At 36.2% G+C, this 72,089-nt stretch overlaps 1 long non-coding RNA gene across 1 annotated transcript; it reads left to right on the forward strand.

Moving 5' to 3' along the window:
• Positions 1–380: 380 nt before the first annotated feature.
• Positions 381–33,906, forward strand: LOC141541890 (uncharacterized). The gene is made up of 3 exons (XR_012481932.1): positions 381–487; positions 16,615–16,708; positions 32,348–33,906. It is a non-coding gene; the product is annotated as an uncharacterized LOC141541890 (long non-coding RNA).
• Positions 33,907–72,089: the final 38,183 nt, after the last annotated feature.

Consider the following 72,089-nt stretch of genomic DNA (forward strand, 5'->3'; position numbering starts at 1 on the left):
GAGATTCATTCTTTAGGATTTACAGAGTTTTTATTCTTTGAAAATCCTCTAAGAAAAGATAAATGCACTGGAGATCATAAAACCTTGAACTCTTAACCAGTCTTAGGAAGAATTAATAGTTAACTACTATTTTTTTTTCTTTTTGTTCGTTGTGGTTTTGGTAGGGTGGGAGAAAGAATAGTCAAAGAGATACACTAAGAAAATAAAGAATAGGTAGGTAGGTAGGTAGGGTAAAAAAAAAGTTAAGTATTAAAAATGGGGGTTGATACTAGCTGAACAAGACAGTGTTTACACATGTTATGGCTTTACTTAAGTAGAATCCTATGTGAGAGACATATTTTTGCCCAATTGTCTGGGAGCAGAAACTTTCCAGCAGTTACCAAATAAGGAAATGTTGAAGAAGCCAGATATGTCCAGGGACTCATTATTCTACTTGGTGTTTTATTCCTAAATACTTTCAAGAAGTTGAGGTGGGAAGAAACTGGGAGTAAGTAATGATTTACCCCTATCTTCATGTTTTGGCAGACTGGTGCTTAGCAGAAGGGTCTCACATAGCAGCTTTCTCAAATTTTAATGCTACTTCTTGGCAGGGAGGTGACATAAGGTGATGGAAGAAAGAAGGATGAAGATAGAAAAAAAAACTGGTTTCATTTCCCCTTCCTCCCATCAGGTTTTACATTGGGGTTCAATCTAGTTCAAAGATCTGTGTATTTAGGTTTTTTAAAAAAAATGTTTCAATGATTATATAGTTCAATATAATTGTTTTCCTGTGTGAGAGTTTGAGCTTAATTTTATGCATTTAAAATAATTATTCTAAGGAGTTCATGGGCATTACCACACTGCTAAAGGGGTTTATGACACAGAAAAAATGTTGTTTCCTTGGTCAAGATGTTTAACATCTCTTTCATCTTTAACTTATCTTAAAACAAGAGGAAAACAAAAATGGACAAACTGGCTCTCTGTTGGAAGAAACCGGTGTGTGGCTCTGCTTCCATTACAACACTATTAATGTGCTAACTATAGGCATTATGCTTGCAGTTGGTTTCTAAGCAGTGGTGATGAATTGACTTGAGTTGGCCATACTTCTTGCCTTAGTCCAAGAATCTCAGAGTTGCAAGATACCTTAGTGTCCAGTTTGGGCCAGAATAGTAATTCATTTTAATTTTTTTTAAAATAGTATTTTCCCAATTATCTGTAAATACAGCTTTCAACATATATCTTTCATAAGATTTTAAGTTTCAATTTTTTCTCCTTCTCTTTCTTCCTTTAACTCCTAAGATGGCAAGCAATCTGATAGAGGTTATACATGTACAATCATATTAAACAAGGATTTACCTACATTTTGCAGTTGAGAATCAGAGGCAGGTTTTGTTCAGGTTTTTCTGCCTTGGAGTTTATTGGAGGGTTGTTGTGAGAACCAATGTAAAAATTTTGAGATTATATATAAATACCAATTATATTACAGGTATAGTTTTAAGGAAGAATTTTATTTCTTGTCTTAAGTTTAAATTTGTCTTTTTGAAACCCCCCTTCACCAATTACTTCTAATTTTGCCCCCTAGGAAAGAAACTAACCAAATCAGTTTTCTGAAGAACAGAATTTCAAAGACAACAAACAGTTCTCATGTTCTTTCCTTATCTCTTCCCTTTTTAGGGGCTAAAGAACCCAAGTTCCTTCAAATTATCCTTGCACAATATGATCTTGATTCCCTGGATACCATCCTTTAGAACTGCTATGGCTAATCAATGTCATTCTTAAAATATGGCACCTGTAACTGATCACACAGTACTCCAGATATGCTTGACAGGGTAGTACATGATTAAAATCCCTATTACTTGTGTATGTTGGGTTTCTCTTAATGTAGTCTATGAAAGCATTAGTTTTATTTTATTTATTTTTATTGTCTTATTGTGCCATTGACATTATTGACTCACACTTAGTTTGCAGGCCTCAAAGTACTTTGATCTTTTGAATACTAAGTATAAATAACTAGCTATAACTTCATGGATATTTATCTATCTATTTACAAGTACTATATATACAGATATCTAAATATAGGTATGAATGTTGATACTGATAATGCTATTTATCTATCTATTTATAAGTACTATAGATAACAGATATCAAAATATACGTATGAATGTTGATAGTAATAGCTCCATTTATCTGACACAGATATCTAAATATAAGGATGGATGTCCATCTTTTACAACATCTAAACATAATTCCCTCACTTTATACTGGTGAAATTAACCTTTTGAACCTACATGCAAAACTTTACATTGATTTCCATTATAATTCATGAGGGATGAAAATTAATCCATGCCTGACAGTTTGAGAAAAATTTATTGGCTTGCTGTAAAATACTGAGATTTGATTTGGTACTTTAGAATTTTCAGGAGGTTCGAAGGCAATTGTCTTCTCATCTGGATGTCTTGTATATGAACCTAAGCTACCTCCAATTTTGTAAAGGTAGTAAATGAATACAAAGTCTAATGCATACATAGTGAAGGCAGGATAAACCCAGGGATGAGATCCACAGTCTGTGACAAAGGGCTTGCTTTGTGTGGATGAGTGGACTAATGTTTTTGTAAGGCAAAATTCAATTATAATTCAATTCATTTCCACAAATGTTGATTAAGTTCTTACTCTGAGCAAGACATTGTAAAGAATAGGCACCAGGATGATCTAGTCATCCAGATCCCAGCTTCTTAAACTGTGGGTCATGATCCCAATATGGGGTTTCATAATTGAATGTGTGGGTTGCAAAATTGTGCTTTATTTTTAGTAAATGTTTGATTTGCATATCTCTTTTATATACCTCTGTACCCTATGATCATGTAAAACTTTCTTGGACCAAAAGGGTCTTATTGTCTTATTATGGAATGGGAAAAGTTTAAGATCTAGATCTAAATGATGGGAAGAAAAAAAGTATCTACAATAAACATTTTCAAGACAGCTAGTGTTAAAGTGAGGAATATAGGCCATGGTTGTACAACTGAATGAACTAATTGGTCTACTGGGCCTCATACAAACCCATAACTTTCTTCTCACCATCAGTACCAGTCCAGATTATATAGTGGCAGTAAGATAAAGAAGAGTTGCCTTCAGTTTTTCTTTCCCCAAGAAATGATCACTGGCTTTGGATGATCAGGGCTGGAATATTTTAATAAAAGATAAGTACAGGTGGGGGTCTGATACATATAAAAGCTAAGTGTGGGTAAGATAGACTTTGTGGGAATCTTGTCACAATGCTAAAGACCCCTCAAAACTATAGTCTCCCCCTTATATTCCCACCTGCCTGTCTGGGATCTACTCTGCCTCATAGAGAGAAATAAACGGCTGTCTCTGCAAAGCTTGGTTTCTGACAGATGAGACTGTGAGCAATGGAAATCATCCCCTTTATCTCCAAGCATGAAAAGCATCCACACCAAGGTGGAATCTTGGATTCCAGATGTGAGGCTGCCTGCATCATTTTATTCAGGACACACCGCAGGCCACTGGAGTGCCCGCGATCTCCTCCTTTCTCATCTCTGACTTGTTCTTACTTCTGTATCTTCCTCCACTTCCCTCTTCCCTGGGCCTTTCCCCTACCTCCTTTTTTCTCTGCCTGTCCTGACTCAGACCCTCTTATTTCCCAACCCCCCCCCCATGTGATTCTTGCTGTGACAGCAGTTCCCATCACTCACTACCCTCATGTTGCCGCCTTATCTTCGCACTCTGGGGTTGATAAATATGTACTTGCAGCTTGAAAGAGACTGGTGAAATCACTGGAGACTTCTCAGAGTGGAAAGATCAGCTCTTTGCAAATGCTGCCTAACTGAGAACAGCTTGAAAAACAAGTTCTGTGGAAAAAAGAAGGGGGATGGGAAAGGGTAACTGTCCAGAAAACTTGGGAGGAATAAGATGGAAGAGAGGGCTGGGAGAAGGACTAAATAGTGGGGAGGACTGGGAAGGAGATAACAACAAACTGGCTCACTGGAATCCCAGGCTTCCAAGGAGAAAAAATCTTGTCAAGATAGATGCCAAGAATACAGAACTTGAAATTGTCCAACAAAGACCTCACTAAAAACTTGCCACAAAGAAAGAATGGAAGATGCAGACAGAGAATTCAGACAATGCTGACGCTGGCTAATTTGGTCTGGTCTAGGTGGATTTGGGCTTTCTCAACTACAAGAGGAGGTGGGAATAGCTGGCCTCTAAGATCTCTTCTAGTTCTAAATCTAAGACTTCTTTCAAAAAACTAATTATATAACAAAGAAAATTGGTTTAATATATTCAAGTTAGCATTTTTGTTGGTTTGGAATTTTTTTTAAATTGGAGTTGTGATTTCAGTTGAATAGATTACTCTTTATACAGAACTTCCTCTCCATAGTGAATATAAGTAAGTTATCTGTAATGTATTGTTTTAGGACATTTTCTGTCAGGAAAAGATTAGATGACTTGTACAAAATCACAAATCTAGAAGATATCAGAGGCAGCTAGATAAAGTAATCCATAGAGGGCTGGACTTTTTATCAGGAACTAGAGTTCAAATTCTGCCTCAGACATTCTGCAGTTCTGTGATCCTGAGCAAATCACTTAACCTATTTGTATCCCAGTTTCCTCTGCTGTGATGTGGTGATAATAATAGTACCTACCTCAACGGGTTGTTGTGAGGACCAAAAAAGATAATATTTGTAAAGTTCTTAGTATAGTGTCTGACACATAGTAGGCACTTAAACACTTACTTCTTCCATCCTTCCTTCTCATTATTTTCATTCTTTCCTTCCTTTTTTTTTCTGCCTTCCTCTCTCTTTTTTTCTCTTCCTTCCTTCCTTCCTTCCTTCCTTCCTTTCTTCCTTCCTTCCTTCCTTCCTTCCTTCCTTCCTTCCTTCCTTCCTTCCTTCCTTCTTTCCTTCCTTCTTTCCTTCCTTCTTTTTTTCTTTCCTTCTTGTTCTTCTTGTTCTTGCCCTTCTTGTTCTTTATCTTCTTGTTCTTCCTTACTTTTTTACTTTCTTCCTTCCTTTTTCCCCTCCTTTCTCCTTCCTTCCATTCCTTCCTCCCTCCCTTTCTCCTTTCCTTTCTTCTTCCTCTTTCCCTTGCTCCCTTCCTTCTTTTCTTTTTTCCTTCCTTCCTTCTTTCCTGACTTCATTGTCTTTAACTGCCTCTTGAGCACATTATTTGAATGCAAAATGATATTATTTAAGACTAAATAAATCTGTTCTATTCACTAAAATAGAAGAGGAATCAGGCTTCTATAAGGCAATACTATTAATCATTTAAGTTATGAACTTAGAAGTAATATATCTGTAGTCTTATTTAAATTGTCTATAACTCAATTTTCCCCCTAAGACTGAACTTTTCCCATTGGCTGTCTGAATCAGCAAGCTTTATTCTCTTTGAATTTGTGCCAGGAATTGAGGGGTTATACTGGAAGAAAACTCATCTTCTGAGAGTTGCTGTGAGAGGTCATTGGTTTGGTCCCTGGTTGGAAACATTTTGGACAGCCAGGCTCACACTGCTGGCCCAAAAGGCTTTCTAAAAGTGTTTTGATATTTCTTGAGAATTCAACCCTTTGCCCTGCTTCCCCTCTGCATGTCAGAGAACAAAGAGAGAGTGAAGAGGAAGCTCGACAAATGGTTGCAGTGATTTTCTCACATTTTTATCTGCTTTTATAAGAGTGAAGGGGTTTCTCCTGGTATATATTTTGGCAAATCCTCTTTAGGAGCCCTGCCTCCCTTTCTAGTAAAGGGAGGAACTGACAGGGTATGGTCGAGAAAGATCCCCAAGTTAACATCACTGTCACAGATGCCCTGATCTCTGAATCTTGCTAGTGGTTCCTGACCTAGAAAGGGCTGATTTCTCCAATAGACAGCTTCCTAATCCTCACAACAGATAGAATGACCTATTTATTATTTCTCTGAAGTTCTCTATTGATTCCTACCTGTTGTCCTGGGCCAGTAATGTGCTATATAGCATCATATACTTTCAAATGTGATTGTTCTCAGCTATACCCGGGTCACTGCTGAGATAAACATCAACTTCATAGCTCAGAGCCCTCACCAATATATCTTATTATAGCATAGCAAACTAATGGGCCCAAATCAAAGCAAAATATATGTAATGAATCAACATATATCAGAATAACAGCCAGGTATTTAACCAGGTGTTAAGCACTCTGGGTGTCATTAATAAATATCTGCCACTACTACACATCTCCCAATAGAACTAATTGTGTTCCAATCAATGTTTCTATCATCCCAATTCAATAGGAGAGGGACACATCTGCTCATTCACAGCAAGATAGTAGAGAAACTCATTTCAGTAGCAATTTGGGGGGATTGCTGGCTTTTCATTTTGGCAACTAGAAAGCATTAATGATACCAACATTGACTTCTCTTGGCACATGAGATTGAATCTAAGGTGCAGAGATCTCTTTGGCACTATAGTTGCTTCTACCACCTGGATAATTCCTAGTACATTATAGATGAATCTGCCATTTTTCCTCATTTCTGTCATATCCCTCACTTTTTTCCAATCTTAGCTAGCTTTTAAAGACTTCTCAGCATTTTCAAATGGAAGCATACAAACTCAATCAGCAGAGTCTATACTGAATGATGATATCATGCCATAGGACTCACACGGGCTTCTGGGAGGTTTGATCTAAAGAAAATATATTTCTATGAGAGGGCTGTTTCAGTTCCATGAATTATTATAATAGGAGTAATACTTTCATACTTAGCTCTTAACTTTGGAATAAATGAAATTTTCTGTCTGAGATGACTATAATTTAATAAATATTGTTTAATTAAAATATCTTTTATGTGCCATACACAGTGTAGTCACTAGGGAGAGGGGATTTTACAATAACTAAATAAAATATAATTTAAGCACATAGAGACTACTGACTACTATAGGGAACTAGGGAAGATTTCACAGAGGAGTTTACACCTACACTGGGTATTTAAAGGGAACAAGAACAAGCATTTATCAGATACTTTCTATGTCCCAGACACTGTGCTAAGTGCTTTTTAAAATATTATGTTATTTGATCCTTATAACAACCCTGTGAAGTAGGTGCAATTATTATCTGTGTTTTAAAGGAAAGGAAACTGAGACACACAGAGGTTATGGCTTGCTTAGAGTCACAATTAGTAAGTGGCTAAGGCAAGATTTGACCTTTTCTTTCAGCTACAGGTTCACTACTCTACCAGTTAGGTGCTTTTTCTCTTGTATCCTTATTACTGACTGGTTCTCTTCCATCTTACTTCTGTCTCTGAAATATCTGATTTCTTGAATTCTAATTACTTTTTGTGATCTTGAATCATGGCCTTGTCTAGGCCACTAACTCAATGTGTTCTATAAGTCTTTCAGTCTTGTCTTGTTATTCTGTTTCTATAATCTATAAATATACCTAAAATTATGAAGATACTTTTTCTACCCTATCAAAACTAATCTAAAATGTTTGAGAATCAATCAGACATTTAGAAAAAAATTAAGGGTATCTACCTGGCTCCTAAAGTTAAAAGCAAATCTTTGTTTACCTAAATAATGGTTGGTGTTTCAACTGAAAAAAGGACCAGTTGCCAAAGTCCAGAGGACCCACGACAGGGAAATTCCCTCCAATGCTTCATACAAGATATTTATATGTAACATATTTTTGGAAAATATATCTGGTCACTAAAAGATTAGTGGCATATTCATGGCCACATATTTTGTTAAGATCAGAGGCAATAATTCTCCAATAGTCAAAGGATATAAACAAACAATTTTCAGATGAAGAAATTAAAACCATTTCTAATCATATGAGAAGGTGCTCTAAATCACTATTGATCAGAGAAATTCAAATCAAGACAACTCTGAGATAATACTACACACCTGTCAGATTGGCTAAGCTGACAGAAAAAAATAATGAAAGAAAAAATGAAGAAAAAGAAGAAATGACCAGATGGTAACTCATAGTATCGTATCAAACCTAGGGAATAAAAAGGCTATTTTATATCTGAAACCCCAATTTATAACAGAGACATTAAGGGAATGATGGTAACTCCAATAAAAGATAATTAAACAGATGAAAATTAGTTTAAAAAAGACTGAGAGAATAAATTATCATAACTCTCCCATACTTACCTCCAAACAACCATAAAATAGCAACCCTCCCCCACCAAAAATAATTCTGAAACAATATAACTTGAAAAAAGATTTATGGAGCAAAACCATATTTTATTCCAAGAAACATGGAAGATGGGCAGGAAAGGTCTGTACCATTTGGGTAAAAGGGGAAGACATTCAAATATAGGAAGCATCCTAATAATTCATCAGCAAATATCACCTCAACAAATGAACAAGCTATTCTTTATCCAGTTCAAAGAATCAGACAAATACCAACACCAGAATTCCTTATGTGCCTCAGCATAATCAGGAGAATGGCAGACTCCAGCCCCTAAAATGACCATGTGCTTCAGCATAACCCTCTCAAATTTTCCTTCCCATATTGTCTGTTTCTTGTTTGTTCTTGGTTCTTGAAGAATACTATGACATCAAGAAGGTGATGTCAATTCTGGCATCAGACAAAGTGAATTGAATTTGAATGAGGGAGAGCTTTCCAAAGTCACCATCCTCATTTTCTTCTCAAGTGCCATTGGGTCCAATGGCAATATATAGATCAGGAAGACTGGACATGACCCTGAATGCAGTGTGAAGCCTTCACATTCTTAGGTCTTTCCCAGCCCTCAGTCTGACTAAGTAACACACATTCAATAATTAAGTTTAGATAAGAAATGAGGCAAAGAATGGCCTTTTTTAATAAGTCAAAAATAAACAAATAAACAACTGTGATAGCAAAAATCAGTCTGGTAAGGGAAGTCCCTCAGAATTTCTAACCAAAACAGGAATAATTGCTATTTATAATAGCTCTGCTTTATCATTGTCCAAACAGTCCCTGGCAAATAGGCACTCTCCAGCAGCCAAACCTCCATTCATATCCTTCAGCATAGTCCTAGGCAAACAGATAGACATCAAACTTACTGGTACCTTAGCAAAAATGAAGCAGCCAGTGGCTGGAGTACCATGTGCTTTATGTAACCTCAGAGAATAGCAGGGAATACCCCCATGGACTTCAGCACATGATAGATACCAGCACTAGGACCTTGATTCAATACCAGGTAAGATGCCAGATCCCTTCCATGGCCTTCTGTAGTGCCAGTCATACTCCACACCTCAAGTTAATGTAGTGCCAGACATGAAGGATGTCCCTGAGCTTCAAAGCAACATCAGTTCAGTTCCAGGTAAATAGTCAGGGCCTGAAGTCTCTGACACAATAAGCCTTTTTCCTCCAGGAGCAGAACTCAAATTCAAATAATAGCAAAAATGCCAAAATGATGAACAAAACACAACAAATAAAGAATCTCACCATAGAAAATTATTGTAATGTCAGGAAGAATCAAGACACAGACTTAGAAGTGTATAACAATATCAAAACACCTGTGGGCAAAGCCACAAACAAAAATGGGAAATCATCTCAATCCCAGAAAGGGCTTATGGAAGAAGTCAGAAAGGAGTTTAAAATCATATAAGTAAAAGAAAAATTGGGAAAAGAAATGAGAATGATGCAAGAGAAGGAAAAAAAAGTCAACAGATTGGGAAAAAAAAGAAAACAACTGCTAAAAAATGTAGATTTGGCCAGATGAAAAATGAGATGCAAAATTTCCTGAAGAAAACAAGTCATTAAAAATACAATTAATCAAAAAGAAAGTACAAAAGCTAACTGGGAAAAAAACCCCAATTCCTTAAAATTTAGAATCAGAAAAGTGGAGACTAATATCTCTATAAGATATCAAGAACCACTTAAGAAAATTCAAAAGAATGAAAAAATAGAAGAAAATATTAAACACTTTATGGAGAGAAAAAAAAAAACTGACCTGAAAAATAGATCCAGGAGAGGCAGTATCAAAATGATTAGACTACCTAAAAGCCATAAGCAAAAAGAGAACCTGAACAACATCTTTTAAAAAATCATCAAGGTAAACTTCCTTCTTATCCTAGAAGCAGATATCAAAATGCACATTGAAAGAATCCACTGATCACCTCAGGAAAGATTCCCACCCCCCAAAAAAAAACTCTCCCAAAAACATTATTATCAAATTTCAAAACTATCAGAGTAAGGGGAAAAAATTGCAAGTAGACAGGGAAAAAAATTCAAATATCAAGGAGCCATAGTCAGGATTATACTTAGCAGCTGAAAAATTAAAGGATCAGAGGTATTGGAGATGATATTCCAGAGGAAAAGAAACTAGGACTAAAACCAGGAAACACCTGCCTAGCAAAATTAAGCATAACACTTCAAGGGAGAAATGGTCATTCAATGAAATAGAAGGCTTGTTTCAAGCCTTCATAAAATTAAGACCAGAATTCAACAACAATAAAAATTGATCTCCAATATTATGTCAAAATACTATTAGGAGATACTCTATTTTCCAGAAGTAAGGCACAGTGAGCAAGCTGTGCCCTGAGCTCAGCACAACAACAATCCTTTGTACTCACCTTTTGGAACTGATAGTACCTGAACTCTAGGAAGAACCTTTCTATGAGCAGACTTTTTGTCACTAGACAAAGCTGCCTCATTGTAGGCTGTTGTGCCTCAATACTATTCCCAATAATACATTGTTTGACTCTTTATTTAGCCACAAGCATATAAATCAACATTCAGCCACACTCAAACAAGTCCCCTCACTAGAGATGCGGCTCCAGCACATGGGTCTAATCTACTCTCCTTGCTTACAAGTCATTCCATTTACTTTCAAATTAAACTCTTGTTTGAGTACTGACTCTCTTGTCTCTAGATTGTTATGTTTGTCTCTGGTCATTCATGAGTTAGAAGCCAGTTAAATCTGGTTAACATTCATTGGTGTCAGAAATGGGATTAGACAAGGAACCAGGTCATTGTACTCTCTGGTTCCAGTGGGAATGAACTAAGTGCCACCAGAGATTTATTTCTTCAGAGTCTGATCTCCTTCCTCATCTGGTGAATACTGTACCCTTCTTCCTGCAGCAAAACCAATGCAACTAGATTAAAAACAAAGCAGAAAGCTGAGAGAGAATCTTTCCAAAAGGTGTTTGATAAAGGCTGAATTTCTCAAATATATAGAGAACAAAGCATTCCCCAATTGATAAATAGTCAAATGATATGAAGAGGAAGTTTTCAGTTATAGAAATCATAGCTATCAACAGACGTATGACAAAGTGATTTGAATGTTTTTTTATTAGAAAATTTCAAATTTAAACAAGTCTGAAGTACTACCTCATCTCTATCAGGTTGACTAAGATCTTTGACAAAAAAAGGAAAATGACAAATGCTATAAGAGATGTGGAAAAATTGGGACACTAATGCATTGTTGATAGCATTGCAAACTTATCCAACCATTCTAGAGAACAATTTGGGTTGCTAAAGGCAGCCAAACTGTGCATATCTTTTAATCAAGCCATATCTCTACTACAGTGTATCACAAAGAGATCATAAAAAAATGAAACTAACATTCTTAACAAAATACCTATAGACATGAATGACATTATTATATGTTATATAGTGTATAATATATAAAATATATTTGAAAACATGTATCAAGCTAAGAATTTCCTTTGATACTGCATTTGCTTGAGAGAGCCTATTAAATTTATTTGCCTTTTCTCTCTGTCTCTGCTTTTTAATTCTTTCTCTCAGTGGAATTCAACCCAACAGGTATTCTAGTAGCCATTGCCAACTAAAATCCCTAGGTGAAAAATAATAGCAGATTGATTCTCCATGGACCAATAAGAAAGTTTATTAATGAAAGTTACTAGGAATTATTGTCAATAGTAGCATTTAGTGATTATAATTATTTATATAACTAGTATTCATATAATGCTTTAAAGTTTGGGAAGTGCTATCAAAATGATACCTCATTTTATTCTCAAATCAATCCTGACAGCAGATAATCTTGTTACCCCAGTTTTACAGATGAGGAAACTGAGCTGAAAGTAGTTAAATAACATCCAGAGAAATTAAATCCTTGTGGCTAGATTTGAATTCAGCTTTTCTTAATTCCAACTTCACAATAGTACAGGGTAAATTTAATTATAAAAATTTCAGAATTATAGAATGTAGAAGTTAGAATATAGAGCTCCAATTATGTTATTTTTCCCTTTTGGAGGGAAGCAATTAGGGTTAAGTGACTTCTTTAGGATCACACAGCTAGTAAGTGTCTGAGGTCAAATTTGAATTCAGCTCTTCCTCACTATAGGGCCTCTATTCACTGCGCTACCTAACTGCCCTTCTCCTAAATCAGATTAAAATGTAATTGGGAAGTATTTGACAAAATAAAATAGAACATAGATGTTAATATGTGATTTTCTATGCAGCTTGGAGATATTTGTGTATGATTTAGTGATTTTCACTTCAATTTGAGTTTGATGCTACTATTCTGCAACAGATTTAATCTTTGTTTAAAGACCTCCATTGAGGGAAAAACCGGTAGTTCCCAAGATACTCGTTTCTACTTTAGAGATAACTACTTTTAGGCTATCTTTTTCCATAAACCAAACTGAATTCTATTTTTCTGAAATTTTCATCCACTACTTTTATCTCTCACCTTTTTGGGGTAAATGGCAGAATTTGGGGTAAGGGAGAAGAAATAAATAAAGAAGGACAAATCTAATCTTCCTTGAAAGTGCTTTAAATACTTGAAAACAGGTATCACATCTCTTTCCCCCTTCCCACTCAGAATCTTTTTGTCAGACTAAATATCCACAAGATCTTTCAAATGTTTCTACTATTACATGCTCTCAGGGCCCTACATTTCTTGATTGTCTTTATCTGCATGATTTCTAAATTATTGATGTCTTTTTGTTGTTTGCTAAAGCAATAGGAATTAAGGGACTGGTCACACAGCCAAGAAGTGTTAAGTGTCTAAGACCAGATCTGAGCTCAAGTCCTCCTGACTTCAGGGATAATACTCTATCCACTGTACCACCTAGCTGCCACTATTGATGTCCTTTCTAAAACAATTCTGATGTCAAATCATTAATGACTTGAGTCATTATACATATACCTATGTTTTATGTACATATACATAAGGTTTACCAACCTTATCAAAAAGCAAATTTATTTTTTATTAAAGCTTTTTATTTACAAAACATATGCATGGGTAATTTTTTCTTCATTGACCCTTGCAAAACTTTCTGTTCCAAATTTTCCCCTACTTCCCTCCACCTCCCTTCCCCAGATGGCAGGTAGTCTAATACATGTTAAATATATTAAAATATATGTTAAATCCAATATATTTATACATATTTATAGTTATCTTGCTATAAAATAAATATCAGATCAAGAAGGAAGAAAAAAACTGTGAAAGAAAACAAAATGCAAGCAAACAACAACAGAGTGAGAAAGCTATGTTGTCTTCCACACCATTCCCATGATTCTCTCTCTGCATTTAGTTGACTTTCTTCATCACTGAACAAGTAGAACTGGTTTGAATCCTTTCATTGTTGAAGAGGGCCACCTCCATCAGAATTGATCATCGTACAGTCTTATTGTTGTCATGTATAATGATCTCCTGGTTCTGCTCATTTCACTTAGCATCAATTCATGTGAGTCTCTCCAAAACTCTTTGAAATCATACCTATAGTCATTTCTTACAGAACAATAATATTCCACAGCATTCATATGCCATAATTTATTAAGCCATTCTCCAACTGATAGGCATCCACTCAGTTTCCAGTTTCTAGCCACTACAAAAAAGGGCTTCCATAAACATTTTTTCACATGTGGGGCCTTTCCCTCCTTTAAGATCTCTTTGGGATACAAGCCCAGTAGAAACACTGCTGAATCAAAGGAAATGAACAGTTTGATAACTTTTTGAGCAAGTTCCAGATTGCTCTCCAGAATGGCTGGATCCATTCACAGTTCCACCAACAATGTATTAGTGTCCCAGTTTTCCCACATTCCCTCTAATTTTCATCATTATCTTTTCCTCTCATCTTAGCCAATCTTGACAGATGACAGAGTTGTCTTAATTTGCATTTCTCTATAATCAATAGTGATTTGGAGCACCTTTTCATATGACTACAAATAGTTTCAATTTCTTCATCTGAAAATTGTCTGCTCATATCCTTTGACCACTTATCAATTAGTAATGGCTTTAATTATTATAAATTTGAGTCAGTTCTCTATACATTTTAGAAATGAGGCTTTTATCAGAACCTTTGAATATAAAATATTTTTCCAGTTTATTGCTTTCCTTCTAATCTTGTCTGCATTGGTTTTGTTTGTACAAAAACTTTTTAACTTAATATAATCAAAATTATCTATTTTTTGATCAATAATGATCTCTGGTTCTTCTTTGGTCACAAATCCCTTCTTCCTTCACAGATGTGAGAGGTAAACTATCCTATGTTCTTCTAATTTATTTATAATATCATTATTTATGTGCAGATTATGACCCATTTCGATCTTATCTTGGTACATGGTGTCAGGTACAGATCAATGCCTAGTTTCTGCCATACTAGTTTCTAATTTTCTCAGCAGTTTTTGCCAATACTGAATTATTTTCCCAAAATCTGGGGTCTTTGGATTTGTCAAACACTAGATTACTATAGTCATTGACTATTTTCTCCTGGGAACCTAACCTATTCCACTGATCAACTACTCTGTTTCTTAGCCAGTACCATATGATTTTGATGACTGCTGCTTTATAATACAATTTTAGATCTGGTAGAGCTATGCCACCTTCAAATTAATTTTGACATGCTGTTAAATACTTATTAGACTTTTGTGATCACTACTTATTTTTCCAGATGTTTACAAACTCCTTTTAATAATGCATTCCAAAGTTTTACCAGAAATGTAGAGTTCTCTGAAATTTTGACTATCTTGTTTTTTGTGGGAATATTTAAGTAACATTTGCTATTTGAATTATTCTGGTACTTCTCTTGTTCTTCACTATCTTTGAAAGAAAACAGTATATAAACACTTATTTCAAGCACAAAATTAACTTTTCAGGTATGGGGAAGGGATAAGATTCCCTAGATAGCAATTTTCTGATTTTGCAGATTTCAAGTATAACATGGGAAAATAGGAGATGGCAATTAAAAAAAAAAACTAATACTACCTCAGACTGCATTTAAAAAGGCAGAATATTCAAGACTAGGGAGCTGATAATTCCTTGCCCTGGTCAGATAATTTCTAGAGTATTGTGTCAAGTTTTGGGGATGACATTTTTTTATTAAGTATTATTTTTCCCAGTTACATGTGAATAAAATTTTTAGCATTCATTTTGACAGGATTTTGAGTTCTAATTTTTTCTCCCTCCTTTCTTCCCCTCCTCTTTTTGAAAAAAAAATAGACAATTTGAAATAGTTTATACATGTGCTATCATATAAAATATTTCCATATTAGTCCCAAAAGCATAAAAAGGGGGAAAACTATGAGAAAGAATAAGGTAGGTGAAAAATATCCTTTAATCTGCATTCAGAGTCTGTCAGTTCTTTATGCTGATGTGGATAGCATTTTCCTTCATGAATCCTCTCTACTTGTCTTAGAAAATTCTGTTGCTAAGAAGAACTGAGTAATTCATAGTTGATTATCACACAGTGTTGCTGAGGCTGCTTATAATGTTTTCCTGTTTCTGCTCATTTTATTTTGCATCACTTCATGCAAGGCTTTTCAGGTTTTTCGGAAATCTGCCTGTTCATCATGTCTTATTGTACCCATTACATTCATATGCCACACCTTGTCTAGACATTCCCCAGTCAATGGCATTAAAAAAAAGGACAATGAAAAGCTGGATGACATCCTGAGAAGAGTAATCAGGATGTGAAGGACATTGAGAGGATATTTATCCTGGAGAAGAGAATGCCTGAGTGAAGGGGTGGTGTGATCAAAGGGTTGTCATGTGCAAAAAGGATTAAACTTGTTCTGTTTGTCCCCAAAGGGTAGAAGTGGGAACAATGTTATCCCAATAGTTAAAGCTATCCCAAAGTCTAATCGTGTTAGAAGGCATCCGGGTCACTTTCACTGGAGGTCAACAATCCAAGGCTGGATAATCACTCCTTGAGTGTAGAGTAGTTCTTTTCCAGATTGTGACTTCTGACTCAGATTAGATGATTCTGTAATTTTTGATGAAGCCACAGGTCGAAATAAAGATGTTAGACATAATAGTCTCATTTTATGAGACTAAAGCTAAATAGAATAGAATAGTTTCTTTCAAATAGAGCCAAGCTCTTTGAGGACTGTGATTTTCTTCATTTTTGTCTATTTTTAATTTCTAGGAGAGTACCTGGTCCATGGATTAGGAGTTAGTTGTCTTGGATTCAAATTCTCCTCCTAACACTGCTTGTGAGGCATTAGAAAAATCAATTATCTTACGTGGGCCTTAATATCTTTTACTCTAAAATTAGGTAATTGGGCTTAATGACTTCTGAGGTCTCTTTCAGTTCTATAGCTCTGTTCCTTTATTCTATGAGGTTCTATGACTATGACTTACTGACCTAGTATTATGGCATTCCAAGCCATCATTAGGGTGGCAAAGGCAAATTGTGCATTACATGAATGACCTAATCTGGTTGTTTCCATTGTTACTTCCATTTTCTCCTTAGAACTTCCACTGTACCACCAAATATTTAGACCTACAGCAAATCCAAGAAGACAAAAAGCACTGGGATGGTGTGAAATAATGGACATTGTGAGATGGTAAATATTCAGTCAAAATGGACCAATTTTTCCTGGAAATTAGATCTCTGATCATGGGGGTGAGGGGAATCTAATTAAGTTCAATAAAATGAGTTAGTCTTGTTTTAGAGTTGATGTTTCAGAGTGGGAAAATATAAAATAAACTGAGCTTCCTTAATCTGAATTGATTTCAACTTAATTTCAGAGCTAAGAAATGTGGTCAGATACCTAAATCTGCAAATCATTAATGTAAAATGAATTACCTGGTAAATTAACTCACTCAGTGATTCATTTATTTATCCATTCATTAATTTGTTTATCTCATGAACCCTACTTCAGCTTTGTGTGGCATTTACCTTGACATTTATGTTTGGATAGAATACTTGATGATAATGAAATGCTATAGAAAACAATCCTAAGAGTTTAGCAGATAAGCTCCTTCTCTTTGTGTTGTGAGTGAAGATTTTGAATTTCTGTGATGAGAAGCTGTTTTTTCAGATGAGATTTAAATCCTCATGATTCTCAAAGATGAAGGGTGTTTTCTCTGCTCTCCTGAGTTGAGGAAACCAAATTATCCAGAATATTTATGGGCATTTCTCAATTTAACTTCCAATGAATTTCATAATCTATTTCTACTTCTATCTCTCTCTGTCAGTTATAAACTTGATGTGAAGTTCACCATGAATTTAAGGCTACAAGGAACCTTGGAGACCTTCTAGTCCACAACCTCTCCTCCATTTTATGGATGATGAAACTGAAGTTTATAAAGGTTAAGTGACTTGCCCAGGTTTCACAGTTAGTATAATGGGGATCATACCATGTCTCAGGCATTCTATATGTCATCCCCCTGTTAGACTAGTAAATGAACCCAAATGTACCTGACTCTAAGATCAGCATTCTAAGTAGCCTATAATGTTTTCTCAAATATTTCTGGAGATAGGAAAAAAATGAACTCTAGTGACTAGGGGATAGGCAGAGACCATAGGTTAATATTCAGAGCATTATACTAAATTAAAAGTCATGTGCTAGAGCCTTTTTTTTTTCTTTTACCCAAATATTGACAGGTGGTGAGCAGGTGGAGCCGCCCAGCACTTGTCAGGGATGTGTCTGAGTGGTAGGCGGAGAAAGGGTGAAGATATGACTGAACGATATCGGCACAGTCGCTCCTTTCCTGTTGTTGAGTGACACTTGGATATATCACTAGACATATAAAAATAGAAGCTCTGTGTCAGCCTTCTCCTTGTACAGGGTGCTGTGCTGCAGTGTTTAAATCTGGATGTCAGTATGCCAGTATCGTTATTTATAGAGGAGACCCACATTAACATTTTGAGAGCGAGAGAAGGAGAATGAGAGAGAGGAAAAGAAAAGGGGAGTGAGAGAGACACTGCACACACAAGAGGGAAGGCAGATTGAATCCAAGGATCTATTACTATTTCTACCTTCTATTCACAGAGCATTTTATACTTTTCAAAAGACTACCCACCTGTCCCTTTTGTTCCCCAACACCTCCCCACCAAAAAAAAAAAAAAAAAAAAAAAAAAAAAAAAAAAAAAAAAAAAAAGGCACTCCAAAGTAGAACAGATTGCCTTAGGAAATTGTGACTTCTCCAACAGTGGAGTTCTTCAAGCAAAGACTGGATGATTGCTTGTCAAGTGTGTTTTAGTAGAAATTTTTTTAGGTACAAGATGGACTTGATGCCCACCAGTGACCTCTCTATTCTGAAATTCTGCAGTTTTCATCTCATTCTACACATATTGTCCCTCTAAAAGGGTGCATAAGGCATTCTTATTTGAAAGTTGAAGATCAGAGGCAAAAGGAAATAAAATCCTAGGGAACTGAGGCACACAGAGGTCATGAGACTAGCCCAGTATCATTCAGTCATGGAGCCAAGGACTAAGGAAAGCCAGTCAGGAGATCTCTAAGGAACTGTCCATAATGTCAGGCAAATTTTGAGGGACAATTTTACATAGGATTATAAATCTCTAAATGTAAAAGATCTCAAAGTTCAGTTAGTCCATGCCCCTGCTCCACCACCAAATCCCTTTTAAATAAAGACCTAGGGATTTTTAAGTCACATAGGTAGCAAGTATAAAAGGAAGGGCATAAACCCAAATCCTCTGACTCCAGAAACACAGTTCTCTCTTTCCATTGTAGCATACAAGGGTAGGCAATAGGAAATTGACCCCTCTTTCCATCTAAATTTAAAATGAGCTCAAGTAGTTAATTTCAGGGTCTAGAGACTATAAAGAAATAGCATTATGGCACCTTGCCAGCATCCAGTCAATACAGGATTATCCCAAGCAATCAATATACATTTATTTTTCCATGCCATATCCCTATACATGGGAAAAATCTTTATATAATAACTAAAGCATCTTTCTCCTCTAAATTCTTTAAAATAATCTTCCTCACAGAATAATTTCCTAACCATGACAAATCTAGAATGTCATGCTCATCCTATTTCCAGATGACACAAAGTTAAAAGGGACACTTAATATGCTGGAGGAGAGAATCAAGATTCAGAAATATTTTGATATGCTGGTGAAATGTTGGTTCAAACCATCAAGATAAGATTCACTCTAATACTTCTAAAAATCCATATTATCTTCCATGTGGGTATAATACTGCACAGCTTACAGCTGTTCCTTAGTAGGCAGATTCATGAATAGCTATGGCTAACATTTCATCCCTTGGTGGTTCACTTTTTGGTGATGGGCTTCTATAGACTGGTCTTAAGCTGACAATCCAGCACTAGGACTATATTTGAAAGCTTTATCTAAGAGAAGACCTGCCAGTGTTTATTTTCTTCTGGCATGAACTTCAAGAACCCAGAGACCTCTCTGTGACATGATGAAGCATAAGAGCAGGATTTCAATGAAGGAAGATGAGGCTGAACAGGGATAAAAAATTGAGATTTGTAGTTGATCACAAGCCTAATATAGGCTAAGAGTATGAAAAAGTTTAGTTTCTGATTTGTTTTAAAAAATGCAATTATGGACTGCATTAATGGGATTAGGATGTCTATATCAAAGGAGGCCATGGTCTATATTCTCATTTGATTCAATCACATGTAGAGAATTGCATATGGTTCTGGGCACTCCACTTCTATGGAGACAATGACAAATTAATGAGCATTTCTAAAAGAATAGCCTTATTGTGAGGAATCTGGAAACCATGACTTACTAACATTGTGAGGGATAAAAAAGCATGACTTTTGAGGAAAGGTTGAGTGAACAGGAATGTTTATCCAGATAAGAAAAAAAATGAACAATTTAGAAAGGACATGAAAATTGCCTTCAAATACTTGAAGCATTGTCATATGAAGGAAAAATTAGGAGTGTATCTTAACAGAGCTAGGATCAATAATAGGAGAAAGTTACTGTAAAAGGAGGCAGCTTTGGGCTCATTACCTTGAATATCTCTGTTTCAGTTTTGTCTTTGAAAAATGAGAGAGATGAATCTCAAAGATCCCTTTAAACTCCAAAATTCAATGATTCTTAGGAAGAGCTTTATAATAATTAAATGTAGGGGGGTGAAAAATTAATCTGATAGACTAGTGAATTGTTACTTGAAGTGTTCATGAAGGTTTCCATTTTCATCTTGGTGTTGGATATTGCATAAAGATAATGACATGAATGTAGCCCATATCATTAGATAATTCCAGTGACTTCTATTGCCTCTTTTCATATGGTGTTCCACAGTTATTAGTGCCCTTGTCAGATTTATTTTCCAAAACTTATCTTAAAATGATCTTGGTTCAATTTAATACCTTGACTCTTTGTCTAGCATATATTTGAATTTACATTATTCCAAGTTATAAATATGTAAAATGTGATAATTATTTTCAACCCAATGAAAATATGCAGTATGAGTTCAAATAATGTGACCATTTTAGAGTATTCATTATTCATACTAATCAGGACCTCGTTGTATTGCAATAGTTCAGGAAAGAGGTAACAAAGGCCTGAACCAAGGTTGTATGGGTTGAGAAGGGAGCAGTTATGAGAGATGTTACAGAGAAATGAATGACAATATTTGGCAAATGATTGGATATAAGTTGCATCTGTGTTCTTCATGTGGCCTCCAAATGAGCACATTTCTCTTCTCTCCCCTCTAGCTTCCTTTGTGTTGTTTTTTTTTCTTCCCAGATCAAAATGTAGATTCTGTGAGATCTGAGACTTTCTTTTCTTTTCTTTTTTTTTTTTTTAACTTCTTTTTATATCTCCAGTGCTTGGCACATAGTAAATGCTTAATGAATTATTGCTGCTTTTGTCATGTGGGCTGAGTGAGAGTAAGCAGTGAAGGATAGAATTGAGGTTGAGAACCTATGTTACTAGGAAAAAAGAATGGTGATGCTCTTAACAGAAATAGGAAAACTGGGGGGGGTGGAAACTGTGTTTGGGAACTAAGATGTGACTTTAGACATTAATCAACAATCAGTAAATATTTATGAATTGCCTAAGTGCTGGGTACTTTGGTAGGTGTTGGGGAAAAAATAACCAATTGTTTCTTATTGAAGTTTAATCGCTTAAATAAGAAAATTGTAGGATAGTACAAGAAAATGAGAGAGACAAACTAGTTGATCCCCAAGTTTCTCTATCCTTCCTGGGATATTTCTCCATTTTCCTCTGGGACAAACCCCATCTTTATTTTCACCTGCAGTCCCTGGGAAGATGGGCTATGTTTTCCTGAGAAACCTCATAGAGACATGTGTTTTTTGAATGCTTAGGTGTTTATTGGCTTTCTGGATTAGAAAGCCACCTATATTTTACCTGAGTCTGAGGTAAGATGAAAATTGCCAAGTTTTTTGGAGCTGCCTGGTTGTGGAGAATCACTGCCCAAACCTCCCACCTTCCTCATGTTAATGTAATCAGCAAGAAGCCTGTACACCTGACAGCAGTTCAGAATATGAGGTGAATGATTAAAGTTTAAAAGGTCGTATACCATTGTAATTCTGAAAAGAAACTTTATGATTCATCATTCCTGATGTAATGTCATCTGTTTAATAAAGCCGTATTTCACTTGCTGCTCATTTTTAATGGGCCTATTTAAGTAATGGCATTGGGGTGGATATTTCCCCCTTTCCTTTCATACTAAGTGTGGTTTGTATGGAGTATACTTGAAAAGAGCTACAGTAGCTTAGGACTCTGATATTTACAATATCTTTCAGCCCTTAGCTGAATGAGTATTATTTATGCCAAACTGTTCCTTGGGCTGAAATATTTAGAGAAGCAAAATGAACAGCTGGATATGCTAATACATGAATAAACCATGTCTCTCTTAATTGTATGGATCTGGATTTATATCTTTAGCAGACATGGACATCTATAAAAAGCTGTGAGAATGGGTGGTCAGAGAGGTGGCTGGACTTTCCATAGACTGATAAGGGTACTTTGCTTAAAGCAGCTTATATATATAGAATGTCATATGTAGAAGGTAGCTTTGGGGTTTCTTAATCTGGGGTCTGTGGGAATATTCTGGGGAACAGGAAAAATGAATTAAAGTTTAGTGTTTTAAACAATTATTTTAAAATAGTTTTTATTTTTTTTTGTTTTCTGAGAAACACCAGCTTCAACAAGTTGTCCATGACCAAAAAAGAAAAGAAAAGATTAAGAACCTCTGATTCAATTGAACGCTTTATTTTCAGATAATTAAACTAAGGCTCAGAAAAGGAAAATGAACTAGCTAGCAAGTGGTCAAATCTTTCTGTCTCTGCACAGAGATGGAACAGGTCAGAAATGTCTCTAATTTCGCTGCTTTGTTGCAATGGACAGATTCAGTAAGTCTTACTGTGAAAGTCAGGTTTCTTTTATTCAAAGTCAATTCACATCTTCCTCAAGAATACCAATGATGGATGGATAGTGAAATGGTTGAAATGATGAGATAGTTGGGATTTTGGTGATGTTTGAGATGCTAAATTCTGGGAAAAAGACACACGGTTGTCTATAGACTGAGAATATTTTGAAACAGGACATTTAAAAAGAGTGCTTATTTCTTTTCCAGTGTTTTGTTAATATTATTTTTGTTAATATTATTCCATTTCCTTAGATCTGTCTTTAGAGATTTCTTTCTTCTATCTGTTGACTTTTAACATGTTCTTGTGAGGATCTGTCGATAGTTTGAAATTTAGGAGTTCGGAATAGAAATATGAGAAGGAAAAGAAGGGTGATTGATATCTTATGACAAATCATAGTCACAGAATTACAACATCTCAGAATAGGCATGGGCCTTTGAAGCCATCTGGCTCAACAAACAAAAAGTGTGTTCATAATATACCGGAGAAGTGATATCCTTATCTGTGCTTAGATATCCAGAGTGAGGGCAAACCCATTACTTCCCAGGTAGCCCATCCTTCTTTTTCTTAGCTCTCGTTGTTGGGAAACTTTGCTCTTGAATTAAAAATTTTAAAGTTTCTGGAGACCTCAGGTTCAACCCCATGGTGAGCATAGGTGTGGAATAGTGGAAGAAACTATCCTTGAATATGAGGAAGGCCTGTTGCAGCTACAGATTATTGGACTTATAAACTGAGGCAGTTTATATAGTGAGGCATCTATGAAACACCTCAAATGACTTATCACACTTTGTCTTAATTTCTTAAGAAATTCTCATTCTCATTCTCTAGAGGCCCTTGATGAAACAGTCTGATTTAGCCCCCATTTTACCTGCAGATGGAATGTAACATCCTACTTTAACAGACCAAGAAGGTCCTTTGAGCAAAGTCCAGGCATTCCATAAAAGGAGACATCTTCCTTTTCTTAAATATCTTCTTTTGTTCTCTTCCCTCCTCATAGTTTGTCCATAACGATGGGCATGGTGTGGGTATGGGCCACATATTGATTGATTAATTGATTGACTGAATAAATAACCCTTTATTAAGTGTTTACTATATGCGGTAGATGCTACAGTGGAGAGAAGGAGGGCTCAAAGCTAATTAAAACATGATTCTCTGACAAATGCTTTATCAGAATTAGACTCCTTCTTGCTGTTATTTCTCACCATGTATTTGTAATGAATTTAGCTTTCAAAATACCTGAATTCATGTCTTCACACTAAAATCTCCTAACTATATGATTCTGAAGAAGCTGTTTAATTTCTAGTATATACCTTAGGGTGTATACCTTGTGTATTTATACACTACTTATCTCCTAGAGTTGTTTTAAGGGAAGCACTTACTTAACATGAAATTATTGATATTGGATGAGTACTGGGTGTCCTGTGGCACTCTAGTTGGGAATTGGGTGAATCAGGGGGACACCAAAGGTGGATAAGACTCCCTGAAAAAGGCTCAGCAAACTCTCCCACCAGAGATCCTTGTCCTTTATGAACAGCTCAGCCGAATGAATAGATGAGAACCTTTGTTTCCGAAGCTATGGAGGCAGCTGAAGCAGACACTGAAAATCACTTGGAGCTTGGTGAGATGTACAAGAAGCCAAAGTCATCCTCCACATCCCAGACCTTCACCAGTAGTATTGACTTTTGTCTTACGTGAACTCTGATGACTTTGGAAGAGTGAGGCTGATAACTTTGCAACTCTGCCTCACTTAAATTGAATTCACATAATTAAAACATCACCTCATGAATTTCTTGGTCCTCTTTGAAAATGAAAGACAAACACCCGTTATTGTTTTTATTGTAATTGTTGTCAGTCTTACTTTGTTGATGTTTACTTTCATTTTTATTTTCAAAATATATGCATGGATAATTTTTCAACATATTCATGCATATGTTTTGAAAATAAAGATGAAAGTAGGTGAATTCTCCTGAAAAAGAAAGAAAGAAAAAAAGAAAGAAAATGGAGGCAATTAGAATATTCAATGGCCACCTAAGAATGCAGCTTCTATATCCAAAAGAATTCCATTGCCATCGAAAAAGAGAATTCATGATTTGTAGCCAGAGGATCTAGGTTTGAGTCCTAGGGTCTGTCATTTTCCATCTGTATGATTTTGTACTAGGCTCTTAACTTTTCTAGTTCTTATTTTCTTCATCTGAAAAATGAGAGTATTGGTTTAGTTGACCTCTGAAACTCTTTCATGCTCTAAATATTTTCTTAAAATTTCAAGCATTTCTATAACATCGTGGAATAGAAAAAAAAGATAATTGCACATGAAAACACAAATTCTTTACATACAACTGATTGTTCCTTTTAAATATCTCATAAAGTTATCATGTAATTTTCTTCCTCCCTCCCCCTTTTTCCTCCCCTCCACACTAGAGATAGCTATAATTAAACACAAATGTATGTGCATTTATGTAAAATCATTCTATACATCTATTTATCAATTCTTTCTCTGGATTCAGATAGCATCTTCCATCATAGGTTCTTTCTAGGTAATTTGGTTATTTATAATAGTCAAAATGGCTTACATAAGCTCTAAATCTATGCTCTTTCTTCTCAGTTTTTAGCATGATCTGCTTATCAAATATTGGTATATTTGTAAAAAAATGCAAATATTTTCTTCATAGAATATAAGCAGAGATGTTTAATTTTTATCTTTGAATAATACCATGCCCAACACATGCTAGACAATTAATAAATGCTTGCCCACTTGTTAATTTTTGATTAATTTGGCTATCTTTAGCATTTGCTAAATGTTAGTTCTTGTGTTGGGATCAAATTCCACAGCCTCTAAAATCTGTGAGCTGCCTACATTATTTGAATAGAGTTGATCTCCTGGAATCCATTATATATGTAGTCTCTTTTCTTTGGTCTAGAGAAAAGAATCCAGTGAGTGGCCATTAGGTAAACTAAAAGAAAAATCCTTGTATCCTACCTTTAGAAGTAAGTTTGTTGTTCATATAGTTTGTTGATCTACTTTGTATATTCAGTAACATCCTAGAGAAAAGAAAGGGAAGGGAATAAGTATTTACAGTTCACCTTCTATGTGCCAGGCACTGTGCTAAGTAGCATTTTTTTTTCTTGGACCATAACTGGTTCAAGATGGGTGTAGCTATGAATTTGTTCCTTGAAATCATAATCCCAACACAATCTAGCTAACCATTTCCATTCTCATTAAGGTTCAGAGGCTTCCTAATGCTTGGGTTTTTTTTTTTTTTTGTTTGTTTTTTTTTTTTGGCGGGGGGAGGAAGGACACAAAACATTGCACTAATCTTCTAGGTATTTGAAATCCTTCACAATTTTCACCTATATTTTAATGTTGATTAGATATTACTTTCCCTCATACACTCTATGGTCCTATCTGCTCTACTTCATAAATGAAATCCCTTCTCTTGCCTTCATGCTTTGTATATAGTGAATACAGTGCACAAAAAAGTTAAAAAGACCTGAGTTGAAAACCAATCCCAGTCACTTACTTATTAGCCATTAGAACTATGATTTAGGCAAGGTGAATTAATATCTCACTGTTCCAGACAGCTAGGTGATACAACTGATGAATCAAAAAGACCTGAATTCAAATTTAGTCTCAGATACTTAGTAGATGTTTGCCTCAGTTTCTTCAACTGTAAAATGAAGCTCATAATATCATCTGCCTCCAAAATCTGTTGTCCAACTTAAGTGTTCTTAGAATAGTTTGGAACATGATAAGAACTTAAAAAATGCTTATTCTATTCCTTCCCCTTCTCTTCCTCCTTTCAGGGTTTCAGATGTTCCCTCAAACTCATAGATTCAGCATAAGTGACAGCTCCTAAATGAAGCTTCTCCTGAATCCTTTAAAAACTTCCTCAACTACTGAAATTACTTTGCATATTTAAAAAAGTAATAATATATCTATATACACAAGCTTTTTCCTCAGTAGTCTTTTCTTGAGGCAAATACTATTTTCATTTTTCTATATCTAGTGCTTAGTGTAGTTCTAACACATAGTAGGTAATATAATGAATAGATTGAATGTTAGACTTGGGATTCAGATAGATGAGTTCTAATTCTGTTTCACACACTTACTAGGTATGTGACCATGGACAGAAATTTAGCTTTTGTTTCCTCATCAATAAAACTCAGCTAATCATAGTAACTGTCTCACAGAGTTACTGTTAAGAAGGAAATGAAATTGTTATGTCAAGAGCTTTGTAAACCTTCAAGTACTATATGTTAGTTATAATTATTTGTTGTAAAATTAGGAATTTGGATTAGATCATCTTAAAGGTCCTCTTCTGCTCTAAATCACATAGGGGGAAAAGCTAGAGGAACCTGTTCCATCAAGCCACTTTTCTATACAGATTGACAGTCCTGAAGCCATTTGAATAAACAAGAGTAGATATAAATCATTATCATTAAATTTTTGTGAAATGCTAACCCTTTGTGAAATGCTTTGCTAAGAGATTTAAGATGCCCTGACTTCCTTCCTTCTTTTTACCTGCTAATTTGACATCACATTGTAGTAGGCAAAAGAGCTCATTGAGTGTGATTTGGCCTTTATTAATCACTGCAATTTTTTCTTGTAAAATTTCTTTTGTGATACCAAGGCTCTGGGGAAGGCAGAGGAAGAGGACATGTCTCAGCTATGGCTCTGGGTTATAAAGTTTTTGTCTCTTTGAAGGGAAGTTTGGTAAGTGTCTGGAGGGAGAAGACCCTTAAGGTCATTCAGGACTACAAGGGATGAATGTAACCCATTTCAGATGCTCTAGATAGAACCTCAGCTGCAACTTTATTCATGAAAGGAATATTTAATAGAATTCAGGCTTTTTCAGGAAAGGTACTCAGCTTAATAAATATTTGTTGAATGACAATGGGTGATGATACTATTATTTATAATGAATATGTAAAGGAGTTATCTGGGAAGCTCCTTCCATGTCTTCATAGGAAGATATCTGGGGCACATAGTAGTTTAATGACTTAGCCAAAGGCACATAACATGATAGGATTTGAAAACAGAGCCTACTGATTTCAAGTACAGAATTCCTTAATACTACAGCATTCTGGTAATTTCACTTAAGGTTCTTTGACTCTAATATGAATACTATGAATCTGTAAGGTTTCTTTCTTTTAAAGAGCCACGATCATGTTTTTCATTTGCTTTCAGTTATTCTGTCCTTCGAGGTTTTCTAATACAGTGCATGTAGTCTTGTGCAGAATATTTGACAGGATATTGGAATTGGAGACAGGATAATCAGTTGGAGTCTTGACTCAGTTACCTCAACTGTAGAATGAAGAAACTGGATAATCTTTGATCACAAACCTATAGTCTATTCAGTTTTTTGCCAAGATATGGGTCCAAATCTTATATAAGGTCCCTTCCAGATCTGACATTCTAAGAGATTCTTTATTCTACTCTTAGCCAGGAATCATCCAGGTGCTTGAGATTATGATATGTTGTGAATTCCATGAGCAGAATTAGAACTGGAACTTCCCATTTTGATTCAAACTGTACCAGAGAAATTATCTTGAACCACTAGAGCTTCCTTTGATGTTAACAGACCCTCTTAGCTCAGAGTAGTTCCATAATAGGTAGATGTAAAATGCTCCAAAGAATCCCAAGTCTCAATCCCATTAGTGTCATCTCATTGCCTGGGAAGGAGATGAAATTTGGGATTTCAGTATCTGATTTGGGTTATATGTGTAAGGGAAGTAGGATAAGTTAAGAAAGATATATCGATAATGAGAAAGAAGAATCACAGACTATCAGATCCAACTCATACCTGAAGAATTCCTTCTACAACAACCTTGACAAATTATCACCCAGTCTCTCCTTGAATTCCTTCCAAACAAGGGAACCCAGATCCCTCTTCTGGGTGACAATCCTTCCCCTTTGATTTTTTAATTGAAAATATTTGAAGTTGGGCCAGCTAGATGGCAGTGGAGAGAGCACCAGCTCTGGAGTCAGGACCTGAATTCAAATCCAGCCTCAGACACTTAAAACTTCCTAGCTGTGTGACCTTGAGCAAGGCACTTAACCACAATTGCCTGAAAAAAAAAAAAAAAGAAATAGAGTAATAAAAGAAGGAAGGAAGGAAGGTAAGAAAGAGAAAGAAAGAGGGAGAGAAGAAAGAAAGAAAGAAAAAGAAAAGAAAACATTTGAAGACATCTATAAAGTCCTTCCACCTAGTCCCTCCAACTTTTCTTAGCAGTGAGGTGGTACAGTGGAAAGAGAGCAAGGTCTAGACTCTTTATGACCTGAGTTCAAATTTAGCCTCAAACATATACTTAAACTCTGTGCCTCTGGGATAATCACTTAATCTCTGCCTCAGTTTTTTCAATTGTAAAATGGCGATAATGATAGCATCTCCCTTACAGGTTATTGTGGGGATTCAGTGAGATATCTGTAAAATGCTTAGCTTGATGCCTGGAACAAAGTAAGAACTTAATGAATGTTTCTTTCTTTCCTTCCTTCTCTTTAAGTGAAACACCTTCATCTGTTTTTTGTGTAATATGGTCTCACATCTTTCCACCATCCAAGCAGCCTTCCGCTGGATGGCTTCCAGCTTGCAAATGTCTTTCCTAAAGGGTGGTTTCCAGGAAGGAATATATTTCAGACCTGGGGGGAGTAAGGCAGAGCATAGCAGTACTATTCCCTTTTGAGTTCTGAACCCCCTTTATCTACATGCCGGCTTACCTTCATTGAACCACACCCTTTTCTTCTTATTCCCCAGCCAAACCTTCCAAAAAGACTCCCTTAATTCAGGAAGCACTAAATGGAAGCAGGCCAGTTGGAGACTCTCCCTTAGCGACTTATTCAGCAAGACAAACCAGCAGCTCAGAACTCATTTAGGGGTAGGCAAACTGGTGTGGGGAGCATGTCAGAAGGGCTTGCCACTTACCAGCCATTTGACATGTCAGTGTTTTTGAAAACCAAGGCTACCATAATGAGCCAAGTCTCAGTCTTCTAAGAATTCCACTCCCCTTATTCTTCTTTAATAAGTTGTTTTAGTTAGGGGCCCGCCTAGGGAAGCAGCCCTGCTTAGAAACCTTGAGGGAATGTATTTATCACAGTCAGACCCATGTTCCATTGCCAAGTGCTATTTCCATTCAAATGATATCACATTTTCCAGTTTCCAGCCCCTTTCAACTAGAATGGGGTTGAAAACCTTTCCCCAATGGGAGTACCCAGAATGACTAGTACAAATAGGCATGTTGAGAATTTCATCGGCCAGGGTGGAGCATGAAAGGTAATTGGATAAGGGGAGCCAATGATGCTAAAATGGTTCCTCCAAAGACAGAATGGGTGCCTGTTTTTTCCAGAAGTTACCTTTTTCATGGTGAAAAAGAAATGCTAAATCTTTGCCCTACGCACCTTTGATATTCTCCAAATAAGGGTAGTGAATCGCAAGTCTCAATTTCTCACCATAAAATAATATTCCAGGATAACTTTAATTACCTTAAAAGCTCTTATGGTTTCTGTCTCTGTCTCTTTCTCTCTATGTCTTTCTCTGTCTCTGTACACACACACACACACACACAGAGTGGACATATATGTATGTGTGTATGTATGTATTCACACACATGTATATTTACATATCCTTACATATATGTGTATCTAGATACCTGAACATATATACATAGATATAGATATATAATTGCAACTAATAGCTAGATAGCTGAGAAACATACTCTTCTTTAACAGAGGGCATCATGAAGTTAAGTACAACCCCTAAGAAGCTTGGGAGTCACTGTTCTTGAAAGCAAATACCTAGGAATTAAACTCTAGTCATGGACATTCTGGCAATTGGTCTTAGAACTAAAATGTTCCTAGATCGAAGGTCCATTTACTTCAGGACGAAATATAGTGAGGTGTATCATTATCCCTGTTATAGGACAGGGAGGGATGGATGATGCTGTGTCCAGTTGAAGGAAGCTGCAGCTGCACTTTTAAGAAGCAGCATGGAATTACCCCAAATGGATTGTGGCCAAGATACCGAGCCATTGCCTCATGCTTCTTGCAAGAGGGTGTCACTTGGCTAGGAAATTGGTTTTATTTATCCTCAGAAAAATGGGGCTTCTGACAGCTGAGCAATCTGGAGACCCAGCTGGGTGGTTTGAATGGGACACCTCCTATTGAATAGTGCCACTTGGCGAATGATTCTTTTTCTAAAGAAGTGGCATCCAACTCTTGCCCTGTCTTGGATCGCCTGGGCTGTCCTCTCTGGGGTGAACTGAATATCAGAGTGCCTTCGTTTAGGATTAAGTTTTCTGTCAGTAACCTCATTTCATGAGATGGAAGGCAGAGGCACCTCTGGAGCTTCCTGGATCCCAGAGGACATGGGTGTCAGCACCCAAAGGATCTCTTTCAGAAATTACCTTGCTATTTGAAGCATTCAGACCCCCCCCCCTTTTCAGAGAGTGGAAGGGAAAATCAGTCAAATGCATGGTTCATATAAGCACAGTCCCCCCACAGTGCCGGGAGCTGGGGGTGAGAATGGCTATGGAGGAAGCTAGGCCTACTCATGTTAATTGGCTCTTTCTTGCTCATTTGTACTGAGTGAAAATCCCAGAGTGATTTCTAGAGAATTTCTTGGAAGGGGGGGACTTCTCTCCGGGTTTCCCACCTCTTTCCCCCCTCCAATCTGGATAATCCAGGGACATCATTTTTTCTCCCATGTTTGCACCCCTTTTACCGAAACCCCACAATTCCTAACATCAGCACCTTCAACCCAAAATAGCTCCCAGACCCAAGGAAGAGCAGGAAAAGCTGAGAGTCTGGCCACAGTCTAAAAGAAGCTACGCTGCCCTCCCTGGGCCGCCCCTCTCCCCAATTCCTGCCCTCCCCCCAGTTCAGAAAAAAAATGGTCTCTAAAAGTCTAAAACATGAGGTTTGGAGGTAAATCAAACCCTGGACAAAGGGTCAACGAAGAAGGATAAAGCTGCCACTTGTACGTGTCGAAGGCAGTAAAAGGGGCAACTTGTTATATTATTTACAGTCTCCATAAAGACGTGTCCCTGGCTGCTCAGACAAAGCCCCGAGCCTGCAACCCGAGGCGGCGCAGCGGACTGGGATGCCTGGGGAACCCGACTGGGGTGTCGGAGAGGGAAAGGCAGCTTGGGCTGAGCCGCTGGGGGAGGAATTGCAGGTGGGGCAGAGAGCGAGGGGGGCTTAAACTAGGCTGCCGAGGGAGAGGGGCTCAGACCGTGGGTGGGGGGAGGCTGAAGGGCTTGGACAAGGTTGCCGGAAGGAGGGACTCGAGCCCTGGGAATGGGGCTCAAGCGGGGCTGCAGGAGGGGGAGGGGCTCTAAGGAGAGGTGTTCGGGCCTAAATGAAGGGGTTAGGGGATAGGGTAGAGAGGGGGGCTATATCGGGGAAGGGAGCTTGAGCTACGGCTGTGGCCAATGGAAGGAAGCTCAGGCCTGAGGGTCGGGGACTGGGGGAGTTGGGGAGGGGCTTCGAGAAGCAGTGGGGGTAGGCTGGGGGGCATTAGGGGAGGGCTCCGCGGTGATGCGGGCTACCTGTGGGAGGGAGCTCAGACCCCGGAAAAGGGGACTTTAGCCTAGGAATTGGGGGTAAGGAGAGTACCCCGAGAGCGGGGTCTCGGGATGAGCGGCACCGGGGAAGTCGGCCCATGCTGAGGGATGTGGGGGTGTGGAGGAGGGGTTTAGGATTAATCGAAGGCTCATGCTGAGCTCCTGGCAGTCTCTTACCCACCTGGCCCCCTGCCCAGCCCACTGCCAAACTGGGAAAGGGTTAACTCTTCCTGGGCCTGGGGAGGGAAGGGAGAGCTCGGGCTAAGGGGAAGCCTTGGCTAAGCCTTCAGCTTTCTCTGTATTATGTCCAGGTGGCATGACGTGTGAACAGACGAAAGATAAAAATCACCGAGGAAATCGCTCTGTCTGAGCCCAGATCACGACGCCTTGCAGTGACCCGGCGACCCAAGCGCCATTCGTCAACTTGTCCTTCCAGCGACTTTTCACCCCATGCTCTGAGACTGTTAGTCCGGGCAGGGGGAGTATGGGGGTGGGGAGCCTGGGAGGGAGGAAGGGAGGGCGAGAATGGGGGAGGAAGCGGGGATGAAATACAGCCCTCTTGCTCAAAAGGGCTGGGGGCTCAGTTTAGAGATTGAGGCCAGAGTCTTTTAACAAACCAAATACTTTTACCAGACCCCCCTCTTTCTCTACTACTCCCCTCCCCCTCCCTCTCTCATCTCCCCAGCTTTGCAAACTCCAGGCCAAGTAATTGGCCCCAGTTCTCCAAAGCAACAGACCCTCAGTCCAACCATCAGCTCAAGGAGAGACAGGGTTTTTTAGCTGCACACAAAGAAAAGCCCATTTTGGAACCTAATTGCCTCATCTTGCGATCCAAGAGGCTTCTCCAGGGAGCAGCCGAGTTACAAGAAACATTTCAGAAACAATTTTTTGGGGGGAGGTGGGTTGGTTTCTAAATTCCCTGGGGCTAGAAGCTTTGCCCACAAGCCATAGGATGGGAATATGGAAGAGTGCCTGTGATTGGAATACAATCTATATATTTTTATTATCCAATTTTATATAAGAATCACAATCGTAATAATATTTATCTTGTGTTTTAAGATTTGTTTACAAAATACAAATTGGCTTCAGGAACATGTTGGGGCAAAGGAATTGCATTTGTATAGGAAAAAGGCTAGCTTTAGGGATTGGCACACTTTTCTATCTTTCAAAGAGCTCTTATGCCTACCTTCAAAACAAGTAAAAATGTCTTCACATTTTTCTGTATCTTGAGATAAAGCTTCCACATATTTTTTGAGCTCAGAGCCTTTAAGGAACTTTGGAAAGGTAACATGGTCAAAATTAGAGGTAGTAGTGAATGTTGTCATTTAGTTCCTGAATCTGCCATATTTATTATTGATACAGCTATGGGCAAATAAGGCAACTGCCCCAAAGGGCTCTGGGGCAGATAAGTTGACATTTGTCAGGCAAGTCAAATCAATTCTACCTCCTTGGACAGATCCTTGCTCCTCAGATAGCAATGGAGACAACTCAGAACTTTGAGCCTAGAAGCCCTCTTTCTCACAACACATCACTAGCCTTGCTTCTAGTCTAGTTTTGATAGCCATTATATAGTACATTCTCAGGAGACAATTCTGAGACAATCATCATTCGATAACAACTTTCCCAAAACAATACCATCAATAATAACTTCTGATTGATAGCCATTGAAGCTAGTCCAGGAATCTCTGGAATGGTAGCATTTCCCTTCCCCCAAACTGGCCCTGCTTCCAGACTAGTCCTCATAGCTATCATCCAGAAAAGCAATACCATATGGAGTTGAGATTTGGCAACTGCATTTGCAAGTGCCATAGCCCCTGATAACACAATAATGTTATGGCCAACAAAGTCTTTGGTACCATTAAATGGCTCAGAATTAGAAATGGTTGTGGTTTTATTAGTATAAGTAACACTAAAGAAACTTCATCATCTTTTGCTTGACTTCTACTCTCTGAGGATAATAGAGTCTTTCCATCTAACTTGTAGCTGAAACCCCATTTTTATTTGAATGGAAGAATAGGAACTGGTATTTACTTGAATCCCCAAAGGTTAATTTGGTACATTATTTCATAACAACTTTTTCAATAATTTGCTCATTAGACTTTATTTCCTCACCTGTAAAATGGAACAATATGTATACTTCAAAGAATCACTATTTGTAAAGGCATAATATGGAATATTGTTAAGGACAACAATCCAAAAAGATATCACGTCCAAATGAAATGTCCAAGAAAGAAGATATTCAGGATGTTGAACGACATTGGAATCTTGGAAGCAGGTTTTAACTTACTTGTATTGGGAACCTGGTAGAGGCATGGGTGTCAGGGATTAGGGGTCTTTCCATGATGTTATTTGGGTATTTTCATGATCACGTTTTAGATTAAAAAACAAAACAAAACAAAAAGTAAAACAAACAAAAACCCTTCATTATTACTATTGTCTACTCCAGAAAATGAAGTCATGAAAAATAAGGATCCATTTTCTTCCTTGCTAGCACAAGTCCATGCAAATGTATTAAAAATTAAAAAACAAACAAACAAACAAACAAAAAAAAACCTAATTGGATTGGAATTTAGGGAGAATGATCTACATAGTGCCTTCTAAGTGCAGTGGATCTCATTGAGGAGATGTGTTCTGGGAGTTGAAGCAATTATCATATTTTACCCAGAAATCAGCACCTAGAAGACTTCATTTTTTACAGGAGATCCCCCTTCCATTTTGACTCTACATTAGTCATCCTCCATGATGATATCAACCACTTTTGTTGAATTTATGTTTAAATATACCTGTTTTGGTTTTATTCTCTTGATGATGATGATCAGGGGATAATTAAACAAAGTTATCTTCATCTGTCTGTCAATGATCTTGAAGCAGTTGTAGAAAATCTCTTGTTGGGGCAAACCTTTCTTTAAGGTTATATTTTGCCCTCACTGAGTCATTTTTCTTTTTCCCTCTTTTTTTTTTTTTGTTAGTAGTTGAAAAAAAAAGAAAAGAAAGCTAGCAGGCTTTTATCTAGAGATCTAAAAGATTCTATAGCTTTCAGTCAATCAGCTATAGGACTATATTACTCCAGAAAGACTCTTGATTATTTAGCCAGTAGAACTGTTTGAAAATTGAATGGTGAAAGGTTAATGTAAAAGCTTCCATGACAGTTTTTTTTTTTTTTTTGATAAAGAAAAATGAAGGTTCAGGTGAACTAATCAAGAGTATTTAATCAGGAATTCTTGATGTGGGATATAATAATTTAAAATGTATTTTGATAATTGTATTTCAATATGATTGGTTTCCTTTGTTATCTTATATATTTTATGTGTTTAAAAACATTGTTCTGAGAAGGGAATCCTAGAGTTCACTAGATTTCCAAAAGAGTCCATGAACACACACAAAAAAGTTAAGATCTAATCTTTTTCTCATTCAGTCGATGAGAAGTCCCCATTTAGTTTTGATCTCTTAAGACCTCAGATCATTGACAGACATTCCTAACCTGAGTTAAGAATTAAGAATTATAAAATGTAAATGTCTGTCCCAGTTATCCCTAATACCCTGCAGGATTCAAACCCAGGTATCATTTCTTACGGGGATTCCTCCCTCTTCCTTTTAGCTGTCAGTATTCTCTTACTCCTCAAATTATATTGCATTTGATGGTCTATTAATAGATCATAAAATAATACATGATAATATGATAATACATGTTGTATAAGAACCTCAAATGGAGGGATTATTTTGCTTTTTTATCCCCAAGATCTAGTACAGTCACCTAATACATAGTAGCTACTTCATAAATTCTCCTTTAATTGAGAATTGATTCAATTCTCTGGGTGCTTATTCTACAAAATTTGTAGAGGCAAAATGTCTAGAATATCATTCATGAAGAGCACAAAAATAAAGTAACAATTATCTCTAGACAACTGCAAATGTATTAAAAACAAGTAGGTCCTCAAAGAAGAGATATGAGAAGATATTTTCCCCCATTCTTCTGGTATGGTGGTGTGGAACATTATAAGTATCTTTCTCTGTCTGTCTCTGTCTCTATCTCTGTGTCTGTCTCTGTCTCTCTCTCTCTGTCTCTGTCTCTCTGTCTCTCTGTCTCTCTGTCTCTCTGTCTCTCTCTCTTTCTCTCTCTGTCTCCTTCTCTCTCTGTATCTCATTTTAGTCTCTTTCTCCTTCTCTCCCTTTCTGCCTTCCTCCCTCACCCCCTCATATATATATATATATATTATATTTTTTTTTTTCTCTTTATTATATAGAATGACTTTATGTGCAGGGGAATGGTGATAGGGGAGAAATGTAAGTGATGTAAAAACCAATGATATCCACAAAATTTATTTTTAAAAGAAAGTGCAGTTAGGAAATCATCTTTCTTATGTATTATGACCTTTTCAAAGTAGACCTTAGAACTGTTTACTGAGAGAGAGAAATCAATCGGGGCTCATTCCTTCACCCAAGACTTCATTTATCTTGACACTAAAAGTTGAGAAACAATTGCCCTAGAAGCATTTTACTATAGTTAGTCCCCAAGCAATTCTCGTGGCTAAATTAACAAGTCAAATTGTGTTTTACTCCTTCTGAGATAATTAGCTACTGTAACAGGTAACAGATATTTTAAAATTTCCGTAGTTCTTGGGTGTTGGAAAACACTTGATAGCTTCAAACTGGAGTGAGATAAGAGATTTTAATCATAGCACTCAAACTCATAAATTCCCTTTCTATGGTAACATGGTGTGGTGGAAGTTACTCAAGACTAGATATCTGGAGATCCTGGTGAAGTTCTACTCCAATTAGTCCTACTAAAAATGTGAATCCTGCACAATTTACTTTGCTTATTTTCTCTCAGCAGTCTTCTAGATTAAAACTGAAGGTTTTTTGTTTGTTTGTTTGTTTGTTTTTTAGGTCTCTATCAGCTTTATCAACTGTCATTCTAACCTGGAGTCTTCTGACAAAGGAATGATATAATTTATCATGGAGTGTTTGCCAGAAACTCAGAGGCCACTTGGGATTTCCCTTGGGACAGGACTAAATTCATCAGCTCTTGTCTGGACTATGCCCCATCCTTCCCTTTGTCTTCCTCCCCCTCCTCCCTAACATCCTCAGAATGGAAATTTGCTGAGGTAGCCTATCTGGTAGGCTCAGTTAAAGTCATTTGCTTAGGCTACCTAGGGTGCCCCAGCTCTTTCAAAAGTTCCTGGAAGAGATACTATTCCCAGGATTCTGTGTGGCTTGTAATCTCGACTAATCCCATTAAACCCACAATTTCTCTCCTGCTGCTCTAATGCTCATCAGCCTTCTTTGTTCCCATAATAGAGTCAGCCTCGGGTCATTCAAAGCCCACTTCTCACTCTGCTTGAGTTTATTTGGCTCTTAGGAACTGTGCTAAAATCTTTGTTCCCCTAAACTAATGTAAGCACTTGCCCTCCCAATCTGATAACAGGCCAATCTGTATCTTGTCACTCTCTATTCTCCCACTCTCAATCAAGTTGCTTCTTCCCAATAAAGTGATAATATTAATTGCAATTTTTAATTTATAGAGGACTCCTGCCTGAAGGTCTCTTAGCCAGGCTGGAAACATCATTTGTAATGGAATCCCAGAATAGCATTGTATCTCAGAAGTAGAAGGGGCTTCATAGGTCATAGAGCTCAGTTTGAATTTGAAGAGGAACCTCTCCAGCAATGTTCCGAATAAAATGGTGGTTCAGACTGCTGGGGAACATCCATATGAGGCAAGGCAGCCTGTCCATTTTGGGATTGCTTTCCTTGTTCTGCACTCTGAGTTAAAAATCTCAGCCCTCTTACATATTTTGGCCCTTAAAATATTTATGAACAGTTTCCATGTTCCCCTATTCTATTATCTGAGCCAAATGTCCCTGAGTCCTTCACCCAAACTCCATGTGGCAAAGGGTATGCTACCCACTCATAGTCTTCACAGTGATTCTCTTCTGAACTGATCCCACTTCTGATGGTCTCAGAATGAAAATAAAAGGGTCTAGAATGTCTTTTCCAAAATACTATAACTCAACTACATAGCATTCACCCAAGTTATATAGTACCAAAAGGAAAATAAAAGGCCCTCAAACCAGATGCTGGAAAAAAAAAAAGGGGGGGGGGGAGTCACTAACTACTGGTGTCCATCAAATCTCATGATTATCTATGAGTCAGTCTGTCAAAAAGCATTTATTATGTTCTCAGATTGTCCCAGGCTCTGTGCTAAGTACTGGTATAAAAACACAGTCCCTTCTTTCAAGGAGCTCATATTTTAGTATGGGAGATAACATACAAATAACTGTACATATCAAATATTTCTAGTGTAAACTGAAGGGTTCTGATGCTAAACCATTTGGCAATGCCCAAAACATGAGTGGCTAAAACTTCCTTTTCTAAATCTTCAATAGATGAAATAAGCCCCTATTCTTAAGGAAATTACATCTTGCAAGGGAAGGAAGAGAGGAAACAAGGATTTATAAATCTATCTACTAAGCACTATACAAAGTACTTTATACATATTATTCCATTTTATCCTCAAAACAACCCAGAAAGGTAGGTGCTATTATCTTTATTTTACATTTGGAGAAATTGAGGCAGACAGAGGTTAAATGATTCATCCAGGATTTCACAGCTAGTAAGTGTTTGAAGCTGCATTTGAATTCATCTTTTTGATTTCAATGCAGCTAGATCATGCAGTGGATAATGCAGGGCTTAGAGTCAGACTCAACTTCCTAGGTTCAAATTAAGCCTTACACACTTACTTACTATTTGTATGACTCTGGACAAGTCATTTAGTACTATTTGCCTCAGTGTTCTCATCTGTAACATGATCTAGAGGAGGCAAACCAGTCCAGTATTTTTCCCAAGAAAACCCCCAAAAAGATCATGACTTTTGCCCATTACACACAATTGAGCTACCACAACTTCCTGACTCCAGGCCCAGCACTCTATTTGCTGCCTTACCTAGCTTCTTCAGGGAGAGAAAAAAATATACATAAATAAGAGTATACAGAATAAATAAATGATAACTTTTTGTTTTTGTTTTGGTTTGGTTTTTGGATGGAAGGGTACTAGTAGCAATGGAAATCAAGAAAACTTTCCTGTAGATCAGGGTTCTTCATCTTTTTGGTATTCTGGACCCTTTTGGTAGCCTGGTGAAGCCTAGGGAGCACTCCTCAATTCAATGTTTTTGAATGCACAAATTAAAACACACAGGATTACAAGGAAAACAAAGATTAGTCAAAATAAACATGCAATTTTTTTCCATTCCAAGTTTAAAGTCTCCCTGAAATCTATCCATAGACTTCATGGACACCTGCAGACATCAGGTTAAATAACTCATAATATCAATGGTGTCATTTGAGGGCTTTTAAGACCTGAGGATGAAGTAGTAGTAGGTATGGAGGAGTAGCTGTTGTACCCAGTCTGGTTGGATTGTTGACTACAGAGAAGAAAACAATATAAAGAAAATTGGGAAAGGTAGCTTGCATTGAGGTTGGGAAAGGCTTGAAAAGCTAAACAGAGGAGGTCATTTGTGATACCAGAGATTAATAAATTAATGGCATAATGTTACAATATAACAACTATTTTAACATTTTACATTTTCTTCTTGTTGTCTTTCTCCTTCTTCTTGTTCTTGACTTTGTTCTTCTTGTTCTTGTTCTTTTGTTCTTTTTTCCCCTTCTTCTTCTATTACCCAAGCACCCAGGGTAATGTCTTCTTAAACATCTAAATCTATTTTTAAAAATATACAAGGGTTAACTGAGATACCCTATACAGGATGGAGTCACTGTCACTCAGGCACATTGTTAGCTGAGAGTACTAAATACTTCCTCCTGGTAAAAATGTCAGTGTACACAAAGCTTCAGTTCCCTTTCATCCTCCTTTTCTCACTCCTTCTTCCCCTTTGGTGTCTTCCTCTCCAGAATTATCATGCTGGCCTCTACCTCCACTAAGCTGACCTGCCCAGGGTAATTTTTTTTGAGCTTCTTCAGATCCTTTTTAATCCCACTAGGAAGATTTTTAAAAAATAGTATTTTATTTTCCCAAATACATACAAAGATGGTTTTCAACATCCACCTTTGCAAAACTTTGTATTCTAAATTTTTCTCCTCTCTTCTTTCCCCCTCCTCAAGACAGTCAGCAATCCAATATAAATTAAGTATGTGGAATTCTTCTGAACATATTTTCATATTCATCATACTATGCAAGAAAAAATAGATCAAAAGGCAAAAATGACATGAGAAAGGAAAAAAAATTAAACAAGCAAACAACAATCAAAAGGTGAGCATACTATGCTTTGATCAACATTCAGTTCTCTCTTTGGATGTGGATGGCACTTTCCATCATAACTCTATTGGAATTTTCTTAAATCACCTCACTGTTGAAAAGAGCCAAGTCCATAATAGTTGATCATCACATAATTGATACTATGTACAATGTTCTCCTGGTTCTGCTCACTTCACTCAGCATCAGTTCATGTAAATCTTTCCAGGTTTTTCTGAAGTAGCCTACTCATCAATTTCTTATAAAACAATATTCCTTAATTCATATATCATAACTAATTCAGCTATTCCTCAACTGATGGGCATCCATTAAATTCCAGTGTTTTTTTTTCACTACAAAAAGGGCTGCTACAAACATTTTTACACATGTGGTTCCTTCTTTCTCCTTTTTAATGTTCTCTTTGAGACATAGAACAGTAGAGACACTTCTTGGATCAAAGAGTATGCACAGTTTTTTGGACATAGTTCCAGATTGTTCACCAGAATGAATGAATCATTTTACAATTCCATCAACAATGCATTAGTGTCACTGGAAGATTCTGTCCCCCCAAACATATCTGCTCTTAGTCTCATTTTCTGAGGGCCATGTCAAGGGACTAGAGCTGGTGGAGCTAATTCATAGTAAAACATTAATTGTTTATAACATCCTATATGTCACTTTTTTAGGAACTACAAGAGACAAGTAAATAGGAGGTTATGTGCACTGCCTGGTTCCAGTGTTTTGACTCTTTCCCCAATTTCAATTCATATTCATAATCATGTACATGTAACTATTAATGTCATGCATCAGTCTGTATCCTACATTCTGAATGCAGTTATTAATAAAACTTTTTTTTATTCCTTCTCATTTGAACATGTGCCTTATTTTGCCTGGAACTATGCTATAGAATGGTCCAGGCCAGGCTGCCTTCATTTTCTTCTCCTTCTTATTTTTGAATTTACGGACTTCAAAGCCATGTGCCCTGTTGGAGAGAAAGGAGGGCATGGAAGAAGGCTATATTTTGGCTTATAATTGAATCCCAAGTGTTGAGTGCAATGCTTAGCATAGTAAGAACTTAATAAATGCTTCTTTCCCTTCCTCCCTCTCTCCCTCCCTCCCTTCCTCCCTCCCTCTCTTCCTCCCTCCCTCCCTCCCTCCCTCCCTCCCTCCCTCCCTCCCTCCCTCCCTTCCTTCCTTCCTTCCTTCCTTCCTTCCTTCCTTCCTTCCTTCCTTCCTTCCTTCCTTCCTTCCTTCCTTCCTTTTAACACCCCCTCCCTTCCCTCTTTCTCCTTTCCTTTTTCTTTTTCACTAGGTTATTGACCACTGTATTCAGGAAGACCTGAGTTCAAATTTGACCTCAAACTTATGAGTCACTTAAACTCTGTTTACCTCAATTTCTTCAACCATAAAATGGAGATTATAACAGCACCTATCTCATAGAGTTGTAGTGAGAATCAAATAAGATATATATTTTTTAATTTTATTTATAAGTTTTTTTGACAGTATATATGCATGAGTAATTTTTTTATAACATTATCCCTTGTATTCATTTTTCCAAATTATCCCCTCCCTCCCTCTACTCCCTCCCCTAGATGACAGGCAATCCCATACATTTTACATGTGTTACAATATAACCTAGATACAATATATGTGTGTAAATCCCATTTTCTTATTGCACATTAAGTATTAGATTCCAAAGGTATAAGTAACCTGGGTAGATAGACAGTAGTGTTAATATTTTACATTCACTTCCCAGTGTTCCTTCTCTGGGTGTAGTTGTTTCTGTCCATCATTGATCAACTGGAAGTGAGATGGATCTTCTTTATGTCGAAGATATCCACTTCCATCAGAATACATTCCCCATACAGCATTGAAGTATACAGCGATCTTCTGGTTCTATTCATTTCACACAGCATCAGTTGTTGTAAGTCTCTCCAAGCCTCTCTGTATTCCTCCTGCAGGTCATTTCTTACAGAGCAATAATATTCCATAACCTTCATATACCATAATTTACCCAACCATTCTCCAATTGATGGGCATCCATTCATCTTCCAGTTTCTAGCCACTACGAAAAGAACTGCTACAAACATTTTGGCACACACAGGTCCCTTTCCCCTCCTTTCTTTGGGATATAAGCCCAATAGCAGCAATGCTGGATCAAAGGGTATGCACAGTTTGATAACTTTTTGGGCATAGTTCCAAATTTCTCTCCAGAATGGTTGGATTCTTTCACAACTCCACCAACAATGTATTAGTGTCCCAGTTTTCCCACATTCATCATTTTTTGTTCCTGTCATTTTAGCCAATCTGACAGGTGTATAGTGATATCTCAGAGTTGTCTTAATTTGCATCTCTCTGATCAGTAGTGATTTGGAACACTCTTTCATATGAGTGGATATAATTTCAATTTCATCATCTGAGAATTGTCTGTTCATATCCTTTGACCATTTATCAATTGGAGAATGGTTTGATTTCTTATAAATTAGGATCAGTTCTCTATATATTTTGAAAATGAGACCTTTATCAGAACCTTTAACTTTAAAAATATTTTCCTAATTTGTTACTTCCCTTCTAATCTTGTTTGCATTATACAGAAAGTTTTTAGTTTGATGTAATCAAAATCTTCTATTTTGTGATCAATAATGATCTCTAGTTCTCCTCTGGTCATAAATTCCTTCCTCCTCCACAGGTCTGAGAGGTAGACTATTCTCTGTTCCTCTAATCTATTCAAATAAGATATTTGTAAAGGACTTAGCAAAATGCCTGGTACATAGTAGGTGACTGACAAAATTTTTGTTCTCTTTATCTAATCTATCTATTCTATCATCTATTTTTCTGTCTAAATCTATCTCATTGGTCTCTACATTTATCCATTCCTTCACTTAATTTCTAACTTTTCTGAGTGAAGTAGGAGTAGGATGTTAGTATCATCTGAATTCTCAGAGACTGAAAACTTTTATTTTGTTTCATTTATTTATTTTAGACTGAACACTTTTTAAAACTCCAAAGAGTCAAACCAAGTCCTTGTAATTCTTTGTTCTGAAGAAGATTCATTTTTAAAATCCCTCCAGTCAACCTCCAAATATCCCTTAAGTAAGACTGACCTCAAATTACATTATGGCTTGGAAGGATTCTAGCCAAAGCATAATCAGTACTGTGTATTGTCTACTGAAGAACTACTCTGCTGACAGTGAAAATATAAAACTCTTTTCTGGGCAGAGATATCACTAAGTATTCTGGGACATGGGGCAAATGGAGTTGAATGGAGTGATGGAGGTAATAGGTGGAGTATAAAGATAACATTACTGTTAAGCATAGTTGAGATAGCCTTTAAACTGGACACTGTGGAGGTTGAGGAACTAGGAGACTTTAATGCTTTCATGGCTGAAAAAATAGGGGTGGATAGAAATGCTAGACCTAGAAACTAAATTTCTTGAGAAGAAAGGAGAATTATCCAAAGATCCATAGTAGCAAGGATCTGGACAAGATGGAGTGAATATAGAAGGAGAAGAACAAGGGGTGAATAACGGTGGTGGGAGAAAACTTCAAAAATGACTATAGGGAACAAGAAATGGGCCAGTTTCTCTCGACCATGTCTCCTTGAGTGTGAGAAGGAATGAGAAGGCATCATCAAAAGGACAAAGATTGAAGTGAGTGCTGTTAAGTGGACAAAAGTAAGAAATCCTATATAATACATCTAAATTTAGAGAAATTCTAGATTTCTCTTAGAAATTTAAAGATCTCCTTGATTGGGAACTTGGAGGGCATTTCTCTCCTAAAACAACTCCAGTGGTTCCCTACTTGTCACTTCCTCTGGCTTTTAGATCCCTTTACAATCTGATCTATTTCTGCCTATCCAGTCTTCTTTCATTTCATTGACCCCCGCATTCCCTGAAATCCAGTGATATTAGCCCTCTTCGTATTTTTCAAACACATAACTCCATTTCTTGTTTCCAATCATTTTTTTTCTTGTTGTCCTCCATGGATGTAATATTCTTCTTCTTCATCTCAGCTTCCTCTAAATCCCAGCTAAATACCACCTTCTATTGGAAGCTTTTATCTACTGATTATTTCCAATTTATTTTATATGTACATATATGTATATATATGTATATATATATATATATATACCCATATATATATATGTGTGTGTGTGTCTATGCATTCATATATATATATGAATGCATAGACACACATGCATGTGCATGCGCACGCACACACACATTTTATATATGTCTTATTTGTCCAAAGTTTTTTTATGTGGTCTCTTCTATTACACTAAGAGCTTTTTGAGAGCTAGGATAGTCTTTTGCATTTCTTTGTATTTCTAACACTAAGCATGGTGCCTGATATATCACAAGCACTTCATAAATGCTTATTAACTGACTAACTGACCTACTCTAAACCTCTGCTTTTACTGATGAGGAAAATGAGACCCAGTGGTTAAATAAATGACTTGCCTAAGATCACATGGGTAATAAGCAGCAAAGCTGTGTGTTGTAGTGATGTAATCGTACTGAGGTATTTAAGGGAATCTCAGAGACACAGAAGATTCTCTCTCAGCCACAGAAACAAGAGAAGATACCAGACTCCAGACTCCATCATTTACCAGCCACATGGTAGCTCTCCTGCCTCCTTCACTCCTCCACTAAGATCGAGGACTCAGGCTAATCCAGAGATCCTCCAGAGAGATAGTCGGGACATTACTAAACCCAGCTATCTTTCTACTATACCATAGTAGAGAGCTACTCTTGGATACAAATTCCATCATCTGATTCCAGGAATCTTGCATGGTAAATTGGGTCCATAGACTTGGTATCAAGACCTTTTTGCACATTTAACTATGAGCTCTCTAAAAAACAAAAAAACAAAGAAACAAAATAAAAGTACCTACAAACTATTTTTAAGTTTAGTCTTCATTATTAACATTTTCTCCTCACTTTCTCAAGTTTATAAAACAAACAAAAACAAATTAATAAATTCAGTGTAGAAGATCACACTGAAAATTTAACATTGAGCTCCAATATGCCCTGGATATGGCAACTCTATGTCCCTGGGGAGGATATAAGATGAGGAAATTAGGAAATCAGCACACTGACAGTTTAAAGAGGCTAGTTCTGGGTGAGGAGAGGCCAAATGTTCTCCTAGAATGTTGGCTTCTAAGGCAATAGCCACCCTATCTGAATTTTGAATTACTTTTAGAATTCCATGGTGACTATTTTTGAGTTTCCCATGTTTGTCCAAATGACAAATGGAGAAATATCACCTATTTTTAATCTCTTTTGAATTCTATGAAGTCAAAAGAACAGGAAAACAGTGTCACAACAATTTTGTTTGTGAGGGAAAAACTCAATCAAAATCCAAACAAAACAAAACAATAAGGGTGTGTTTTTCTCCTTTAAATAGCTAAAAGGTTGTGGCCCACAGCAACTATAGAGATCCACAAGATAGCACTTCCTGGAAAATAGAGGAGTTTTAGGTTAGTAGAGAAGCAAAATATCAATCCCATGAAATCTCTGAAAATAAGATTGACACTGTTTATAAAGTGGCAAACATAGTGTAGTCTATACTATCTCTGTGCTGCATTGGCTCTTGAAATGCTTCTCTCCTCTGGAAAGCTTTTCACTTTGCCATTAAGTAAAGAAGACTCAGTGACACCTTTCTATAATTTTGACTTGAATGTCATTCTCTCATTCAACTTATTGTGATTAAGCACCTTCTCTATGTAAAGCCCTCAAGCATCCCATTTCAGGCATGAAAAGGTCAGTTGATGCAATTTAGATAAATGATATCAGACTATATCTGATATCATAGTCTCCTTCTCTTCTGATTTCCATATCTAATATAAACTCTTCCATGCAGGCTTATGAGGCAAAAGCCAATACTAGTAATCAAGGACCAACAGTGGAAAGAATACTTACATGAGACCAAGGTCAAGATACTCAAACTCTCCTAATCTCTTCCCATCAAACATTTCTACCATTATCTAGTAGAAGGCAAGTAATATACCACATTCACTGACTCTTACAAATGAATCATCAAATACTCTGCCTTCCTGCCATGTGTAACATGTCACCAAAGTGAATTAAAATGTAATTGAGAATCAATTAACAAAATAAATAATAATGTAAGAGAACATAGGCAGGGGATCTGGATTTGAATTCTGACTCTGCAATTTTTAGCTATAGATCTTAAGACAAACTACTTCCAGCTTTTAGTCTAGTACTTAGCACATAGTAGGGACTTCATACATGCTTGTTGACTTGACTTCTCTTATCTGAGTTTCAGTCATTTCATATGTAAAACAAGGGGGCTTATACTAAATTATCTCTAAGGAGGCATTGGGGGATACAATAAAAAGAATAGATTAACCATCATAAAAATCTGGTTTTTGCCACTTGCTACCTGCCTAATATTGGACAAATTATTCTCTCTGAACCTCCATTTACTTCTTTATAAAGAAACATTGGAGTAGGTGACTCCTTAGGTCCTTTCTAGTTCCTATAATTCCTAAGTCCTAAATTTTCTGCCTCCAACATGGATGCTTTGAACTTGAGTTCATTCATTCACTTTTATACATCAACTAATGTGCATTTCCTATTTTCTTTCCCCCAAATCCTTGGATACCAGAATTACAATCAATTTATTCTCTTTTTTAACTGCTTCTACAGTGATTACAGGGATGGAGGAAATTTTCCACATGCATACCTCCAATATTCCAGAGCCCTATAATGTTAAATCCAACACAGAGGAATTTCAAATGTAGATCATGATCTTCTACAAGAGCTTCAGAGTCTTCCTGAGGTTTCTTGCTACCATAGCCTTCTAAGATTCCAGGTGTCCATAAGAATCCAGGCCATTGGCTTCTTTCCATTTTCCATTTCATGTTTTTTCTCTAGTATATCCATTCTTCTTTCAGCACATGTTTTATACTAAGTTGGTTTTGTATTATGTATCACTAATAATAACAAAATACTATATTAGAATATGGTATTATGGATAGTCATGTCTTCAGGGTCAAGAAAATCTGATTGCAGATCTATCCTGGCTGTGTGATCCTGGTTAAAGCATTTAACCTTATTGTGTCCCAAATAACTCTTTGACCCTATTTAAATTGCAGCACAATTACCAATCTATATTCACATATTTTCCTTATCAGCAATTCCTCTAAACTATGGATTAACTAGGACCACGAGGATTCAATGGGTGAATTTCAAAAAGTCTGTGAATTTGCATAGAAAAAAATTACATCTTAATTTTTATAAAATTGATTTCCTTTTATGCATCTGATTTTGTCCAGCGAAAAAATATTCTGGGAAGAGTTTTACGTTGGCTTCACCAGACTGCCAAAAGGGTTCATGACACAAATAAAGTTAAGAATACCTGCCTTAAACCAACACAATATTATTGGTTTGAACTCCCCCCCCCCAAAAAAAAATCCATTTATGTACTTTATAATTTTCAAATTATAATTACATACATTATCTCATTTATTCTAATCTCTGTGAGACTGATATTATAGATATATAGATATAGATAATATCTAGATATTGATATTATAGATACAATTATGATTGTATCTATTCTACAGATGAGCAAAGTCAGGTTCAGAGAAGAGGTCTTTCCCTATTAAGTATTAGAGCTGAGATTAAACTCATATATCCTGATTGTAACTACACTGCTATTTCCATTAAACCAGCGGTTTTCAAAGTGTGTTCTAGAGAACCCTGGGGATTTCTGACACTCAATGTATCTGTGAAGTCAAAACCATTTTTATTAATAATATTAAGATTTTTAAAATTTTCTATTATAGTAAATATGAATTGATAGAACCTGTATTAAAAAAAAATAGCTCAGACTGGGGGGAGCTCAGCATTTTTCAATGCAGGGGGAACCTGAGATCCAAACTCTTGAGATCTATTGCCCTTTTAATGTTTCTTTAAGAAAAGATCTGTGCAAATGATATTCCTCTTTGGATGTGTGTATTGTGTATGGGGTAGGGAGGATTGGGGGTGGTCCATAACTCAAAAAGGACATTCTACTCTAAATAATCTACCTAGTTACCCAGGAATGGAAGAGGTTAGCCAAAATAGTCTTCTGATTTCCTTCATGTTGAAAGAAACCAATAAAGTTTGCAGGAAGCTTGAGTCTAGTTTGAGTTTGATGCTTGGGAGTGTGTTTGGGGGGGAGGGGCACAGTGAGGAAGGGGAGAGCTGTGTTCCTCCTCCCTTTTTCTGCAGTTCACATGTTTCCAAAACCCTTGGAATGAGAAAATGTCCACAAAATGAAGCCCCTGGGAAATTCAGTGAACCAGTAACAAAAAAAGGTCATCAGAACTGCCTCCAGCCTAGCAGGGAGTTTTCTCTGTGCCCTTGACTTGACAATCCAGCTTTACCCAAGACCTTACACAGAAATCCTCAGGCATCTGGAATTCGTTGTCTGAGACTCACCTTCTGACCTCCCAAAGCCCTCTTTGCAGACCCAGGCTTGCTTTCATTTTTCACATGCCTAGACCCTGTTTTGAGACAATGAGCACTGATTTTCACCCAATTTCCTTTTTCCTAACAAGTTACTCCCAGTGGTTTTCCTACTTGGACACTCTCAGTGCAAGGTCACCAGGGGTTTCTCTTTTTATTTTGCATTATTTTTTTTCTTTTTTAATCTTGACATCAGCAATCTCTGCACTTCCTGACACCCCCTAAATCCTAGCCTCCTTGAACTATAATCAATTACTCCCTTCTTTAGCTGCTTCTGCAATGATGGAAGCACAGCCATGGTCTAAAAATTTCCCACCTGCACACTTCCAAGTACCTTGCTCCCCATTCTGCCAAATGCAACTTAATGGAATTTTAATTTAGTCCATGATCTCCTAAGTGCAGTTTAAGTGTATCCCTATATAGGCAAAGGATCTGCTCTAGAGTCCAGCTTCTTAAACTGTAGTTTGAGACCCCATATGGGATCTTGTAACTGAATGTGGGGTTTGAGAAATTGTGATTTATTATTAGGAAATGTTTGATTTATATACTTGTTTTATATACCTATATATACCCAGCATCATGCAAAAATTTATTGGGCAAAAAGGGATGAGTGGAAAAAAGTTTAAAAAGCTCTGGTCTAGAGGTCCTTGTGAGGTCTCTTCCTACTATAGATTTCTTTAATTCCATGATTTCAATATGAATCCAAATTATGAACCCCTATCCCTCATCCATTCCAAGTTGCCTTTTCAACTTTATGTACTCTAGGCAAACTATAAGAGCAGAAATCACAGAAAAGGCACTGGTTTGTGTTGATAAGAGGCTTTTCCTTATACAGGAAGCTTCTTATACCAATGAACTTACAAAGGCCAGTCCCAGTCTCTTCAATTTTGGTTAATTCCAAACACTTGTCCGCATTTTTATAGCTTCTTATATGAGGGGAGGTAGGCTGGTCGTTTCTAGTTAAGGCAGTTTATAATCCAGCTAGAATCAAATTATTTTAGTTTTTAGCTCCATCAATTCCCAAAGCCTTGAATAAAATGAGGCAGAAAACTCTAATTTCTTCTTCCTTCCTTCCTTCCTTCCTTCCTTCCTTCCTTCCTTCCTTCCTTCCTTCCTTCCTTCCTTCCTTCCTTCCTTCCTTCCTTCCTTCCTTCCTTCCTTCCTTCCTTCTCTACCTCCATCCTTCCTTCCTTCCTTCTTTCCTTGCTTCCTTCCTTCCTTTGGACAGTAAAAGATATTCAAGCTGGCAAGAGTCAATCTGTTATTCATTTTCAAATACATTTCATAAAATTTTGTAAAGATCATTTACTTATAGAATCTTGTTATTTTAATAGACTACAGACCACATCTCTTTCAACACATACAAGATACCACATCATGGACAAACAGTTAAATAGTCTCTCTTTGAATATCTCTAGTGATGGAGAAAATCATTATTCCTTGAGGCAACCCATTCTGTCTTTCAGAACTCTAATGGCAAAGATGTTTTCCTTAGATGGAATTTGTCTCTTTCCTTAGATGGAATTTTCCTTTTAATCTGTTCCTAATTCTTTCCTCTGAGGCCAAGCAGTACATGTTTAATCTCTTTTCCACTATATCTCTCACTATCTAAAGGCTATCTCTATTAGCCTTTCAGAAACTTAAAGAAAACTATCATAAACCTCCAACAGTCTTCTCTTATCCAATCTATATATTTCTAGTTCCTGCCCCTAGATAGTTTCCATTCTTTTCAGTGTAAAGATGAAGACAAAAGAGTTAAGTACCTATCAAAGATCATGAAACTATTAGTGGTAGATACTCAGAACTAAAACGTGGATCTCCCCACTCACCTAGCTCAGTGTTCTTTCCATTATATTGCATTGCCTCTATATTGTGAGATTTAAAAAGTTTCAGGGACATATTTTTGGGTAATTGGTTATTTTATTAAAAATGCTAGCATTTTAATGAGAGGTCACTGGCACTATCAAATGTCAAAGACCTCATGACAGGTGGAAAAGTGGGTGTTTCAGAGGATGGTGATTAACTCTGATTAGTTAACAGGTAATGAGAGAGAATGAATATTATAATGAGGTAACCTATTCTAATGAACTTTGATTATGTCATTCACTTCTGAAATTACTCCCAGTCTTGGGTAATCTAATCAAAAAATTTATTCTCAGCCAAATCAGAGTAGAGTAGAATGGGAATGAAATCTTTCTAAGGCTGGGTGGAATCTGACCAAGATTTAGGAAAGCTGATTCAATCTCTATCAGAGTTTGTCAAGAGACAAACTTTTGAAATGAGGACTATAGAAAAAGGGAAACTCTGAATTTTCCTAAATGTCTTTTATTAGAATCATTTATCTCAATATATAGCTCAAAAAGATAAGTTTTCCTTGGTTACAATTGGGTAATAATTATACAGTCACAATTTGGTCAATCAATCAATTGATTTATTGGGCAACTCATGTACATGGCACTATGCCTGGTGTGATTGTCAAAGAGTACACTTTGTATAGAGAAGCATAAGATACAACCCCTTGCTTTAAAGTAACAAGAGGATAAATTAAAAGTCATTACAGTATTCTAAGATTTTTCAAAGGGGTAGACAACTAGCCTGAAGTGGTAAAAGAGAAAGACATTTTTGAACCAGGAAAGTTTGGGAGAGAGGGAGGAAAAAATTCCACACGAAGGATAAGCATGAATCAAGTCCAAGAATTAATCAAAAGGAAGATAATAGCAGCTATCTAGTCCAATCTGTACCTAAAAGGAATCCACATTATAATTTACCAGACAATAGGTCATCCAGCCTCTTTTTGCAGACCTCCAGGGAGAAGAAATCGCTACCTCCCAAAGCAGTCCTACTTTGGGCTTTGGGACAACTCTTAATTCTTAAGATGCTTTTTCTTTGTATCAAGTGGAAATCAACCTTTTTAAAACTTCCTCATGTTCTTCCTGGTTCTTTCTTCTTGAACCAAGCTCTATAATATCTCTTCTATACAATAGTTCTTCAAATACAGTTATCAAGGACCTCTTGAGTTTTCTTTTCTCCAGGTAAAAATGTATTAGTTCCTTCAATTAGCCTACACAAGGGGAGAGAGAAAAGAGATAAAAGAAATACAGTAATAATAATAATAGCAACAATAAAACTGCATATTTCTAAAGCACTTCAAGGTTTGTAACATCAAACTCTTGTTTTGGTCATGGAAATAAACCAGAGATATTTCAATACTTTTATGATTCTCAACCATCTCTTACCCAGTCATATGATTTGAGGGTTTTTGCTTTTTGGAACCTTGCCACCCATCTTTCATCTTTTTTATCTCTCTTGTTCTGGATTCTCTCCCTGAGGGCGTCACCTTTACCACTCACATTCTTGGCCAGCCTCTTGATGGCACACCCATGTTCCAAGACATCCCAGACATTCCAGAAAGAAACTGGAAGATCACAGGGTACCAGATATCTGGCATAGCCCCTAACAAAGTCTGGAGATGAGATTCAAGGTCATAACTCTGCTATGTCCCACTGAAATTCATCTTCTCTCATTCTTCTCTCATTTTCTAACTTCCTCTCTGATTACAAGATGTTCCCTATGTTGTTAAAAATCTCTTCTGAGGAGAGCTGAAACTATCAGAAGCGTAGTTTTGGAGATGGTCAGATATTATAATTGCAAGTATGATTCCCCTAGCTCCCTTGGTAATAGATCTTAGCACTGTTCCCATACCTGCCCTGTCCTTGAAGCAGATGAATCACAGTGTAGAATTTCCCATCTTCCATCTATGTGGCTAATGCTACTAGTTAAGGGTTGTGCTTCTGAAATCTTGTAAACTTAAAAACAAACACAAAACTGACTCTTTCTTCTTGCATCTTTATACTTCTACTCTGAGCTCTATGCTTTTGGTTCTTGGACCATGAACTTGCTAGAAGCACCAGGACTGTCTCTTCAATGAGAAGGGTAGTGGGAGATAAAACATTGATATATGATCCCTGTCATCAGTATAACTCAAGTTGGGGAATAACTATAGAGAGCTCTGTCCAAGAGTCAAGCTCAGATCAATAAATTGCTATATCCCAAAATGGTGGGCCCCAATCCACAGTACTTTTATGCTAACATAGCTAATTTTAGTTCTGTTCTTATGACAGAACAAACAATCATTAAAAACTGTCAGTTGAATTAGAAGGTCAAATCAGTATGATGCACTAGAAAGAGCTTTTGAAAGCAAGAGAATTGAATTTCCATTTCTTTGTCCCTAAATTTGGGATAAAATCACTTCATCATTCCTGGTCTCCATTTTCTTATTTGTAACAGATGGCGTTGGGAGAATTGATCTCTTCACAATCTTTTATAGCCTTAAAATACTCTGTAACTGTCCTTTAGCCTAGTAATTCTGGGTTATATAGTTATGATATATTTTGGTCTTATTTAGAGCAACAGTTTCTATTTTTTAGTGGTCCCTAAACCTCTTAGCTTTCACTAAACTTTTCCAGAACTCCTATTACGAAAGGAAATAAATTATACAGTCTATTATGTGTATGCATTATAAGAAATAAAACAGATCACTTCATTTTTCATAAAGAAAATTTAATTCTGTCCAAAATATCATTTTTAGTATCATAGTTATTCTCTATTCAGGGTACAAATTTTTGTTTCTCTGAAAATACTACTACTTTTGGAATATTTCAGGATACTAATATAGAGTATTTTTAAAAGATCATATATTGCCCATGATTTTTTGACAATCTTCTCTTCCTTCCTCTTTTCCTCTTTATTTATATTCCCTGTTGGGGACTCCTGACTTAGATATAATTTATTGCTTTGGAAAAATTGAAAAGTGATTTTAATGATCCCAAGCTTCTCCCTAAATCAGAGATCTACCTTTAAAAAATAAGTCATCTAAAAAATTGTGGTTGTACAGTATAGATAATGAAACATGATAATCTCAGAAGGATTGAACTTGAGTATCATTTGTAAGGCCACAGAGAGGACATAGCTAAGGTATGAATAAGTTTCACCACATTACAAAGGAGGACAATTGTTTGAAAAGAAAGGAAAGAAATGTATGAGAAAAAAAAATGGATTGTTCATATGATAAGAGCAAAAGGTAATCAATGAACTAACTGTTTGCTTCATTAGTGTTCTCCTATAATGAAGAGAAATTGAGGCGCTGACCTGGCCACAGCTATGCATGCTATATACACAGCTATATATGTGAAAGCCACATATATCTGCATAGATTTTTCCTTGACAGAAGCCTCTTTTCCCCTTCTAGTGCTTAGTTGGTGCCAGAGTGCCCAGAAGGCCAGACTTGGAGTCAGGAGGATTTATTTTTCTGAGTTTAAATCTGGCCTCAGACGCCAATTAGCAAATTACTTAATCCTGTTTTCCTCAGTTTCCTCATCTGTAAAATGAGCTGGAGAAGGAAATATCAAGAGTATCTTTTTTCAAGGAAACCCCAAATGGAGTCACCAAAAACAGAATCAATTGAACAGCAACAAAAACCACAATCCTCTCTTCTTGGAATCTCCTTCTATTTAATTTTTTTTTTCTTTGCCCAGTAGCTTGGGACATATTTAAAGGGAGAGTTACCGAGGGAGATAGGTTGGCTTTGCCCTCTCTTCTCTACCCATTCTTTCTCATCTTCCTAAAAAGGTCCACTTGAAGGCTAGGAGGGTTTGAAGAATGTTAGTTTGCTGATTTGCATAGAGATTCCCAGTCTTGGGGGGAAAAAAAGAAAAAGAAAAAAGAAATTGAGGAAATCCTGTCCCCATCCTGTACAGTGAACAACATGTTGCAAACATGGGAAGACATAGATAAGAATTGTACAGAATAAGCAGGCTTAGATGGATTATAATCTATGTTACCGGAGGGAATACTCACATTAATGAAATTAAAAATCCATTTGAGTATTCTTCTGGTACATGTAGTTCATGAATTCAAGCTTCTTGAGTACAGGACTTATTTCTTTTCTTCTTCTCTATATCCCTATTGTCTTCTACATAATATTTGCTGAATTTTTTTAAGTTTAATATCATGATCAAAGACTATTTTTTATATCTGTAGCAAGAAAAAGAAGGTAACAAATTCATTAATTCATCCTTTTGTTGTGAAGACTAATCATTTTTTCCTAAGCAAAATACTATACATTGATCAAAGCTAAAGGTTAATAGAGACAAGTTTGGATTTAACAAGCTTGTTTGCATTTTTCATGTTTTATATTGCTAAAAAAAATATTATCTCCTGTAATGATCTCAAAGGGTCTTTCTCAAAATAACAAATGATTATCCTGTACAATGAGTCGGCATGAATTTCTTTCTCCTGGTTATATTTTGAACATACCATATTCTTGACCTATACTACCTAACCCATGCCCTATCTTCCTCACAAAAGGAAGAGAAAATTTCTTGATAAGATGATCTCTTCACCTGGGTCAACAAAAACTGCAAATAGTTCTAAGGAGGGATTCTTATTGCTGTCAAATTGACCAAGGATGTCACACTTGAAGCTAGCTGTCACTGCAGCCAGTTCAAAACCATCCCCTTAGCTTGCTGAGTCAAGCTGTACTGACTCCTGCTGATAGAATTTTAATGTGAGGGATGACAGAGCCCTTTGAGTTAATGTGTGCATGGAGGTGACAGTTTTGAATGTCAGCCAAAGTAAGGAGTTCCATCTGAAATTAATTTTGGGAGGTGGCAGGGAGCAAAGGGAAGATGGAGGGAAATAGGATGAGTGAAGAGTGAGCAGGACAGAGATAAACATTCCTTAAAACTAAGAGAAAGTTCTGTTATGGCTAGACCAGAAAGAACTGGGCAGGACTAGATAAGCAAATACAAATGAAACTTGGGAAGTAGAAGAAATGGAATTTCATTGGTTTAGATCTATCAACACTTCATTATGTGAATTGGATTGGGTCATTTTCATTTATCTGTGTTTCATTTCCTATCTGCAAATTATGGATGGAAGAAGTGGCTATATATGCCCTAGTGGCATTTCTTATAATCATTTTTTGTGAATTTAGATTGGACTAAACATCATTATTTTTTCTTGTGAGGGTGAGGATGGGGATCGTAATGGCCCAATAATCTCTTCATCTCAAAGAAGAAGTCCTGGGAAACTGGAAAAAAAAATAAACCAACCTGAGACTCTTTCAGTATTAAGGTCTAAAGCCCATTCCCCCCTAGCAGGGAATTCAATTAGCCACCAAACACCAAAGAGTCTTCCTCTCCTCCCTAGACAAAAGTAAACAGCAGTCCTCAGGTCTAAGTTCCTCCCTTTCATTCCCCAAAGTCTGTTTCCAATAGATCTAGATAAGATAAGACTTAATAGACCCTTTTTTCAAAACTCACCAGAATTGACTGGTTTGGGGATGGTGCCCTATTCCCTCCTGGGACTTGATAGGATATATGCCTACTTCTACCTGGAGTCTCAGCATACCTGACTTTCATATCATAAGTATATCCATCCCCTAAATAAGTCTGACTAGCTTTTATGTCTTATGTGGTTTATTTCCTTTTATTGAACCACTGGCATTCTGAATCTTCCCAAGTCTGAATTAAGACTAGTTGTATATATCTTATCATGGTAGCATGAAATAATAAATAGAATCCTAAAATTAAAATTAGGATGATCTGAGTTCAAAATGTTCCTCTCGCATTGACTAGGTCTGTGCTTTTATTATAGATACTAAGTGCTAATCTCCCTGAGCCTCAGTTTCTTCATTTGCAAATTAGGGATAATAATAATATGTGCAGTATCAGTTTCAAAAATGATGTGAGGATTAAATGAAATACCATCTTCAGGCTGACCCAAAAATCTCATTGCAATTTTAAACTATTGAACCTTAAAATATACATTTTTGGGACACCTTGTATAAAGTAGCATATAACCTGTAAATACTATATTAATATGATATAATTATTATAATTTATATAAATATAATAATTAATCTAAATATTAATATAGGTTGACCTGTATTTTTATACTTAAACTATTTATATTATATGGAAATACATAATATTTCTGCTCAATTACCTTTAAAGTATTCCTTATGTTTATAAGATTAGGACAAAGTTCTCCAGTCTAATTTTCAAGGCCTTCTATAATATGCCACTAATATTCTCTTTCAATCATTCCCCCCCCTACTAATTATCCTACATAAATCCTCTGTTCTAGCCAAATTGCTCTAGTAGGCCTCTTCCTAATAATATGTGTGTATGTATGTGTGTGTGTGTGTGTGTGTGTGTGTGTGTATACACAGGCATCTATACAAACAAAAAGGCATATATACAAGGATATATATGTGTGTGTCTGTGTGTGTGTGTATATATATATATATATATATATATATATATATATTAGGCATTTAATTTGTTGTATCTTTAAGCATATATTACACCTATATTATAAGGATGACTAGAAGAGCAGTTAGGAGAGAGGATAGACCCTCTGTCTGGAATGCTGTTCTCCATCCTCCTCTAAATCCTACTCATTCTTCAAGATTTATCTCTACTAGGAAGGCTTCTCTGATTATCCAGTTCACTCTCTTTTTGGTTTCAGGGCACTGGTCATTGGAACTAATCACTCAATAAATACTTATCAAGCACTTAATAATTGTCAGACACTGCTAAGCATGGGAGTTGCAAAGAAAGGCAAAAATAAATGCTGCCCTCAAGAATCTTATATTCTACTTAATCATATAATCTTTTTTTCTCTTTAATTTGAACTGTGTGTTTCCTGTTCCCAAATAAAATACCAATTTAAAATGATAAAAAGTAGCATTTCTAGAATGTTTTAAGATTTGCAAAATTCTTTATATATTTTATCTCATTTGAGGCATACACACACACACACACACACACACACACACACATATATATATATATACACATATATACTCACACATAAATATAAATACACACACACACACACACACATGTAATATTCTCCATAGTGCTTGTGTTGCTTCTTAAGCTTAATTCAATTCACTGGGGGAAAAAAAAAAAATGTCTATTTCCTTTTTTTTTTTTTTTTTTTTTTTTTTCTTTCCTTCTAGAATTAAGCCCTTTGAATGCAAGAAATTGTTGTGACTCTGAATTCTGAGTTAGGAAAATCTGAGGTTAAATCTAGCTTCCAACACTTAATTAGCTGTCATTTAAGTTTTGCCTACCTCTGTTACCTTAACTGTAAAATAGCTATAATACTAGTATCTACCTTCCATGGTCATTTTGATTAAAAGGGATATCTGTAAAACTCTTTGAAAACCTTAAAACTCTGTAATTAGTGCTATAAATAACTTATAGATGCTAGCTATTGTTTTTGTTGTTGTCTCAGTTCTTATTGATATTAACTCCTGAACTTCAAAGTAGAACATTATGTGCCCCTAGGCACTTGACTAATACTGTTGACTGACTAGAAGAAAGGAGGGGCTTTGCAAAGATAACAAATAACTTTCCTTTTCTGGGGCTTGATGGATTAGATGTATTACCACAGTTATTTCTTTCCTGCAACATTTTTCATGACAGGAAGTATTTATTAATGAATTAACAGGGTCTCAAATCTCTACTTATCTCCTTTCCTATTTTAACAGGTAATTCTGATGCTAGGCAATCCTCTGGATTTATCAAGACCTGGCTACAGTGGAGAGGGCTGTGTGATAGTAACTTGATTCAGTGCTTAGTCCTTTGTGAAAGCAATTTGGCAAGAATCATCAGAGTTCATCTGGAACCAAGTGAAAGACAAATAATCTAAATATAATGAGAAGACCTCCCCAAAGAAGGCTGGAAATAGATAGAAAAATAGACAGACAAAAAGCTATTGATATATAGTTTCGTATATATGCATATATTGTTATTTTAATTGGTTTTTAAGTCATGTTTGACTCTTTGTGACCTCATTTGGTATTTTCTTAGCAGAGATAGTGGAGTGCTTTGCCTTATTCTACTTCAGTTCATTTTACAGAGGAGAAAAAAACCAGGATTTAGTGATTTTTCCAGGATCGCATAATTAGTAAGCTGAGGCTTTTGAACTCAGGACTTCCAGAACTCTATCCACTGTATCACCTAACTGTCCCCTACACACACACACACACACATATAGTGACTATTGCATATATTCTGTATATGTATACACACATATGTATATGTGTGTATATATAGTAACTATTGCATCTATTGCATATACACATATATACATCATATATGCAATAGTTACTATATATACACACATATATGTACTAGGGTCCAGGTGGGACCAAGCAAGTGTAGTCATCTCTGAATGTATGCTCTAGGTACCTACAATGTTTGTAAAGACCTGAACTGATCAGAAAAATTTTTCTCATCTGGAAATTAGCAATAAAATCACAGTTCCATTCCCCAGTCCTACATCTTTTTTTGTTTTCTTAGAAGTAGTTAGGTGATACAATGGATAGCTCTCTGGTCTCAGGGTCAGGAGTTCAAATCTTACCTCTGACATTTATGACCTGTGTGACCTTGTACAAATCATATAGTTTGCCTCAGTTTCCTTATCTATAATATGGGGATAATAGCAAATGTCTCTTAGAGTTGTTATCAAGATTGAATGAGGAGGCAGCTAGGTGGCGCAGTGGATAGAGCACCAGCCTTGAAGTCAGGAGGACCGGAGTTCAAATCTGGTCTCAGACACTTAACGCTTCCTAGCTGTGTGGCCCTGGGCAAGTCACCTAACCCCAGCCTAAAAAAATAAATTTAAAAAAAAAAAAGATTGAATGAGATAATAATTGAAAACTGCTTTGCAAACCTTAAAGTTTTATATACATACTAGTCTAGTCTCAGACACTGACTAGTTCTGTGAGCTTTGGCAGTCATTTAACTTCTGTCTATTCTATTTTGTTTAATTATAAAATGGAAATAATACTATTACTCACTTCCTAATGTTGTCAGGAGAATTAAATAAGATAATAATTATAATGTTCTTAGTTTATATAGTGTCTGGCACATAGTAGGCACTTAGTAAGTTTTTTTTTCCCTTCTTTCCTTGCCCTATAACACCTCCTCAATGCTGAGCAAAATGTTGAATGCAAAATAAATATGTATTTTGAAAGAACTGAATGAGGAAATGAAGTCTACTGTAGTGGGGCATGTTTTTATAGGAGATTTCTGACAGCAATCCATGGGCTTGGAATTCCCAGTCTTCACAATCTTTCAAAGATAGTTGTGTTTTAAAGTGCCAGATGATATGCATAATCTCTCCTCCTGATCCTTTTTAGCTCAGGCTCTGGGTTCTGGGGAGTCCCTTTTTCTCACAGATATTGGTGCATGAACCTCCATGGACATGGAAGTACTGAGTTATTATCAAGCCCAATATGGTACCCAGGAAGTCAGCACCATTTGTGAAAGGACAGAAAAGTGTCCACATAATGCTCAGCTTATGCTTCCACTAAGTCTAGTCTTCAGCTAAAGAGATAGGAACTGAGGAGGAACACTGGGATTCATCATTCAAGGAAAATGGACTTGGGATCCACATAGATTCAGAAGAAGACAGAGACCTCCATGTTTGTGTTAGTGTTGGATTTCTCTACCTTAGTTCATAAGGCTACTAGACTCTTCTGGACACAGCAGTTATTCACTGAGCTTATTGAGAAACCCTCAGTGGCTGGCCTCAGTGAGAAACCACATGCTCTTGCCATTAGATACTGTGTCCTTCTTCTTGAAATGCTTGAAGATACCTCCTTGGTCCTGCAGATAACTATGTCCCATCATCTCTATTCTTTCTTTCTTCTGCTCTTTAGGATAGGAAGTGAGAAAAATAATATATTCAATAGAAGTAGCTTGAGAGACCTTATAATATTGGTTTTAATTTTTTAAATATGAAGGAGGAAGGAATCTCAATGTTGGAAGGGGATTCAGAAACCAGAATTGCTTCTAAATTAAGTATACTTAACCTGAAACATTAAAAAAAAAACATTTTGGTAACTTTTAATATAATTGGTTTCCTTTGTAATTTTATATATTTTATTTAATACAATGATCATATTTAATATAATTTATCTAATACAATTACTCAGAAAAGATATAAAATTGATAAAAAATTAAGAATAGATTCTCAAGAAAAAGTTATGTATATGTGTGTGTGTATATGTGTGTAGCCTATGTAGCTTTTTTTTTTCTCATTGTTGTTGAGAACTAGGCTTTTTTTTCCACCTTTTTTAAAAATCATGAACCATTTTGGCAATATGGTAAAACTCATAGACCACTTCTTAGAGTAATAGTCTTAAATGTGTATGTGGGTTTATATGTGTATATACACATATGTACTTATACACACATATAATATGTTTATATGTCTGCATAGTATGCATACATGTGTGTATATGTGTATGTATAGTGCATGTATGTGTGGCTATACGTATGTATACACACATGTAGTTAAACAACTTTTGCTTGATGATCCCATTTGAAATCATCTTCTAGAGGCAGCCAATTTCATTCTGGGCTAGTTTTAACTATTATGACTTTTATCAAGATCAATAGACCTCTTAGCAAATTTATGTGAAGGTTGGTGTTATGGGTGAAGAATCCATTAATAAGTTTTGGTTGTGAGTAGCATAATTTAAAAATGACATGGACAAACTGAAGGGACACAAGGGCCACATAAAGATTGTTTTGAAGGGACAAGAAAAGAATAGATTTTGGTTTGGGGGCATGGAAAGATAGTTTTTTTCTAGTATCTCAAGGACTGTCACAAATAAGAGCATTGATCAGTATCCCTTCTCATTTACCATGAGAAAAAGAAGATGGACCAGTAGCAATGCTACCCTCTTCCATGTGCTCAAACCCATCCTGCCTGGTTCTCTGTAGGCATATGGGTAAGAGAGCCAGACTTGGAGCTCTTGCTCAATTATGAAAGAATGGTCTTTGGAGCTAAGTTCATTTTTATTTCTTCTCTAGACCTTCTTATTTGTGTCTGCAGTTGTATAAGAGGTAAAGGCAGAATTTTCCAAGGAGTCTTCCTTCTCTGGTCCTTCTTGACAATCTAGGACATCTGTCACTGACTCAGACATCTTCTTCCCTGACTCTCTCAAGTATTTCATTGATCTGTTATTCTTCTGTTGCCTTAATAACTTTTTGGGGTTTCAAGAGTCCCTGAGTGGCTCATTACAGTTCTTTTCCTGGGGAAGAAGTCCTTTGCATTCCTTCATGCTCATCATCTAACTGAACTACTCTAGTTCCCTCATCAAGAGTTTGGCTTTTAGCTGGTGTTGTCTTATCAAACCTCTGTTTAATCTAATTAGTCATCATTTCCCTTAGAAGCCTCATGTTTCCTCAGTCTCTCCCAAGCCTTTTTTCCCCCTTTCTTGGTGTATCTCTACCTAGGGAGTGTGCTGGTACCAATTGGTTAATTTTCAGTATGGACATTTTGCCTCTCAGAAATCAGCATCCTCTACAAATGAAGGCTTACTTTATTGTTTTGTTGCTTGTCTAGACTGAAGAAAGTGATGGAGAAAATGTTAATAATGCATATTAAACTTGAAAGTGTATTATAGACACATTTTGCCCCCTGACTGCTGGTTGTTAAATATTTATTCATACTCTTTTTTTATCCTGCTTTTGCTATGGATGACCTGGTAACAATACAATAGGGAAATACCCAATACAGGACAGACTTCTTAATTAACACAATTTTTTTTGCTTATTACTTAGAGTTCTGCTACTTTAATCAGATGTTAAAGTTCAGTTCTTTCAGTTGTGTACAATTCACCATGACCCCATTGGGGGTTTTCTCAGCAAAGATACTGGAGTGGCTTCTCATTTCCTTCTCCAATTTACTTTATAGATGAGGAAACTCAGGCAAACAGGATTAAATGACTTGCCTAGGAGAGTCTGAGGTCAGATTTTAATTCAGGAAGATGAGTCTTCCTGACTTTTTTTGCTGCTCTATGTAATATACTATTAAGTTGCCCTTTAATCAGATGATCTGAGTTCAACTTTGGTTTTCCCAGTTCATGAGTGGCATTGGGCAAATAATTTTAATTTTTGTTAGCCTCAGTAATTTCAACTTTAAAACCAGATGGTGGACAAAATAATCTCGAAATTCACTTCTACCTCTAAACTCCTAGTTGTCATTTTATCAGGTAGCCATGATGCTTATCTGCTAATAATCGCTCTTTTAAAGTATATAAACTAGAACCATATAAGGAGTATTTATAATATATCCCCAGGGATTTAATGAATTTGGCATCATAGAATGTGACTGAAGTTTATTAAAGTTAGTGGAATTAAATTTAATTCAAAGAAAACACAGGGAAGATCACAGATCAACAGTTGGACAAAAGGTTATTTCTGGAATCACAGGACTTTCTCAGTCCAGTTTCTGGAACACTATGTCTCCCCATCTAAGGTCTCAGGCTTAATCAGTTATTACATAAGTATTTATAATTACACACCTATCATGTGCCAACAACTGTGCTAAAGAAATGGAATCAGTTAATTCAGAAAGTATCTGTTGACTATACAAATGAAGATAATTCTTCTGAGGAAGAAACTTCAAATAGTGACTTGAACTAATACTTCTTTATATTTGTCCTGATGATCTCTGGTAAGGGGAATCACTTACTCCTGAGACAGCCCATTCCACTTTGAGATAGCACCCACTGTTAAAAGGTTTTCTTCATATCACATCAGAATTGACAAGGGAAGACATTCACCTGTTGCTCCTATTCATGCTGTTCAGGGCCAAGCAGAGTAAAGCTAATTCACCTTCAGATACTTCAAAATTACAAGATGATACAATAGTAAGAACACTGCTTGCACTAAGGACCAGAATTCAAATCCTACCTCTGAGACTTACTATTTGTATAATCTTCTGCAAATCACTTAACTAATCTCCCTTTGCTAAATTAAGACAGAATTAGATATTTTCTGAGGTTTTTTTTTTTTTTTTTTTAGTTCTGGAACTATGATCCCATGTCCCCAATGAATCGTATTCAATTTAAATATCCCTTCTCACATTGATCTTGAGATTCTTCAAAGTGAGGATCATTTTCCCTTTCTAACATGCAGTGTTTAGAGATGAACATAGTACTCCATATATGTTTTGACAAGGTCAGGGCTATAACATCCCCAGTACCGTATAGTATACCTTTCTTGTTGCAGGTTGAATTTAGGCTAGTTATTGTTATTATTTTATAGTTATCATTATATTATATATCCAAATTGAATGGTCAATTCACTAAAACCCCCAGATACACTAACTGTGCCTCTTTCTGGCATTTAGATATTGATATTTTATTCCAAATGTAGGACTTTATATTTATCTCCATTACATTTTATCTTTTTATATTCAGTGTTCTGTAAAGCTTATCAAGAACTCTTTTGAACTCTGACTGATTTTTAATGTTTTATTTGCTCTTTTGTCTTTGTGTCAGTGTCAAATTTGTTAACCATGCCATCTGTGTGCCTTTAAGTCACTGATAAAAATATTATTGTAGGGCTTTGGGAACAATCTATTTGATACCTTATTACGATTTGACTTCAAACCATGAATGCCTGTTCTTTGGATCTGACCATTCAATCACTTATGTATGTATTTGACAGAATGAACAAATAGATGAATCAGCACCATCTAGTCTATATATGTCCATCTTGTTGACAAGTATATAATGAAACTTTTCAAATGCTTTTTCAAAATTTAAGTAAACTATGTCTAAAGTGGTCCCCTTATTTATATAGCAATTCATTCTGATAAAAAGGAAATGAGATTAGTTTGATATGACCTATTCTTGAGGATGCTGTGTGATTATTACTTCCTTTACTAGATTTTTCCTACTCATACCTTTAATAAGATTCTAGAAATTTGCAAAGAATCCAAAATCAAGCTCACCAGCCTGATATTTTAAGATTTTAGTCTTTCTATAAAAATTGGGTCTTTCATCTATTTTTTCAAACATCAATGGTAATGGATCAGCAAACATATCTACCATTTTTTTTTCATTTCTCTAAAAGACAATTTGTCTAGGTCTGGTGACTTGAACTTAACACAGGCAGATAGGCATTTTCTCCTTGACTATGTTGGAGAACTCCCCATCCCTAAGGACATTCTCCTTGGCCAAGATAACAGAAATATATAAATCCAAGGTTACACAAGCAAAATGAGAGTCAAATAATTATTTTCATTATCTAATATTATTATCTCATCTACTTAGAACAGCTGTCCTATATTGCTTCTTGGATCCTCATCTTTTCCCCAAGAGTAAAAATTCAGTGTCAAAAGCAAACAAACAAACAAAAAACAAGCAAATTGTTTTTGTTTTCTTTAACTTGATTCACCTGGCTTAGCTCGTTTGGAGCTGTTGAACTCCAGACACTATTCCAGATACTAGGTCATAGCTTTATATTCATTCTTTATTACTTATTTTCATTTCTATATTTTGTATATACTTTTTTAAAAAATCAAAGAGTTTTGATAAGTTGTCTATGCACATAGATTTCTTTAGATGATTGCCTTTTTCTTCTTTCTGGAAATGCTTCTCTTTGTGTTTTTAGAATTCCTTTTTTGAAAGCTTCAAATCCTTTCAGCCAATTTCCCATGCTTTTAACCTGTGGACTCCTTTTTCTGAGTTCAGTACAGAACACCCAGACAGAAAGAGAAAATAGATAAGGACTTTGAAAAAAACAGAAATCTGACACAGAACCATAATTATAAGGGACTTCATTATCCACATATATGTTAGCATTCTTTCTATATAAAGTAAAACAGCATCTTTTTTATTTAATGATAAGTGTTCTGTACTGAAATCAGTGATAATATTGTTTCTAGCTAAATTGGTCATAACCTAAAGGTTTACTTTTTATCCTGTTCCATCTTTATTTTTTCATTTCCTCACATAATTTTTGTGTCAAGGAAATTTCTAACTCAGGTTTCCTGTTGCCACTGTAATGAGTGAAAGATTATGATAGGAAAGAAACTCTGATTTAGTGTTCTTACTACTACTAGAAAAGGACGCCAACTGCACAATCAAGATTAGGAAACAAAGCTGCAGTTTCTGTTCTGACTAGCTGGCTGGGGGTCCTTATTTTTCCTCTTCTGACATATAAACCCTTTTCTTTCTCTCATACTTTCCAGAAGACGCAAATGTAAAATTCCATTTTTCTATGTTACTTACATATTCACACTGTATATAAAGTTATAGATATTGATGCTCTGGGCATTCTTAACTTTTCATACAGGTGATCCTGCATTGTGAGCATAACTAAAACCTATAGATTGCTATTTCTGTATATTGATTTAGTGACCTACAGATTAACCTAATCAAAGTATGCCTTAGATAATATTTATCACAATACATTTTCTTTATCATTACATTTTACTCCACTGTACCCTCCCCCATTTTATTTATCTTATATCCCACATTTTATTTATCTTGTACCCCTCCTTATATGCTATGGTTATCTTGAGATAACTTACCATCTGCTTACTGCTGGTAACCCGTTCTTTACCTAGAACATTTAAGTTTCCCTCCCTGAGAAAGTTAACTCACACAGTTTTGTTTTGTTTAAATTTAATTATTTCCAAAATTAATAAATATTGTTTTTTCTTCTTTTATTCCACCTCCATTGGACAAAAAAGGAAAGAAAACCCATATTAAATATGCATACCCAAGCAGAGCAAATTTCTGCATTGGTCATATCCAAAAATGTTATTTTATTTTATACAGAAAGTCCATCACTTTTCAATTAGGAAGAATTCACTCAATTTTAAAATTCTATCCAGGTTCAAACATGATTGACAAGGGAGTTAATGCAAACTCATCCAATTGAGTCTACTTGATGACCCTAGACCTTCTCTCTCACTCTTTTCTCTTCCTCTTTCTCTTCACCTTCCTTTCTCCCTCTCTTCACAGATATCATCCCACCAAATCTCAAAGATGGCTATAAAGTCAAATTTGCTTCCTTGAATGAGGAACTCTATGTCATTTGGCTTATTATCCATACTGTGAATTTCTACATAGATCTCGAAGGCCTAGGCTTGTTGTATTAACTATCCAGCTCTTTTTGGGGTGTTTTGCCTCCAACAATTTCTCATATATCTTTATTGTTAATCTTCTTCCATTCTACCTATTCTCTATGGTATCTAACTCAGATTTTATTTATATGCAATATATTTTGTTTTATTCAGGGGCAGGGAGATACAGAATTCAGATGCTCTGACTCCTAGTCCTGTGCTCTTATTTCTGTCCTTTTCTCTAGCAGAATTCTAGAAGGCAGAATTTTCCCTTTCCTCTGATAAAGGCACTACTTGGTTTGTGAACAATGTAGTTTAATCCAATTAGCTAAGACTGGTCCTACAACTTTGCCAGAGATAGAAGAAGATGGACTTAACCTGATAGCTGACAGTATTCTTATTTTCAACCTCTTATTAACCCAATAAGACAGAGGAGGCCAAAAACTCTTTTCACTATTTAAAAAAAAAATATCAGCTCTACTTATCTGGAGGAACTCTTCCCATCTAATGCAAATGTAGACACATTAATTTTTATCCTAAAATAACAATTAAAATTAACTTAAACTTAAACTTCTTGCTTCTATTTGTAAAATGTTTTATAACCCCCCAAAATCCCAATAAACAAATACTTTTCTACCAACAGGCCATGTGAAGTAAATAGTAAAATTATTCTATTCCCCATTTTGCAGATAAAGAAACTAAGACTTAGGTCTAGTTACTGTCCAACGGTCACATAGATTATAAGTATTAGAGCTGGGACTTCACAGAGTGATTAACTCTTAAGAGCAATAAAAAACCCCAGAATCCATCTAATCTGACTCCTATTTAAACATATAGTGCCCCCAGCAGATGGTCTGTGTGTATGTGGTGTGACCCCAGCACCTCCTTGACTATTTCAGTTCTGGACAGCTCCAATTTTTAAATGCTCCCTAAATTTGTTTCTTTGAAAATTGTACCTATCCTTTCTGGTGAATTAAGGCCCTTTGATTACATGGCCAGTGAAGGATTCTTGAGCCATCAAACTTGGATGACTATATCAAGGAATGCATAAGCATTTATCAAATTACTTATCATATACCAGGTACTGAGCTAAATACTTTACAAATACTATTTCATTTGATTATTAACCATTAAGACCTAGAATTTAACTATTTATTCTAAGAGTTTTATTTATTTTCAGAAAGATATGAATCTTGAAAAATGAAATCTTTTTCTGTCTTGGAATTAGAGAGTTCAGCTCTATTTCTCCCTGTAACAAAATAGTGATACTTGAAAAAACTTCTGACCTCAATGTCCATTTTTTTTCAAGAGTTCTTCTTACTTTTTATGTTCTCTTGAGTCCTATATTTGGATGTCAAACTTTTTGTTTAGTTCTGTTTTTTTTCATCAGAAATAAATGGAATTCACCTATTTCATTGAATGTCCATCTTCTTTCCTGGAAGAAAATGCTCAGTTTGGCTGGGTAAGTTATTCTTGGCTGCATACCAAGTTCCTTTGCCTTTTGGAATATCAGATTCCAGGTCCTTTGATCTTTTAATGTGGAAGCTACTAGATCCTGAGTGATCCTTATTATGGCTCCTTGGTATTTGAATTTTTTTTCTGGCTGCTTGTAGTATTTTTTCCTTGGTCTTATAGTTATGGAATTTAGCCATAATATTTCTTGGAGTTTTAATTTTGGGATCTCTTTCTGTAGGTGATCAATGAATTCTTTCAATGTCTATTTTACCTTCTGTTTCTATAACGTCTGGGCACTTCTCTTTGATGATTTCCTTAAAAATAGTGTATGGACTCTTTTTTTCCATCATGTATTTCAGGGAGTCCAATAATCCTTAGATTGTCTCTCCTAGATCTAATCTATTTTCCAGGTATGTTGTTTTCTCCATTAAGTATTTTACATTTTTTCTTTTTTTTTCTTTTCTTTTTTTTTTTTTTTGGTTTTGCTTGACTGATTCTTGTTGCTTTATCAAGTCATTCATTTCCATTTGTTCAATTCTGAATTTTAGTGTGTTATTTTCATTTACTTTTTTTTTTTTTACTTCTTTTTGTATTTGTCCAATTGAATTTTTGAATGAGTTGTTTTGTTCTATGGAATTTTTTTCCATTTCACAAATTCTGTTTTTTAAGAAGTTATTTTCTCTTTCCATTTCACAAATTTTGTTTTTAAGAAGTTATTTTCTTTTCTGTTTCACAAATTCTGTTTTTCTGGGAGTTTCTTTCTTTTTCCAATCTATCTTTTACTGAGTTATATGCTTTTTCCATTTCACTATGTCTATTTTGTGTTGCCTTTTCCTTTTTAAAATTAATTTTATAATTATAACATTTTTTTGACAGTACATATGCATAGGTAATTTTTTACAACATTATCCCTTGTACTCCCTTCTGTTCTGAATTTTTCCCTTCCTTCCCTCCACCCCCTCCTCTAGATGACAGGCATTCCCATACATATTAAATATGTTATAGTATGTCCTAGGTACACTATATATGTGCAGAACCGAATTTTGTTGTTTTTGTCGTTGCAAAGGAAGAATTGGATTTTGAAGGTAAAAATAATCTGGGGAGAAAAACAAAAAATGCTAACAGTTTACACTCATTTTCCAGTGTTCCTTTTCTGGATATAGCTGATTCTGTCCATCATTGATCAATTGGAATTGAATTAGCTCTTCTCTATGTTGAAGATATCCACTTCCATCAGAATACATCCTCATACAGTATTATTGTTGAAATGTATAATGATCTCCTAGTTCTGCTCGTTTCACTCAGCATCAGTTGATATAAGTCTCTCCAAGCCTTTCTGTATTCATCCTGTTGGTCATTTCTTACAGAACAACAATATTCCATAACATTCACATACCATAATTTACCCAACCATTCTCCAATTGATGGGCATCCATTCATTTTCCAGTTTCTAGCCACTACAAAAAAGGCTGCCACAAACATTTTGTCACATACAGGTCCCTATGTTGCCTTTTCCAAACTCTCTTGAAAGGCTTTCATTTCCTTTCCCCATTTTTCTTCTAGCTGTCTTTTAAGATATTTTCTAAGTTCTTCTAGGATAGCCTTGTGTGATGGGGACCAGGTTATTTCACTTCTTGGAGCTTCATCTGGAAATAATCTGCCTTTAGTCTCCTTAGGGTTTGAAATTTGCTCTTCTCTTTTATCATAAAAGCTGTCAATTGTTAGAGTCCTCTTTACATATTTACTCATTTTTTTTTTAAAGTTAAGTTAAGGTCTGCCTTTAGGGTGGGAGAGTTTTTCCAAGCAACCACTGCTGCACTGGGTCAGTGTTGACTCACTCCTGGTTCTAGATATGCCATGTGGAGTCATCAGCAATGTCCTGGGGCTCTGTGCTGCCTGCTCTGGTGTTTGTGGTTGTAGTCCTCTCAGCCACCCTGAGACTGCTTTGTCTGGCACTCTAGGCTGTGTGCTGGCATTTGTGGTCAGTTGCCTGGAGCTTGCTGTCTCTCTCCCACTTCCAATTGAAACACTCCTTCTCTGGTCCACTTCCTCTTGCAAACTCTCTGCCTTGTGAAGGTCACACCACCACACTGAGACTGCTCTGCCCTAGGCCTTGCTCTGTCTGTGCTGGCATTTGTGGTCAGCTTTTTGTGCTTTGCTGCCTCTCTCCCATTTCTGATTGAAAGAGATCTTTTCTGATCTGTTTCCTTCTGAAAATCTCTGCTCCTAGACTCTGAGCTATCTGTGATGGTGTTTGTACTGGTTGCCCTGGCTGCCGCCCTCCTGTTTCCAATTGAAACAGACCTTTTTTTGGTGATCTTTGAAATTATCTTCTGATGATAATTTGTTTCACTCCCAATATTTGTGAGTTCTGTCCATCCAGAGCTAATTCAGCGGCTGGATTCATAATTATTGTGAGGGTTGTAAAAAGGGTCAGAGAGAAAGGTGTGTTGTCTCTTTGTCTCTACCATCTTGTCTCTGCCCCCTTTTTTTTTGAGGCTGGAGTTAAGTGACTTGCCCAGGGTCACACAGCTAGGAAGTGTCTGAGACCAGATTTGAACTCGGGTCCTCCTGAATTTAAAGCTGGTGCTCTATCCACTGCGCCACCTAGCTGCCCTGTCTGCCCCCTTATTTTCAATGTCCATTTCTTAAGCTACCTTCTTTGCCTTTTCAGCATTTCTGTGAGGCAGGTGGGAAGAATTAACAGTCCCATTCTGCAGATGGAAAAACACTTCTGTTATTCTCCTTTTACTTTAAATACATAACATATCCTGAAGGAAGTGTCAAGGAATACATCTGTTCAGTTCTGATGAACATTTGAGAAATATCTCTGTAAACTGTGAGTCACTCTATTCCACCCTCAGTTTTTAACTTGTCATTTTGCATCTGTAAAATTCTGAACATTGCTAAACTTGGGTACTGAATGATAGGATCTGAAAAAAGAAGCATTCACTATAATATTAGCTCCTGAGGGATATGGGCCACCTAGCAATCTAAGAATCATGCTTATTATTATGACATTATGATAATGACCCTACTTATGTAGCACTTGCTAAAATGCTCAACTTGTATACAAGAAAATCTGAGTTCAGATTTTACATTTGACATTGGCTATGTGCCTAGACCTAAGTATCTTTTCTGAGACACAGTTTTCTCATCTGTAAACTGGGAGAAAGAATAACATAGTACTGTTTCACAAGGTTGTCATCAGACTCTAATAAAAAATGTAAAATTAAAATGTAAAATTTACATAAATATTATTACCATTATTGTTATTATTGATCTTTACAACTATCTATAGCTATTATAGGTATTTACATTCCCATTTATGCAATGAGGAAACTGAGACTCAGTGAATTGAAATGTCTTGCTTGACAAAAGTCATACTTAATATGTAGTATCAGGACTTTATGCCATATTTTCTAATTTGAGAATTGTGAATTATTTCAGTATAATTACACTGTCCCCACAATGATGGGAATAAACCAAGCAGATTCTTAGGGTAAAGCACATTTTTTTTTCATCAGGGAAAAAGCATTCTAAGAGTTGGAATTAGACAAAAATAAAAGACTAATTTTCTCAGTAGTTAATGGGTTCCCTAGTCTAAAAAATATTTACAGAAGCCAAATGACCTCTTAGTAGGACTGTTCAGCTATTGTTTGAATTGAATAGCCTTTGAGATTCCTTCCAATTTTAAGTAGCTGTGGTTTTATACTACAATTGATGCACTATACTTAACAATTTTTAATAGTCTTCAACTGTTTTTAAGATTAACTGTGTAAAGAGCTAAAATGGTAAAGAAAAGGTGGGAATTGACTTGAGTTCTCCAAAATTTCCCTCCAAAGAAATTTTAAATATTACTTCAGAATGAATTTTGGAATGTCAATCTTCCCCACACACTAAAACAAAAGGATGGGATGAAAAAAAT

Source organism: Sminthopsis crassicaudata, chromosome 4 (assembly GCF_048593235.1).
Source record: "Sminthopsis crassicaudata isolate SCR6 chromosome 4, ASM4859323v1, whole genome shotgun sequence".
NCBI classification, from domain to species: domain Eukaryota; kingdom Metazoa; phylum Chordata; class Mammalia; order Dasyuromorphia; family Dasyuridae; genus Sminthopsis; species Sminthopsis crassicaudata.